Raw genomic sequence first — 72089 nt, 5'->3', positions numbered from 1 at the left:
CCAGGACTTTGAAATGCTTCTTACGAAGCCACTCCTTCGTTGCCCGGGCAGTATGTTTGGGATCATTGTCATGTTGGAAGACCCAGCCACGTTTCATCTTCAATGCCCTTGCTGATGAAGGAGGTTTGCGCTCAAGATTTCACGATACATGGCCCCATTCATTCTGTCCTGTACATGGATCAGTCGTCTTGGTCCCTTTGTGGAGAAACAGCCCCAAAGCATGATGTTGCCACCCCCATGCTTCACAGTAGGTATGGTGTTCTTTGGATGCAACTCAGCATTCTCTCTCCTCCAAACACGACGAATTGTGTTTCTACCAAACAGTTCTATTTTGGTTTCATCTGACCATATGACATTCTCCCAATCCTCTTCTGGATTATCCAAATGCTCTCTAGCAAACTTCAGATGGGCCCGGACATGTACTGGCTTAAGCAGCGGGACACGTCTGGCACTGCAGGATCTGAGTCCCTGGCGGCGTAGTGTGTTACTGATGGTAGCCTTTGTTACGTTGGTCCCAGCTCTCTGCAGGTCATTTACTAGGTCCCCCCGTGTGGTCCTGGGATTTTTGCTCACCGTTCTTGTGATCATTTTGACCCCACGGGGTGAGATCTTGCATGGAGCCCCAGATCGAGGGAGATTATCAGTGGTCTTGTTTGTCTTCCATTTTCTAATTATTGCTCCCACAGTTGATTTGTTCACACCAAGCTGCTTGCCTATTGCAGATTCAGTCTTCCCAGCCTGGTGAAGGTCTACAATTTTGTTTCTGGTGTCCTTCGACAGCTCTTTGGTCTTCACCATAGTGGAGTTTGGAATGTGACTGTTTGAGGTTGTGGACAGGTGTCTTTTATACTGATAACAAGTTCAAACAGGTGCCATTGATACAGGTAATGAGTGCAGGACAGAGGAGCCTCTTAAAGAAGAAGGTACAGGTCTGTGAGAGCCAGAAATCTTGCTTGTTTGTAGGTGACCAAATACTTATTTCCCACCATAATTTGCAAATAAATTCTTTCCAAATCAGCCAATGTGATTGTCTGGATTTTTTTTCTCATTTTGTCTCTCATAGTTGAGGTCTACCTATGATGCCAATTACAGGCCTCTCTCATCTTTTTAAGTAGGAGAACTTGCACAATTGGTGACTGACTAAATACTTTTTTGCCCCACTGTATATACTTTTTTATGGCTCTGAATTTTTTGATGCATTATCAATCTTTTTTTATAATTATCAACTTTTGAGTTTCATGAGAAGCACCTTGTACAACAATTGGCAAAAAAAAAAAAGAGCACAACAATGTCTAACAATCAGTAGTCTTGTTAACAATATCTAGAAAGAAAATTCAACATACGGAATGCAACCCTGGACCAAAAATGTTATAATTAACCAAAAAACTCCACTCTACGTGGCAGTCAATCTTATGGACCAGTGGTCACTAAATGGCGGACCGTGGTCCGTGAATGGCCCCAGCAGCCCTGCCGCCTGGACTGCCAGCCCGCAATGACAGATCCTCTGCTGATCAGGGTGGTCAACACAGCAACATGACATCATGTGTGCACCCCGCTCCTTTCAGCTCACTGTCTCTACGGCTCCCGTTCCCTGCCTGTACTCAAGCATCTAGCAAGAATCCCGGCACAGCTCCTGTCTGCCCTCAAGGTAGGGTGTGGTCTTACAGGGGAACTCGGATAGGCACATTGAATGTTAAGGGGCACTCTGATGGGCACATTTTATGTTAAGGGGGCATAAATGGGCACATACTGTGAAAAGGGGCACTCTGATTGGCACATGTGATGGAAAGGGGCACTCTGATGGAGTATATGATGTAAAGGGGCACTCTGATGGGGAAATATGTTAGAAAGGGGTACTTTGAGTGTAAGGTGGCACTCTGATGGGAATACCTGATGTTTCTGGAGGGTCGGTCAAGAAAGATCAGGAAATAGCTGGACAGGTGTCTCTTCGAGAATTATAGTACGCACAGAACAGGCTTTCCTCATGATGTCCTCCTTCAAAGTATAGGAGTGGATTCTACAGATTATGACCCATGGTCTGGATGGAGGGCCTTTAGGTTTCAGGGCCCTGTGGGCTCTGTCCATTTCAATGTGGTGTGACGATGGTTCACCTAAGATGCCATTAAATAACGTTTGCAGGAAGTCTACCAGGCCTTCCGCCTCTGGGAGTCCTCACATTCTAATGGTATTATGTCGGTATGATTATCCAAATCCTCCAAATGCTGCTCCATGTCCCTAAGTATGTGACGATCAACAGCCTGCTGGATTTGGACATGGTGTACTGACATTTTAGTAAACTGGAGGCCTTCTTCCACATCTTCTACTCTAGTGGTAAGATGGTGAAGATCTGTTTTATGAGCTTATGCCTTATTTCGACAAGTCTCCTTTACATAATGGATCAATTGTGGAACGTCCTACTTAGTCAGGAGAGAGTGAAGATGATTTTTCCAGGCAACCAGCTTGTTTGCCGATAGAATACGAGACAAATAAGCAGAGGCATAAAAGAGAAAGGGGGGGGGGTGGGGAGTCCCAAGGTTCATACCAGGCTTGTGGCTGGGAGAGTTATGGGGAGCCGGATGACTGTAGCAAATGGGAGAAAGCTGTCAGTACCTGTCAAGTGGCCTTATTATGACAATGCTGTCAAATGCATCACCATCCCTTTGTGTACATGCAGCTGCAGGTGGGGAATGCTGCTGCAGATTATTTGGTCCGACACTGACAGCTTCCTTCCAAGTTTGGCCAAACATGAGTTCAAACTGAATTCAAGCTCATTGCTATTCCCCAGCAGAATATGGCCTTCCTAGACTGTTTTAGTTGAAATGCACTGAAAATGATCATCTTTCCATCCACTTGTTATCCATTCATCCATTCCACAGCTCCCTCAGACAATGCAAAAATACATAGAACTCCACACAGTGTAATGCTGTTAAGAACATTTCATCTTTATTAAAAAATAAATCTGATGCAATAGTAGCCAACCAGCTTCCACCTTCAGCTTGAAGGATGTCCCACATAATGTAGTCTCCTAAATCCTGTGGAAATCTCATGTGCAGAGTGCCCGGTCCTCTTCCTGGTACTGAACTTCCAGTTCTGCTGAACTCAACAGAAAAAGCTCCTGATCGTCCCCTCTCATCCAAGAAAACATTGATAACACTGCATATAACACCATACCTGAATGTGGGAGAGAATCCTGTTATTCATCAGACTCTCCTCCATTCAGAGATCGTGATATCAGCAGTGTGCACTACGCCCATACGTTTCTCAATGGATGAGAATAGAGAAGAGCATGGGTCCCCATCAGGAGCATCTTCTTTTGAATTCAGTCTTAAGACCTGAACCTATTAACCCTTTACACAGGATTCAGCAGCTTGCACAATGTAGAACATCCTTCATTACAGGTAGGTTAGGTCACTAAAGCTGTAGGAGGAAACTTTTTTTTTTAACCTAATTCTACTTTAATGTCTGCACCTTGACACCCCCACCCCATACCCCTGGGGAGATTCACTCTCTCCATTGGATCTGGTGACAACTGGTGACAAATGCAGGATGAGCATTTGGGAGATCTACCTCCTTCTGTTCGACAGGAGTGTACCATTAAATGGAAGACAAATACTACTGCTGTTTGGGTACTGCACTTTGTTTTTTACACAGGATGAACAAAACTAAGAGTCTTCATTTCCCCAAAACTTTGTTACTAATCGTGCGATGATTTTGGCAAAATCATTGGATTGAACAGGAAAGGTGAAATACGGTGGATTCTAAAGGAACAATGGACCAAAATGACTGCTGAGGGTTACAGGAGCTTCTTTCAACTATCCTGGACCTGTTCCTGTGCCAAACAATGACCCACATATGCCTTCTTAATATTTTATGTTTTCTTCACAGAGTAATAGACAGCAAAATTAAATAAATAAAAAAATAATATTAAAGTGTACACAATAAGCAAAGGCCAACACACATTTTGGTGCCTCAAATGTTAGACTTGTTCCTGGGTATATATGACCCGCTGTTTCCAAAAATAGCACCAATGTTCCTTATCAGCTCTAGTTTGAGATACAGCATATGATGTGCCATATACCACTCTTCACTCTGGTATTCCATCAAAAATCAGGAAATTCTAATGTAGTGTTTTATTTATTTCTCCTTGTAGCATGAAAGAAACATCTAAAAAGTAGTCATAACCTCTATGGTGCTTGATCTGCAAAAAAGAAACAAATTGAGTGGTAATATACAACTCACATCCTATACAATCTTATACCTATAATACGTTTAATACCTTACACTTTAGAATCCAATACAGGCGTACCTCAGTTTACGAATTTAATTCGTTCTGTGGGACTTTTCGTATTGCAAAAAATTTGTAAACCGAAACGCAGTTTCCCATAGGAATGTGTTGAAAACCAATTAATCCGTTCCGGAGGTCAGAAAAAAGTCAAAAAAAGTTTTATCTGTTCAAAACTCTTTATAAAGTGCACTTTAAATGCATATTACTGTACAGGGACATGATTAAAAAAATGTGTACATGCATTAATCCATTCATATTGCGAAAAAAAATTATTTTCAATGGATTTTCATTCATAAACCAAAAATTATGTTAACCGAGGCGTTCGTAAACCGAGTTACGCCTGTATTTCCAATTTAAAATGAACAAGTTGGAAGTACGTAAACACTCGCTTTATATCTGCTAACTTGTATCTAAAAACACAAGCTAGGTAATAGAAGAATAAGTTGATCAGCAAGATCTTCTCAAAAACTGACTAAAAAAATTATATAATTCTACCATATCTAAGAAACTAGATACAGCCTAGACAGTGCAATTTTCTGAATCACCTCCCCAAATAACCCAAGAACAGGTCTAAAAAGCAAGGAACCAGGAAAAAAAGATTTTATGGGTTGTGTGTAATTTTCAAAAAAACAAACAAAAATGAAAATATTATCCCTTTATTTAGGTTGTAAGTTTGTTATAAATCAAAAGAATATTAAACTATTTTAATGGCTCATTTAAAGTTTTGAGTGCATAACGCATGCACATTATGCTGAGTGTTAAAGTGATTGTAAAGCCTTATACCTTCATGCATTCCCTGCACGTGCAGCAGTCCACCCTGCCCCCCACCCCAATACTTCCTGAGCCCCATCGCAATCCAGCGATGTGCACAAGAGCTTTGGTTCTCCGGGGACGCTCTCTCCTCATTGGCTGAGACAGCAGTGGGAGCTATTGGCTCCTGCTAAATCACAGGCTAAATCACAACCAATGAGGAGAGAGATGGAGTGGGGCTGAACCTCAGCTCTGTGGGTGAATGGACACACAGAGCACTGGCTCAGCAGCGAGCCTGCTTAGGTGCCCCCATATCAAGCTGCTTGGTCTGGGGGCACTCGGCAGAAGGGAGGAGCCATGAGTACAGGCTGGGAACCCAAGAAGGAGGATCAGACTGTTCTGTGCAAAATACTGCACAGGGCAAGCAAGTATCATGTTTGTTATTAAAACAAAAAAATAGCCCCTGATATCACTAATGTATGTTGCATTAAGAAAGCCCAATAATTTGGATGGGCTTTCTAATGTACCAAAGCCATAAAAAAGTGCATATATTGTTTTAACAATGCAACGCACTCCCAACACAGTGTGCTACAATGCAGGTGCATTTAGTAAAGTGTAATGGGTTGTCATTCACCGATGTATGTTATGTGCATTAATGCAACACAACTAAATAAATCTGCTCTAAATATTAAAAAACATGCTCTTAAAATAAAGAAAAAAAATTTTTTCAAGCAAATTTCACCTAAGCAGTTAATTACACAAAACTAAGAGCCTCTCTTTCTTTGAAATTTCAGTCGATCATTTAGCGGCAAAATCAGTTTTGCAGAAATGACTATGCTTATCCCTACTCTTTACCCCTTAATGTCTATTTCCTGGTGAAGTAACTATTATAAGACGCGGGGTATGACTTTTGTGCCATTTTAAACATTGTCAGCCCAGACAGGGCCTTCTTTAATCCGGAGATATTTTCACAGCATGACCTCACTCCTGGATGGCGACTGGCGAATGATTTGTGGCGTTACACAATGACACAAGTGTTCTTGGCTGCCTGATAGACGGTGTGAGTCACTCCCAGCCTCTCCTCCTTTTTCCTCCCAAAAACTCCCAGCCTAATCCTGCCACATCCCTAAAAAAGAGCCTTTGAGGATGGTGACGCACTTTCATCCATTTCTGGAAGTTAAACCAACTTGGAAAAGCTGGGAAGTGTAACTAATAAATAGCCGGCTGTATTGTGGTGACGGGGCGGAGAGAGCTTTGCCCTGAAATATACAGTAACTAATTGTACTCAAGTGTAGCTGAGCCCACAAAATATAAACATTTATTCTAAAAGGGGAATTGCCTTCAACACTGAATAGAATACTGAAAAGAAGAGGTTTCCTCATCAGTTGAAGCAATATAATCTAAAATGAAAAGTCCAAAGTGAATAATTCAGTGTTTAGTAGACATTGGAGAATTAAACTGTATATAAACCAAATATATATATATATATATATATACACACACATACATATACACACACACGCGTATACACTGTATTGCAGTTTACCCGTCATTAGATGTAGTGGCCGCATTAGTTTTCTTTGTTTGGCTTTTTTCTTCTGTTTTCACCTGGTGATCTGGCCAGTAAGGGCCCTTTCACACGGATGATCCAATCAGGTCGCCTGTCAGTTTTTCAGACAGACCTAATTGGAAGATCTATGTATTCCTTTGAACTGGCGGGTGTAAACAGACTTGTGTCCATTTCCACCTGCCTACCTCCAGGTCTGAAAAGTGCTAAAAAAAAAAAAATGGAGGAGGACTGCATCTTCTTCCATTTGGGCAGACTACATTGGAGGCAAGCAGGGTGTAAACGGTCAGCGGAGTCCGTTTAAGGGGGGATAGGATCACCATGTATAAATACATCAGTGGTTCATATAGTGAACTCGGTGTAAAGTTTTCACTCTTCAGTCATCTCACAGGAGGACAAAGGGGCATTCTTTACGTCTGAGGGAAAAGAAATTTCACCTCCAAATACGGAAAGGTTTCTTCACAGTAAAAGCTGTAAAAATGTGGAATAGACTCCCTCAAGAGTTGGTCCTGGGCAGCTCAGTGGATTGCTTTAAAAAAGGCCTGGATTCTTTCCTAGATACACAGAATATAACTGGATACTAACATTTATAGGTAAAGTTGATCCAGGGAATATCCAATTGCCTCTCAGGGGATCAGGAAGGAATTTATTCCCTGCAGGAGAAAATGAGATCATGCTTTGCTGGGTTTTTTTGCTTCCTCTGGACCAACTGTGGGTGTAGGATTATAACTTTTTTTTTATGGTTGAACTGGATGGACATTTATCTTTTTTCAGACAGACTAACTATATAACTGTATAACTATGTGACACCCGGCTGCTATAGAGCACAGCGGGCTCTGTTCGTGTCTGCTTTGCATAAACTAAGCAGACATGGACCTGTCATCCACTCTGTTCTTTTTTTATTATTATTATTATTATATCTTTTATTACATTTTTCCAATGTCCACTCTGTTCTGATCAGCAGACAGATCCCCTGTTGATCGGAACTGATTGCGCCCATGTGAAAGGGCCTTATAACACTTCCTGACCATGGGTGACAACACTCACTGTACACATAGAGCAATGTTGTCACCCAAGGATGCTCTCCTTATTTGGACAACAAACATTTCCCCCTCTCCTAATCTTTATTACATAGGGCGGTGTAGTTTTTCAGTTCACAGAAGATAGCTGGGAAGGCTAAAACATTGTTATAGATTGATGTCCATATCTAAGGACATGTATGCTTCAATGTATTAAATGTTTTTAATTGGGTTTATATATTCTTTAACCACCTTCCACCCGCCCTATAGTACAATGACAGGCGCAAGGTGGTTCTCTCGTTCTGATAGGACGTCATATGAAGTCCTTCCGTTCTCACCGTGCATGCGCGGCTCAGGGAGCACGCAGCGTGGCGATCGCCGGTGCGCTGTGTCCCTCGGACACAGCGGATCACGGAAAGAGCTGAAGATGTCGGCTCGGTCATGTGATCAGCTGTGTCCAATCACAGCTGATCACATGTAAACACAGAAATGCCGGTTATCGGCATTTCTCTCCTCTCGAGCTGTCACGCTGACAGCTTGAGAGGAGAGCCGGTAATCGGCTTTCCTGCGGAGGGGACATGTACACTGATCATCAGGGCACTGATGATCAGTGTGCCCTGATGATCAGTGTGGCCCCAGAAGTGCCACCTGTCAGTGTCCATCAGTGCCAGCAGTCAGTGCCACCTGCCAGTGCCCATCAGTGCCACATCAATGCCACATATCAGTGCCCATCTGAGCTGCCTTTCAATGTCACCCATCAGTGCCAGTCAGTGCCACCTATCAATGCCAATCAGTGCCACCTATCAGTGCCAGTCAGTGTCGCCTATCAGTGCGCATCAGTGCCGCCTATCAGTGCGCATCAGTGCCGCCTATCAGTGCCAGTCAGTGCCGCCTATCAGTGCTGCCTATCAGGGCCATATATCAATGCCCATCAGTGCAACCTACCGATGCCTCCTCATCAGTGCCCATCAGTGCCACCTATCAGTGCCCATCACTGCAGCCTCATTAGTGCACATCAGTGAAGGAGAAAAATCAGTTATTTACAAAATTGTATAACAAAAACTAAGAAAAAACTTTTTTTTTCAACATTTTCAGTGCTTTTTGGTTTAAGTAAAAATAAAAATCCCAGAGGTGATTAAATACCACCAAAAGAAAGCTCTGTCTCAAAAAAAGATAAAAATTTCATATGGGTACAGTGTTGCATGACCGCGCAATTGTCATTCAAAGTGCAACAGCGCTGAAAGCTGGAAATTGGCCTGGGCAGGAAGGGGGTATATGTGCCCTGTAGGCTAGTGGTTAAAAATTTCCCTTGTATTTTTTTTCTTTCTCTCAGTGATTCTTTTGGTGAGATCTCTGCTCTGAGTTCCCCGGGCTGCACACCTGTTGTGCCCATTATGAAGGGTTCCTATCATCCCTGCCCTGAGTTCCCCAGGCTGCACAACTGCTATGCCCCCTATGATGGGTTCCCACCTTCCCTGCTGAATTATATATTTATTTTAGATTATGAAGAATGTAATAGGAGGAGCTGTAACATACAAAGGTGGACAGAAACACCCAAAACTCCCAGGTGGGCAGGAGCACAGATAGGTATGATGCCAAAGCAATGTCACTGTTGAACCAAAACATAGGAAGCCAAAGACCTGACCTGCCAGACTCCCAACTAAAACTTAATCTCTTTTGGTTGGATGGATCTTGTACATTGAATGCAATGGGAGAAATGAGACTTTAGGGCATTATTACTTAAACAAAAAAATCTGAATTTGTTCAGAAGAATCTCCTGGGTTTGACCGCATTCCTTGGCCTGCATTCATCCCCTAGATTGGCATTAATTGTAACCCAAATCTGAATGCTAATGAGGGTTTATGGAAAAACTATACTTTGCCGGGTCAGGGAGAGCAACAGATTTGCTTCAATTCCCTCATCCTAGCAGTTTATACTTTTCCATTGTTCCCCAGCAGCTCAGTTCAGCACCTGTACAGTACTTCCAGGTATAGAGCATGTGGCCAATCAGTGCTGTCACACAGCAAGTCCATCAACTCCAGTGACTTGTACCATACACTAGAACCCTCCTTTAGTTCTGATGACCGAATGCAGCAGGTGAGCAATAGGTATGTATGAGATGCTGAAGAGAATCACATTAAAGTTAACCTGTTTTTTTTAAATCCTGCTTAAAGGCGGAGATTAAACATGCATGGTATTAGAGTACATGTAAACCCAATTAATAGAATCTCTTTAAGCTTTAATATGTTATCGTAATTCCTTGTCGATCTTTGTTCAGTTGCTCTGTCCTTGTCTCCCAATTGCCCTTGTGCATTGTCACCATGTCACATAGGCCTCTAATGGAGACTACAAGTGACTGTGTGTGACAACACACAGTACATATGCTTAGTCCACTGTTGTCACCCTTAGGAAACCCACCCTGGAAAATGTCATGCAGCCATCAACTCATGGAGTGCATCTAAATGAGAAGTGGTTGCAAAAGGGTTGCAGGAGATCAGTAGCACTGAGATTTAGATCTACACCTAAGCATTTTGTGGTGCATTTTGCAGAAATGCACTACAGTCCATTTACCATGATTTCCTATGGGTGAAGTTCACATCTCCATGTTTTCAACCGGTGTGATTTTTGGAAAGGGTCAGGGACTTCTTTTAAATGCAAAATAGTGCATTTGGTTTAATAGACATCAATGGAAATGCTGCAGAAATGCAAGTAGTACGTTTTTGATGTGTTTTACGTTTTTAATCTGCCCAGCAATAAGTTGTTAAAAAAACAAAACAACATAAAAGATGCAAAATGCATCAAAAAACATGTAAAAAACGCAAAACACATCGCAAAAAGCACTGTAGAAACGGATCCAATGCAAAGTGCAAAGTTGTGAACCTAGCTGGAGGGGAGCGTTTCCAATGCGGGGGGACATTTCTAAACGTCCCCTCGCATCCATTGCCTGTGCGCGCTCCCTGGCAGCATGCAGCGCTGCAATCTGTGCACAGCGACACACAGATCAATGTACGGGTCCTGATTCATGTAATCAGTGATTGGCCAATCAGTGATCACATGAACAATAATAAACAAGATATTTGTGAACAAGAATTTTGTGAATCATCACAGAGGTCACATGGTGCAAGGGCATTCACAACAGCCTAGTACCATGTGATAAGCTGTGACCAATCACAGCTCTCACAGTATTTCTCAATGGTTGCAGAAATGTAGCCAGAGAGAAGGAGAAATTATTTCTTTTACAGCCTTTATGGATGTAAAAGCAGAGTAAAAAAAAAAAATCTTCATCAACTCCCACAAGTAGTACAGTGTCACTATGGTGACACTGTAATGCTAGGGTGACAGTATGTAAAATAAAAAAAATATACATACATAGTATAAAAAAAAAACAAAAATGTTTTGAAAATTTTTTTTTTTTTATAAACGGATTTGATTTATTTTTTTTACCAAAAAGATAGCTGAATACAGTTTGGCCAAAATGTATTTATTTTCTAAATTTTATAAGAAAAACTTTTGTTTTCCAAATTTTTGGTCTTTTTAATTTATATAGCAAAAAAATTAAAATCTTAGTGGTAAATAAATACCAACAAAAGAAAGTTTTGTCTGTCTCAAAAAATATGCTAAAAATTTAATTTGGATACAGCGTTGCATGACCACGCAATTGTCATTCAAAAGTGTGACAGCACTGAAAATTGGCCTGACATGAACTGTTAGCAAAGCAAGAAAAAAAAAAAGTGAAAACAAGTGGTATTTTTAGGTGGCAGTTTATTTATCTATTTTTTTTATAATACACAGTGCACAGAGCAAACCAAATGCCATTCAGTTAGGATTAATGTGCAAAATGTCCTGCTGGCTTGGAGGTTCTTTATATTGTGAACTGAGGAATATACATTATAGATAAAATCAATAAATTGCCATTTTGTAACAAAGAATATTTTTTAAAAATTCTGTACCAGCAACTAGTAATAATATCTGGATTTCCATATGAGGAAAGAGAGAGCAGATAAAACATTCTTCAGGGTGCAGGATCCTAAATTGCATTAATTTATCCAATTTATTATAAACATCAGATATAACTAAGTTTAAGGGAATTTACATGTGAATTTTGGAACTAGAGTGGATTTCTCATTTAGATATGTTTTCCATTTTTCCTATGACTGGCATTCCATGGTAGGAGGATATTTAGAGAAAATGGAAAATTCCTGCCTAATATAGAGCCGTTACTTCTATATTGGGCTGTAGACTGAGCACAAACATTTGCAGGGACTGTCTTATCTCAGCAGAATTTCTGGAAAATGTCCCCTTATCAAAATAGGCCTGTCCACATATTCGCCACCTCTCCAGGCTTATGGGACTAGGAGATCGTTCAGCAGCCACTTCCGGTGAAATATGACACGTCTGTATAATCTATAGAGAAACAAACTGTCCAGAGATGTGGATAGAACACTAGCCAAAACTGGTATGTAAACTCAACAGAAGATGCATGCCAACCACGCAAGGATATTTTTATCTTTGACATACTGTATATAGACAACCATGTTCCATAGTGTTCATACAGAAGATATATTATTGCAACTGAACACTAGGCAGATCTAAAAGTCAAAGTAATGCAGTGCTGTATTCATTATTACATTTTGTTTTAATACAAGGATTGTAGATACCTGAATGTGACCTGGTATAAGCCTTTTTCCATCCCTGTACAGCAGGGGTTGAAGCATGTGCTGATAACAAGCATGCTGAAAGGTGGAGAGAGCAGAGTGACAGAGCTCATCACTGTGCTGCTTATCCTTTCACTGTTTTAGTAAAAAATAAGGGGCAGGCCCAGAATGACCAGGACTCAGAGGAAATAGAATGAATGTGGCTGGTGATCAGACTGAGGACATCTAGTGGCAGCAACAAAAAAAAAAAAAAAATACTGCAGGGGAAATCTCTAGCCTGAAGGAGAGTATTGCAGCAAAAGCTGGTTTTGTTTCTTTATCTTTTAATAAGCTATTCATTTTTATCTTATTTTGGCTGGTGTACTGTTTGAATGTTTAATGTGTTTGCGATAGGGTTCTTTAAATTAATGCAAGCTGAAGCATCGACCTTCAACCAAGTTCTTTTTACAGCATCATAGTTGGCAGCATCTGCAATATTCAGGGAGTCATTTGCTTTTTGTGCCTTTCCAATTAGATTGGAGCCAAGCGTATTACGCAACAGTTCTGTGGCCAATTACTGGCTTTGGCCACATGCTTAAAAAGTAGTGAAATAGGATTCAATATCTTCCACTGCAGTCAGTTTGGGTAATTAAAAGGCTAAGTCCACCTTTTGCAAAGAAATAATAAATGCATATTGTCGCAAACGTACGCAACACACAGTGAAGGACACAGACTCCATTTTGTTAAGAGTATCCATTTCTCCCTTATTCTCCTTCCCCCTCCCTTCCTGAGAGGCCCAGCGACATGTGGCCAGTATGTGTGTCAGTTAGGAATGTCACAGGAGGGTCATAGGAGCTGTAAAAGCCCCCAAGAGAGTTGGAGTCTCTCTGTCCACAGAACCTGCCAATTGTAACACCTCCTAAGAGATAAGGCAAGCTTTCTCAGAAGTTGAAAGAGATTCTAACCTCATAAAACCTAACTCTGTGTAGGTGACAGAATCAGATAACTTCTGGTAAATCCATTTTTTCCCTATGTCTCATATCTTGGAATATGAGAGACGTACATAAAACCCGGACACCTCGTCAGATGGCCAATGAGCAGACAAACAGTTTGATGGGTCACTCGCCTTGTCTCGGACACTCAGGGAAGCAGAAACATAGATCTTGTGAACCGTGCAGTATATAATTTCATAATTCATATCTAATCCTCAGCCTTGTCTGCATAATAATCTACCCGCGGGTAGAGTGTCACTGGTGCAGATGAAAAGTTATAGGCAAATATGAGTTATAGGAGATTTTTGCTCTAGTTGAGGCATCCACCCATATTTCCACACCCCAAGTGGAGATTGGCCCTTGACTGCAGAGCCACCCCCCTGCTGGGGACTTTAAAACAACCTGTCAGGCCTAAGAGGAGGAAGTTGAAGAATTCTCTCATTTTTTCCATTGTAACATAGGGAGATCAAAGCACCATTCTGCTCTGAAACTTGGATCTGCTAGCCCAGGACTTTGGCAAGTACTTTAACCCTTTCACCTCTCTCCGATATCTCTTTGCTGTGCTATGGTTCTTTGTATATTTATATATCTTAGTTACATCTTTGTTCTGTAAATATTTTTATTGCTCCTGTTTGACCTTTTAGTAATAAATCTTTCTTTCTGAAAGTGTTGAACTGTTTCTATAGCTCTGTATTGCAACTCACGAATTCCTGCCTCTAAAGAGACGCTACTGTGGTTGTTTAAACCTCTGTATAATCAGCCTGCGGACCATTTTATACAGACGATTATCTCAATCCTTATAGTGTTATAGCCGATATCCTCTCTTTCTCTGTACAAAAAGGAGGTGGTGGCAGTGGGAAGGGTTAATTGCGTAATTAACCTGAACCAGTAACAATCGCTTAGGCTGCCGATACATCGATCTGTATCCATTAGCTGGAAAATCACTGTGCAGGGTGCAGCTGGGTGTGGCATTGTTACGCACGTCACATCGCGGTTTTAGATTGGCTAGCCCTTCGGTCACGAATTTGGGTGTGAAGGTCTGACGCCGCGATCGTGACACATATATATTTGCAAAGGAGCATACAAAACATTGTATTCACAATCAGTGGATCACAGGCCCAAAGCCAAGGTCTTGTAGACTCCTCCATACCAAGGCACAGATTCTCAGGAACCATTCACATGAGCTTTGCTCTCCAAAGAGTGATCCGTGTTCAGGTTGCTTTTCAGAAAGCATTTGACAGGCAGTGAGGAGGCATTGTATCGCCTTTTCACCAATTGGTTTAACCCACACTAGCATTCCACAACTAAGTGCATTGCATGTGGCTGCAGAGCTCTTGCAGAGCAGCACCATTCACTTGAACGGGTCAGGTTTGGCAAGTGCTATGCCCCCTAAAAGTGACAGGGGGTACAACTCCTTCAACAGCATGTGTACATCCCTGCCTGCTGTTTCTGCAGCTAAAAGGGGTACCTGCTGAGGGATAGTAAAAGGAGAGCATAGCTGCAGGGTTTTACTACCCACCATCTGCTAGTGTGAACAAGCCCCAGAGAAGTGGAGGACGTGTCAATGAACTGAGTGGCCACTGTCCTTGTGTTCCACTGAGAATCACAAGTCCATCTACTGCAATGGCAGACATGACTTGCAGCTTATTAATTTACAGAGACTGTATGGGTGGCTCCACGATTAAGCTCCACTAAAGGGCAAAACAGGTCACAAGGACCTGTGTGGAGTGTCTGAGATTATGCTGGAACATAAAGTTGGTTTTATTTTTATGCCAGTGATGTGTGACTTCATGAAACATGTGCGAGTCTGTTTGGCAGTTATGGATCCCAGAGTTGGGATGCAAGCGGGTGGATAGCATCACAACAAATTTGGAGTATGCTTGTAGTCTTCATTGGAAAAGGAGCACATGCAAAACATGTTTTCTCACTGTAGTGATCGGTGTTGGAGGTGTGGGTAGGAGACGGGCTCTCTGCTACACATTTTTTGGTCCTGCTCCCCATTAGAGGCGTTTTGGGATGGAGTACAATCGTATAGCCCAGAAGTTTATGGATCATGTGCTTGTTAGGAAACCTGAATTCTACCTTCTGCATCATCATGACTATCCTGATAGGTCCTATAGGCGTTCCATTCTGCCACTACTGTTGACAGCGACAAAAAGCTGCATCCCTATGTTTTGGAAGCAGACTCAAGCTCCGACTATTTCAGCATGGTTGCGGAGGGTGGCAGACATTAACGCAATGGAGGATTTGGTGGCAGTAGAGAAGGGGTGATTGGTCCCGTTTTCTCAAGAAATGGCATTACTGGCATGAATTTATTCGGAGGAATACGCTTCTCTAGTGGTGTGATTCATGGATGGTTCTCCTTATCTGTTCGGACGGGTTTTGAGGTCGGCTTGGGAGGGGATGGTTTTTAATGTATTCCCCCTTCTTCAGCTGGCCTTTCCCCACTTTATCCTCTTTTTGCCCCCTTCTCTCTTTCCTCTCCCTTCCCCTTTTTTTTTCTCTTCTCCTCGTCTTCGTGCTTTTCGCTCATGTCCTCTTTTTATTTAGTTATTCTCCTTTCTTGGCTCTGTCTTGGGCTACTTTGAAAACCAGAAAATGTGAGGTGCAGCTTGGGGCGCAAACACTTCTTTTATACTGAGAATTTTGACAGTACCGCCACAATCTGTTCTATGTTTGTCTTTGGCCTTGCCCATATAATACTGTCAATACTGACTGTTTAAAGTGATGACACAGGTTTCTCTTGTCAAGACAACTGATGCTCTTCTGTTATGTCTATGGAAATCTGTATTTCTATTCTGCTCCTTTGTGTGGCTACTGTTATTGATTGTACGGTTGCCATCAGCTGTCACTAAATAAAGAATTTACAAAACGAAAAAAGCACATCAGGGAAGCTATGACAGGAAGTGGCTAAACAAAGGCCTTCATGGCAGGATAACCAAGCATTAAATTAATGAAGCTGCGGATTTAAAAAGGGATAGGAAATGACTTTTCAAATTCCAGGTTACAGCTTATATGAAAATTTAGTTGCACAGGAAAATAAAAGTCTACATTTCCTTTTAAAGAGAAATATTTAGGCTGGCATTACCAACTTCTCATTCTGAAAATCCTATTTGGCTGCCCTCTTCCTTTGGTGCTTTGAGTCTCTGACCCAGGGAAACCGTACAGATAGGGACATTACTCCAACTTTCCTGTTTCAGGTTAGTGATACTACGGAGTTGAGAAACACAACATAAAATGGAACTAAACCCTCCAATCCTTTTCAGTTAGAGAAGCTGCCATCTTAGCCTCTGTTTGATCTACAACTGCCATGGTGCTGCACATGTGATTTCAGTTATGATATTTTGATTGTTTGACAGGTTGGTTAAGAACACAAGCAAATGTAACAGTTAGGTTTTCTGGCATGCTGGGAATGTAACTGTTTTTTTTAAACTGTTAAATAGATGAGTTTGGGTCTGCTTTAAACAGGCATGTAACAATTTAAAAAAAAAAAAAAAAGTTCAGCAATTGCACTCCTTGTTATTCCCTCAGGAGAGGCTTACATGATGGGATAAACTGCACCTGTACCCCCTTACCCTCTTCCGTCCTGAATGCAGCTCACCTAGTAAAATACCTAAATTCTGCTGCATCCTCAAATCTTTACTGAATGGAGAAAAGGGCCATACATAATATCCCTGCCAACTTCTCTACCTACTGCAGTCATTCATACTTAGGGCGTGGGTTCTACTTTAAAACAAAGCACACTTATCCTTTTAATCCAACCCAACTCATCCTCCTCCACAGATGAATATTTGGAATAAATGGCCACAGTAATATGGGTTTGTTCTGGTTGTACCTGGGCATTACAGCCCTATATACTTTTATGGCCATCTCCAATCAGCTGCAGCCTCAGGCCATAGACACTAAGGCTATGGAGCTGCTATGCATAAGTACACAAGAATATAAGAAGTGCGGCGCTAATTTTTTCTTCTATGCATAAGTACAGTCAAGGCAGTACAGACTTGCAATGCTAGATATAAACTAACAGAACCACGACCATCAGATGAAGGTATGCATGTGGAGAGGGAGGGTATCTTGAGGCAGGGGAAGGGGGCAAAAAATGTAAATGCACTTTGTTTCAAAGTGCACTTATCCTTTATTGGCTGGAGACTGCAATGAGTACAGCTCACCCATAGGAACAAATGGCGTTGTGCATGCAGAGTAAGAAGAGGACCTAACCTAGATGTTCACTTTGCAAAGGTTGTACAGTGCCAGATGGAGCCACACAATAAAAAAATTCAAGCTAGACTTACCCGTAACTCGTTTTCCAGGAATCTTTCAGGACAGTACCTGAGAGATTGTGGCTCCTCCCACTAGACAACAGGAAACACCTCTTCCACCAATCTTTTTAAAAAGGAGGCTTCTCCCCACAACTTGTCAGTTGTAGTAGAGTACCTCCAGCCCAAGCTGGAACCCAAATATAACATTTTTAACAACAGCATAAGGGCAGGTCGTTAATGTCCTGAAAGACGAGTGGAAAACAAGTTACCAGTAAGTCTTTTTCCCAAAAATGTCTTTCAGGCAGTATTGGAGAGGATAAACGAGAACCTTTCTGCCAAAGGCCTGATTGCTTGCTGACAGAAGGTCCAATCTATAGTGATGAACAAATGTCATAAAAACTTGAGCATGTAGCTGCTTTGCAAAATTTGTTCTGGGGTGGCACCAGCCTTTTCTGCCCAAGTGGCTGCCAGAGCTCTTGTAGAATGTGCCTGGATCCCAGACAGGGGAGTCAAATCAGTTTTGGAATAGGCTTCAAAAATACCTGACCTTAGCCACCTAGCAAATCGACCCCTTAGATACCTGGTGGCCGTTTTTGAAGCGTGAAAATAAAGTGCAAAAGACCTAAAAGTTTCTTGTTACCTCAAGGTAACTCAACAAAAGTTCTTCTCACATCTAAAGTATGAAGAACTGAATCCTTTTCTCCTGAGGAATTGGGCCAAAAGGTGGGAAGAACAATGTCCTGAGAACGATTCTGAACGGACACCACTTTTAGCAAGAAACTTGGATCCATCCCAAGAGTATTCCTATCTGGGAATATAGAGAGGAAAGGCTCCCTGATGGATATGGCGTGTAGTTCACAGATTCATGCTGATGTAACAGCAACTGGAAATACTGTCTTGAATGTTAAATTATTCAGAGAAATTGATTCCAATGGTTCATTTGTCAAAGCCTGTAAAACTACAGACAGGTCCCATTTTGGGAATTTTTTTGTAGGTACTGGTCTGGATCGAGCAAGTGCTTGGAAAAATCTTGAGACCAGAGAACGATAGACCTTTTAAGAATACTCCTAAAGGCATCCACCTGCATCTTAAGAGTATCAATTACTAGCCCCTTATCTGCTCTTTCTTGTAAAAACTAACACTGAGACAGAGTCTTCCATGGTACGGTTAGCCGAAGAACACCAAGAATTATAAACTTTCCAAGAGTTTGTATAAATAGCCCTCGTTACTTTCTCTCTACTTGATAACAGGGTAGATATTAAGGGCTCTGAAAACAGCTCTCTTAACAGCTGCTCTTCATAAACCAGGTGGTCAATGATAAACCTGCTACATCCGGGTAGCTCACTGGGCCCTGGATCAGTAAATCCTTTCTTTGAGGAAGGTACCAAAAGGGTGTGACTGCTATCTGTAGAATGGAAAAAACAGGACTGCTTTGGCCAGAAAGAAGTAATCATAAAAACTGGAACGCTTTCTTTCCAGATTTTCTTCAGCACTTGTGGGATCATCTGAAATGGGGTGGAAAGCGTAATAAGAGTGTGCCAAAGCATCTGTCCCCAAGGATCCATTGTCCCTGGGGGGGGGGGGGGGGAAGAAAAGGGGAGGGAGGAATCTGTGCATTTTCCCTAGATGCGAACAGGTAAACCTGTGGATGCCACCTCTGGGTAACCAGAGGAAAGACTTGTGTTCAGGGACCACTCTGCTTTATGAACGCATTGCCTGCTCACAAAATCTGCCACTTCGTTCAATGTGCCCTTCAGGTTTAACGCTGATAAGGATAGCAAATGGTCCTTGGCCCAATTCAGGATTTCTATTGCCAGCAACTGAAGGGCCCTGCTTCTCGTTTAGGTAAGCCACAGTTGTGGCATTGTCTGACAGAAATTGAACAAGGTGCCCCTGAAGATCCTGAGAAAATGCTGATAACGCTAGGGCTACTGCCCTATGTGCTCTCCAATTTGAGGGTTTTTCTGCTTCTGACCTGGACCAGTTTCCTTGTGCCAGATTTCCTCTCCAAAAGGCCCCCCCAACCCGAGGAACTGGCATCCATAGTGACCCTTCTCTCAACTGGAAAGAGATCTCTTGATAGGACAGCCTGATCCCCTACACCACCAAAAAGCTTTTTACCCTGGTGGGGATCTTCAATGCTGTGTCCAAGGAACTCAGATTGTGATCCCACACCCTCAGAAGAAACTCCTGGGAGTGGCCTGAAGTGCAGCCATGCCCATTGAGTGGCTGGCATCATTGAAGTTAGAGTTTCTAAAGTTGACATAACTCCTCTTATTGATAAACTATGATTGGACTGCAACAGTGCTACCACATTCTGAACTTTGTTCTTTTTCTCCCCTGGCAGGAAGATACGCTATTCCACTGAATTGATCCGGTAGCCTAGAAACTGTACTTCCTGTGCTGGCACGAAATTTGATTTCTGGAAGTTCACAATCCACCCCAAGTTCTCCAGATGGGTGCGGGCTCAGATCAAATCCTCCTTGTAATTTTTCCCTGGAAAGTGCAAAAAAAAAAAAAAAAAAAAGGAGATTGTATAGGTAAGGAATTACAGCAATCCCCTGCAGACGACGTGGCATTAGAGCTTCCGCCATTACCTTTGTGTATATACATGGAGCGGACAAAAAAAACAAAAAAGGTAGAGCTTTCAATTGTAAAGGAAGAATTTGATTTCCCATATTTACTGCAAGTCTGAGAAATACTTGAGACTGAAGAGCAATGGGGATATGAAGGTAGGCATCCCTCAAGTCTGTTGACACCATAAAACAACCATGAGTCAAGATTCCTGACTGACAATCGAGCCCACGCTGAATTTTCTGTATAGAAGGGATTCGTTTAAAGGCTTCAGGTTGAGGATAAGATGAAATTTCCTAGAAAGTCTCTGTACTAGACAGACATGGGAGGGGGGGGTTCGTGAACTCCATCCTGTATCCCTGTGAAAGCAAAGCCACAATATACTGACTTGAAGCTATGCTTTTCCACTGATGCAGGAACCCCTGAAGCCTTCCTCCCACTGAAAGCAGTGAGCCATTGTGTTTTGTTGGTCTGCACAGGAGGATGGAAAAAGGAATCCACCTTTGCCTTTTTTTACTTCTGTGCCGACCAATTTTTTCTTTTTCCCTGGGCCTTGTTTACCTGCTCCAGTCAAAAAAAAAAAAAAATGGCTTAGGGGCCATTTTCTTCTTTTGACGGGAAAGGACTTTTTTGTCCACTATCCTAGCCAAAATAGTCTAGATCTGGACCAAACTGCAGAATTCCTTTTACTGGAGATCTTCAAAGTCTACTCTTCAATGCCACATCCCCAAGCCAAGTTTTTAACCATAGTGCTCTTCTGGCCGAGATACATAGGGCGCTGACCTTGCCGACATTCTAATGGACTCAGCTGAAGCATCTGCTATATATGCAACCACTAAGAGTATAGAAAGAATCCAAGATCTCCTGCTTTGGTGAATCCACCACAATATGTACCTTCAGTTGATTAAGCCAGTATTCTAGGTTTTTTGCTACTCAAGTAGTGGTTATGGCTGGCTTAATATTACCAATGATTGATAGGACCTTTTAAGCAATGGATCCACCCGTTTATCCATGGGATCTTTCAAAATACCCATGTCCTCAAAGGCTAGGTCAGTGGATCTATATACTTGTGAAAAGGCTGCATCTGGCTTAAAAAATTTATTGCATACAGCTGCGGGATCCTCTTCGAAGGGGAACTGCCTCTTGTGGGCTTTGGGAAAAAAGGCTCTCCCTAGATCCAACCATTTTTGATAGCCTCATAGATCACAGAATGTAACGGAAAAATACACCCTTAAGGCTCACTAAGCCCCAGTACATACGGTCATGCAGAGTTCATTCTTTTTTCCCCTCTTTTTCCCAAGCCTAATGTAGCATAAATAGCTTTCAGTAATCCATCCACTTCGTCTAGGGACAACGTATACCTTGAGGGAGTACTATCACCCCCTTCTTCCTCATTAGAATGAGTGGGGGAATGACCCTCTTGGATGGCAGTATCACCCACTTCTGCTTCTACTAAAAGGGTTAACAGTGAGCTCTGTGAGGATGCAGAGGTGGATGCTTGACTCGGGGTTGGAACTACCAGTGAGGAACTAAAAGATTGTATATTGGCATACAGCTTGTTCTTGAATTTAGATTGCTGCCCATAGACACGGATTCTTCCTTAACAGAAGCATCAAATACAGACTTTGCACAAAGGCTTTTTACAATTATCTCCCAGTTTTGTTTTGCATGAAGGCATTTCTTCACTGACTGTTCAGAGCTCTTAGAATGAATGGGCCAAAAACAAAAAAGTGCACAAGAAGCAACAAGGGAAATCCCAGTGCCAAGACAGGCCCCAGCCACCAGGAGGGAAACAAAGAAAAAAACAAAAAAAAACCAAAAAAAAAAAAAACCAAGAGACCCCAGGCAAATGCAAAGGTGAAAAAACAGACACAATCACCGCTTACCTGGGCCTTGCTGGTGCCTGTCCCCACTGCTGCTAAGCCTGTGTCCTCCATTACGGGTATGCAGCAAACCAATCCATGTGGCTATTACTTGCTGGTCCAGGACTCCAATAGTGCCACTGTGCCAGACCTGAACCATGAAAAATAATGCACCAGCCATTCCTCCACCTCCTGCACTGAGCAGCCGTAAATAATGTCATGCGCCTGACCCAGTAGCCCTGTCCCTTCCAGAATACCAGGGACATGATCCGGCCACCAAAAGATGACAGCAGCTTTCTATCAGCGCTGCCGCCTAAGAGCAGGGCTGCCCTGCTCAGTATAGACTCTCCACAAGTACAGAAGGTGGAGAAGAGCCCATGCACTACCTAACCTCATGCATGGAGCTGGGAGGACCAGGAGTATCTTAAAGAAACAAAAAATTAGTAGCTCAACCAGGTCTCTTAGGACAAAACCCAAGAGATCCTGGCTCCAGGTGTTCCCACCAGGCCAAAAAAAAAAAAAATTACAAGTGGTGGGGAGAGGCCTTCATTTTAAAGATTGGTGGAAGAGGGGGTTTCCTGTTGTCTGGTGGGAGAAGCTACGATCCGAGGTACTGTCCTGAAAGAAGTTTTGGGGAATTGAGCAGAAGGGTGGAGGAAGGCAAGCATTTTCCCCAGATGAGCTGTAATCTAGGGATAAAAGATAACGTCATCCTTTAACTCACATTACATACAGACCAGGGGCGGACTGACCATTTGGAAACTCAGGCAGTGCCCGAGGGCCCGGGGTCAGTAGGGGGCCCCATGAGATGCCCCTGGTACTAGGCTTTTTTGAGTTTGGGCAAGGACACGGGGCCCCATGATTCCCTATTGCCCAGGGCCCCATGAGTTGTCAGTCTGCCCCTGATACAGACATGAGAAAGTGCTCATATACATTTTTTTGTACCATTTATTTTATTAGAAAGACTATCAAACATTTCAAACATCAAAAAAAGGAGAGGATACCTTCAATGTAACACTTTTTTGCAATGGTTGTAAAATCCATAAGCAATCACATCAGCAGCTTCAGCTCTAAAACACGTGTTGGGTAGAGCAGATTGAGTGCTCCATCTGCTGGCTGGAAGTGGAGGGTGCAAGGTGCCTCTGTGTGAAGGGGACTTTTCACGTTATCAATTGGCTTTATGCCAGTTATGGAATTTTGGCAAGTATTTTATTTGCAGAAAATATTTAATTATAGAAATCTGCCAATTAGTTTTTATGGTTCACAACTCTCCAGTTCTTTTACTGGGCAAAAAAACACAGAAACAAAATAAAATAAAGTGACCAAGCAAAGAGCATTTACCGATTTTTATAAGGTAGGACAATCAAGTGACAAAGTCATCACTTGGAGTGCCCTGAATTTTTTTTTTTTTTCTACACTCTCACAGTCATGATTTATCTGTGCAAGTCACTGTGGACTGGACAAATCTGCAGGCATTCAACTCTGCATTGTGCATACAATGGTTGATAATGGGCTTTTGGAAGCATGTGGTCTTCTTTAAAAAGAAATCCTTTACTAAACATATCGAACACAAGAGTATTTAACACATGGCATTCCTGTACTTCAGTCCATTGGCGACACACAAGCTTGCATAGACAGCAAGGCTACAGGACGCACCTTATTCTCTAGGTGCACAATCAGTTCTCAGAGGAGGAACACTGCCCTCTAGTGTTAGCTCTCTGGAAGTGGCTGAGTGAGGATGCAGCTTCGGGTCTTCAGTTGGGACTGAGCGATGTCAGCCAGAGCAGATTGGATCTTTTCCAGCAACATGTCCCCTCGGTAGACCACCTCCTCCAGGCGAGCTGCAGCGGCATGGTTCTCCTCTTCTAGCTGGTACAGACTGGCAGCCTTTAAAGAATCAGGAAATAAAAATGTGACAATGACGAACATCGGAGTATATCAAATGAATATATCAGTCTTAAACTGGAGTTTTTTGGGGGTTTTTTTATATGAACAACCCCATGTGATGCGCTTAAAGCTGCAGTTTATTTTGCCTTCCATGGTGCTTCCCTCTCCACTTCATTAACATGCCAAGTTCATCTGCTTTCAATACATACCTTATTATTGATCCAGTGACATCATTCTTGGTGGTCTGTTTCTCTATACAATGCAGATCATGGCTGGTAGGAGGGGTTGTAGGGTGCTGTACATAGTGCTGTGAGAAAGTATTGGCCCCTTCCTGATTATTATTTTTATTTTGCATTTATCACACTTAAATGATTCAGAATAAATTTTAATACTACACAAAAGAAAACCAGAGTAAATACAAAATGTAGTTTTTAAATGAGGATTTCATTTATAGTTCAACTTTTGTCTCATCAGTCCACAGAATATATGCCCGAAAGTCTTGAGGATAATCAAGATGCAATTTGGCAAATGCGAGACGAGCCCTTGTGTTCTTTTTGGTCAGCAGTGGCTTTCACCTTGGAACCCTCTGATGGATGCTATTTTTGCCCAGTCTCTTTGTTGAATTATGAACACTGACCTTAACTGAGGAAAATGAGGCCTGCAGTTCTTTAGATGCTGTTCTGGGTTCTTTATGACCTCTTGGATGAGTTGTCGTTGTGCTTAGAGTAATTTTTGTAGGCCGGCCACTCCTGTAAAGGTTCATCACTGTTCCATCACTGTTCCAAGTTTTCTCTGTTTGTGGATAATGGCTCTCATCATGGTTCGCTGGAGTCCAAAAGCCTTAGAAATGGCTTTGTAACCCTTTATAGACGGATACATGTCAATTACTTTGTTTCTTATCTGTTCCTTAATTTCTTTAGAACGTGGCGTGTTGCTTTTTGAGATCTTTTAGCGTGCTATCAGACAGCTTCTATTTAAGGGATTTGATTCAACAGGTCTTGCAGTAATCATGCCTGGGTGTGGCAAGTGAAATTTAACACCGCTTTCCAAAAAATGTGGTTAATCACAGTTTATTCATTTAGCAAAGGGGGGGGGGGGAGCAATTACTTTTTCAGATACGGCCAAGCAGGTTTGGACAGCGTTTTTCCCTTAATAAAATGAAGTAATTTAAAAACTGCATTATGTAATTACTCGGATTATCTTTGTGTAATATTAAACTTTGTTTAAAGATCTGGATCATTTAAGTGTGACAAATATGCAAAAAATAAAATCAGGAATAAGGGGAAAAAAAAAAAAATAAATACACTTTTACAGCACTGAATACATTATAGCACCTTGCTTCAGTACTTCTGTCCCAAGAACCTTCAGCAAGCAGTGGGCTGACTCCTGGGAGTAGTTATGCAAAAATCAAAAAGCAATGATGGCCAAATTTCAATTGAATTTTGACACCAAGCTGCACAGCCCCCACTCCCCCCCACCTTTCATCTTTCACATCCAGAGCCTCTACTACCCACCAAGGTTCAGGAATTTTACAGATAGATGTTAAGTTCTGAAGCCAGGAGTAAATCCCTAAAAGCACATTTTATTTTCTTGCAAAAAACTGACCCCTGTATACAGCAGATGTGACAAAACCCCTCCCTCTTAGATTGTAAGCTCCCACGATCAGGCCCTCCTATCCCTCTTGTATTGAACTGTATTGTTGCTGTATTGTCTCCCTTTATATTGTAAAGCGCTGAGCAAACTGTTGGTGCTATATAAATCCTGTATAATAATATTAACAATAATAACAAACCAATATTGGCATAAGCAGCCAGCAAAAGATAAGAAAAAAAAAAATTACAACATTTTCCCATAGGATATAAAGGCATACAAGCTGCATTCTACAAAGCTCATTCCAACATATCAGTTGCCTGTCTCACCTGTAATGCTGCTGTGGATTCCTCGCTGGGCAGAGAATCAATAAGAACATCAATGTCTTTTGCTGTCCGGGCAATGAGAGCTGCAAACAGCTGGGCATACTCTGACATGAAGAGACATCCAAATATTAAAAAAAACAAAAAAACTAACCCAATTTCAAAATATACTAAAAGCCCTAAAATAAAAATAAAAAAAACACAACAACTCACAACAGTTTAAATCAAATAAATTCCATGGCAATAAAAAAATAAAAAAGGAAGGAGGTATGCAAAGTCTTAGGGCTCATTTAGATGGGTGATTAAGCCTGTCCTCTGCGCAGCTGCTGGCAGATGCTTGTTATCCACTTCCATGGGCTGCCTGAATGCAGCTCTGAGGTGGATAACACATGCAGCACCGGCATTGACACAAACACATGTCAATGTTTGACATGCTGGCAGGAGTAGATCACAGATTCTATTGCAAAGCCTCTCATCTGAGTGTGAACATCCCAGGAAAGGCAGTGTGTTACAGGAGGAATCAAGAGGGGTAGAATTCTGTAGCCCTGTCCTAGGTTGACAGCACTGTCCCTCCAAAGATACAGTGAGTGAGCACTGTCATCCCAGGACAGGAAATACATTACTGGCACAATCACCTGGTTTGACTGAAGTGCCAAACCTTCAGTTGGGGCTCATACACATAGATGCAAAGCTCTGTACAATGTAAACAGATGTTTGTTATGCAGGCAGCCTATACAAGTGAAAGGATACACCATCTGCTGTACAGACACACCCGTACAGTCTCAATGATCAGGTATGCAGGGACAGGTGCGCAGTCCCCCAGTACCTGTCAAACTTGACTGTGTGGGTGAGTCTGTACAGTTGATGCATATTCATTCACTTAAAGGGGCTGCCTGCACACAGCTACAGGCTAGGACAAAAGATAGACAAACAGCTCTTCACACTGTACAGAGCTCTGTACCTATGGGAATGAGCCCTTATATGTGTTTAGAGGACATTCCCAAATGCAGATAAATGCATGCAATGATCTTTCAATGAAGCTATTCACACTGAGCATTTACCTGTGTTTAGGTGCAGTCAGTTTAACTGTGTGTTGAGAAAACAGAATGGTGTGTCCAGGATCTGATTAGACACTAAATGTGGCTAAACACACTTAAAAGTCAGAGACATCTACATGCAGGGAAAAGTGATTTGAGAATTCCAGTGTGAATGAGCCCAAATTTGTTCTTTGGTTTGGATACATTTTAAAATATTGTACTCTAATATTGCACTGTGTTCATCTACACAAACCAAGCAGGACCTGGAGATACAAACATGTATTCAGCTGTTGGATCTCCAATCAAAACATTCAGATTACCTTCTGTGGGGTTGGGCGGCTGATCCTTGTTTATTGTCGTTTGGATGTTATTAAACGATGCTGGAGGGGCACACTGTTGCAGCACTCCGATGGCATTGCAGAACTGATCAGCAAGCTTCATATGCACAGAAGGAAAAAATAAAAAAAGTTTATGAGATTCATATTCCTGTCATGTGAAGAGCTTTCTAAGTAGATGCTGAATGAGGCTGAGAAAACAAGGAATCTTACAGAGAAGCTGAGGGTCAAGGGATTAAGCAGTGTGACAACCTATAGATAGCTGGCCAATAATGGTTCAGCCTACCAGTTGAACGAGGGAAAAAAAAAAAAAAAAAAAAAAAAAAAAAAAAAACACAAACACCCTACACAACCACACTGATCAGATTCCCCCATCCACACATTTGAGATGGATGGGGGTAATTCTCCCTTCTGCACTATTGCATTCTGACAGCTGGGAACCTCCCCCACTGTCAGAATACACTGATCAGTGCTGCAACCATTGTCTGCAGCTGCTGATTGAGCTCCTTTTCGTACTCAAATGTTTTATTAAAATATCACAAAACCCATCACGTCACATAACAGGTATCATAAATAAAGAATGTTTTTACGCAGGGAGTGGTACATTATCAAGTTCCATTAACATGTCAAAATAAATGACAACTGAACACAATATGCCAATCAACTTATGAACAAAGATAGTCCCTCAAATGGTGGCTTTTAGCAACCGAATAGCTATAGTAGAAGTAGAAAAAGATAGACACGTCCGGATGGCCCACCCCAGCCATGGCCCCAGGGAAAACTAGGACCAGAGTCGGTGAATTATTCAGCAATGTACCAATAAACAAGAGCAAAAGGTAAAGAAGTAGTGGGGGAAGAAAGGGGGGGGGTTTAAAAGGAGAAGGATGGTTCCAGGATTGAACCGGCCACAGTCCCAAGAGCACAGTCACCTGACAAGAACAAGACAGCTAAAGCTCCATAAAGGGGGCAAAAATCTATTGGCCCAAGGTTGCCAGATTTTGCAGTATCACCTTGTCCTGGACCATTGTCTCAATGAGTACCTTTTATCAATCAAGGAAGTTGAAAGGTAGGTTGACTTCTATTCAACTGCAATTGCCACACATAGCTTGAAATTCAGCCAGGCCCTGCTGAAATGGCTGAAGTTCAATCCATCTGTGGCCACCTTTAGACACCAATTTCATTTACACTGTCACAGGTTTTCTTGGGCCGATGTAAAACACAGAACGAACACTGCTATAGGCAGGACTTTGCAGTGATGGACCATGCTGTTGCACCTACATTTATTTTTATAAAGACCTCAGTGCTGTTCTATCCATCCTAATACTGCATGTTGTTGTGCTGACACCCCCTCAGGAGGCTGCTCCATGACTGTACTAACAACATGTCCTCAGTCTACCAGTAACACTGAACATAGTTCATCCTAGAAGACTGAGGACATCTAGTGACAGAAATTAATTACTGCAGGAAAAAAATAATAAATACAAATCACCAGAGACAAGGCAAATACTGCATCCAAAACTGCATTTTTTAATCTGGAAAAAAAAAAAAAAAAAAGGGATTGGTGAGCTTTAAATCAGAATTAAATTTGGAGAAAAAAAATGGCTAGGAGGTAGGAAATGTTGATTTAGAAACATACAAAATCTCTTCTGCAAGAAATATCTCCCTCTCTCCCCCCTGGAATGCAGAAGCCATGCAGTGTACCCTCATTGGGCCAGGCTCCAAGAGCAATATAACTCCTGTGTACATGCTTGGGAGGTAAATCATCGGTGGCCACCCCAGGGTTGAAGAGGATGCCTAGGACCCTGGAAGTAGTGGTAGGGGAAATGGTGGGGGGCAGAGCCTACACTGAACATGCTGGAGAAGAGCACACATGTAGGTTTAGAGTGCCATAACGTGTATTTATGCTGTGCAGATTTTCACAATATGGCAAACGTTCACCCAGCACATAGCGAGTTGAGACCATTTTAACTGGTTAGAGGAGAACTTCAATGCATTCTTATGGGAAAGCCTTACACTAAGTGACCAACTGAGGCCACTATGAGCATGGTGCGCTCATAAAATCAATAGGTGTGGGGTGTGAATGCACAGTGTGGTGTGGCCATTTTGTTTTTCAAAAGGACAGACTAAAAGGCTTATGGTGGGACCAAGCAGTGAAGTTCTCTGAATCAGGGATGAAGGTAGGTACAATCCCCATTTCAAAAACATTTGGGACGCTGTGTAAAATCTACATAAAAACATACCATTTTAAGAAAAAAAAAAAAAAAGTAATTCTGAAACGGATGACAGCAAGAAGTCTCGAAAAAAGTCAGGAAAGGGCAACAAAAAGCTGGCAAAGTACATAGTACTAACAAGAAAGAGCTAGGTCAGTAACATGCTTGAGTATAAAAAGAGCATCTTAGAGAGTCAGTGTTTTAGAAGTAAAAATGGGTAGAGATTAACTGATCTGTGAAAAGCTGCATCTAAAAATTGTTGGACAATTTCAGGTCTCCTCAGTTCCCAGACCTTTACAGAGCGTTGTTAAAAGAGAGGGCACTACATCATGGTAAACATGGCTCTGTCTAAACTTTTTGAGACATCTTGCTGTCATCACTTTCAAAATTACCATCTGATAAGTTTTCTATTGTGAAAATAATATGGGTTTATTTATTTCAGGTACTTGTATAGCGCTGTCAATTTACACAGCGCTTTACATATATATATATTGTACATTCACATCAGTCCCTAACCCTCAAGGGGTGTACAATCTAAGGTCCCTAACTCACATTCATACATACACATACTAGGGCCAATTTGGACAGGAATCAATTCACCTATCAGCATGTCTTTGCACTGTGGGAGGAAACCGGAGTACCCGGAGGAAACCCATGCAAGCACAGGGAAAACATGCAAACTCCATGCAGGAGATGCCATGGTCGGGAATCAAACCCATGACCCATTTCATTGCAAGGTAGACGTGCTAACCACTAAGCCACCCCATGTTTATTATTATTATATTATACAGTATTTATAAAGCGCCAATGGCTCGCTCAGCGCTGTACATTACAAAGGGGGACAGAACATGTGACAGAACAATACCAATACAATGCAAAACATGAGGGGTTCGAGGGCCCTGCTCTTTCGAGTTTACAATCTAGGAGGGAGGGGATAGTGGTACAGGAGGAGATAGCTGTGGGGGATGGAGCGGTAGGAAGAGTGGAGGAGGTCGGCAGGTTAGCAGGGGGTGGGGTAGGCTTCCCTGAAGAGATGGGTTTTCAGGGTGCGCCTAAAGGAGAGGAGAGTAGGTGATAATCTGATGGGTTGGGGCAGGGAGTTCCAGAGGATGGGTGACACCCTGGAGAAGTCCTGGAGGCGGGCATGGGAGGAGGAGACCAGGGAACTAGAGAGAAGGAGGTCTTGTGAGGAGCGGAGTGTGCGTGCTGGGCGGTACTTGGATATTAGGTCAGTGATGTAGTTCGGGGCAGTATGGTGGACAGCTTTGTAGGTCAGTGTTAGGATTTTAAATTTGATCCGTTGCGCAATCGGAAGCCAGTGGAGTGATTGGCAGAGGGGGGTGGCGGAGATGGAGCGGTTGGAAAGGTGAATGAGTCTGGCAGCCGTATTCAGGATCGACTGAAGCGGGGATAGCCAGCGGCGAGGCAGGCCAGTGAGGAGGGAGTTCCAGTAGTCGAGTCGCGATATGATGAGGGAGTGGATGAGCTGTTTAGTGGTTTCTGGGGTTAGGAACGTGCGTATTTTTGCGATGTTGCAGAGGTGGAGTCTGCACGAGTTTGTTAAAGATTGGACTTGGGGCTGGAAGGATAGGTTGGAGTTCAGAATGACACCAAGTACTCTGGCCTGCGGGGCGGGTTTGATGGTGGCGTTGTTGGATGTGACGGAGAAGTCAATGGGGGGTGGTGTCCGGGCTGGGGGGAAGACAAGAAACTTGGTTTTGGAGAGGTTCAGTTTAAGGAAGTGGAGCGACATCCAGTCAGATATGTCGCTCAGTAGGTGTGTGATTCGGGCGGAGACCGAGGGGGTGAGGTGGGGGGTTGAGAGATAGATTTGTGTGTCGTCGGCATATAGGTGGTAGTTGAAGCCGTGAGTGTATGAGTTGGCCAAGGGAGGAGGTGTAGATGGAGAAGAGAAGGGGCCCGAGGACAGAGCCTTGAGGGACCCCAACAGAGAGGGGGAGTGAGGGGGAAGTGGTAGCATTATAGGTAACGCTGAAAGAGCGTTGTGACAGGTAGGATGAGAGCCAGGAGAGAGCAGAATCTGAGGCCGAGGGAGTGTAGTTTTTTTTTTTTTTTTTTTTTTTTTTTTTTTTTTTTTTTTTTTTTTTTTAGGAGGAGGGGGTGGTTGACTGTGTCGAAGGCTTCTGCAGAGAGGTCAAGGAGTAGGAGCACTGAATAATGGCCATTAGCTTTGGCGGTTAGCAGGTCGTTGGAGAGTTTGAGTAGGGCGGTTTCGGTGGAGTGTAGGGGACGGAAGCCGGACTGTAGGGGATCGAGGAGGTGGTTGTCGTTGAGGTGAGAGCATAGGCGGGTGTAGACGAGGCACTCGAGGAGTTTAGATGTAAATGGGAGCAGGGAGATGGATCTGAGGTTGTTTGGGTCATTGGGGTCCAGGGAGGGCTTTTTAAGTATGGGGGTGATGTGTGCATGTTTCAGAGGGGAGGGGAAAGTGCCGGAGGAGAGATTAAAGATGTGGGTGAGGGAGTGTAGGATGGAGGGGGAGGGAGGTAGTAGGAGTTGTGAGGGGATAAGGTCGAGGGGGCAGGTGGTGAGGCGGGCATCAGAGAGGATCTTGGATGGTAGTAAAGGTCAAAGGTGCGGAGTGTTGGGGGGGGGCTTCAGTATGAAGAATGTAGGGTGGGGTGGAAGTGGGGGTCAGAGCAGTGGTGGGGCCGTGGGAGAGGGGTGATGAGGGGGTAGTTGAGTGAGGGGGAATGGGGTTGGAGGGAGTTTGAGCAGCGACGAAGTCCCTGCAGGTTATGTCGAGGGAGAGGGGGGATGAGGGGGTAGCTGTGTGAGAGGGGACGGGTTGAGAGGGTGTGTGAGTTGCAGCGATGTCCTTGCGAATTGTGTCAATCTTGTTTTTGAAGTGATTGGCAATCTCAAGGGCAGTGAGTGAGGTGCTGGGTGGAGGTGGGGGTGGCTTATGACAGTGATCCACCGATATATTGGCTGCCGAAAATGATCAGCTGAAAATAGGTGTTTCAACGATAAAAAAAAAAAAAAAAAAAAAAGGGGGTGTCGATAATGGCCGCGTTTTTTTTTTGTTTAATTATTGCGCAGCAAATTTAGGTTTTTTTGATTTTATGTAAAATTTTGTTTTCTGTCCAATTTTTGTTCTACTTTCAATAAAAGTTATTGTATGTTACCAGACTGTATTTTTAAAAAGCATATTCATTGATAGTCGTGATATTAATAAAAAGTCAACACACATCTCAAAAAAAAAAAAAAAAATTAAGGAACACTTTTTAAATCAGAGTATAGTCAGTCAGTTAAACGTCTGGGATATTGATCTGGTCAGTTAAGTAGCAGAGGGGGTTGTTAATCAGTTTCAGCTGCTTTGGTGTTAATGAAATTAACAGGTGCATTAGATGGGCATCAATGAGTCAACCCCCAAAACAGGAATTGTTTTACAGGTGGAGGCCACTGACTTCTTTTCCCTCCTGATCTTTTCTGACTGTTTTTCACTAGCTTTGCATTTGGCTAGGATCAGTGTCACTACTGGTAGCATGAGGCGATACAGAGGTTGCACAGGCAGTCCACCTCCTCCAGGATGGCACATCAATACATGCCATTGCCAGAAGGTTTGCTGAATCTCCCAGCAAGTCTCAAGAGCATGGAGGAGATTGCAGGAGACAGGCAGTTACTCTAGGAGAGCTGGACAGGGCCGTAGAAAGTTCTTAACCCATCAGCAGGACTGGTATCTGCTCCTTCGTGCAAAGAGGAACAGGATGAGCACCGCCAGAGCCCTACAAAATGACCTCCAGCAGGCCACTGGTGTGAATGTCTCTGAATGTCTCTGACCAAACAATCAGAAAGACTTCAATGCCCAACGCCCTCTAGTGGGCCTTGTTCTCACTGCCTGGCACCATAGAGCTCGGTTGGCATTTGCCATTGAACACCAGATACGTCACTGGCACCCTGTGCTTTTCACAGATGACAGCAGGTTCACCCTGAGCACATGTGACAGATGTGAAAGGGTCTGCAGAAGCCGTGAAGAATGTTATGCTGCCTGAAACATCATTCAGCATGACTGTTTTGGTGGTGGGTCAGTGATGGACTGGGGAGGCATATCCATGGAGGGACAAACAGATCTCTACTGGCTAGACAATGGTACCCTGACTGGCATTAGGTATCAGGATGAAATCCTTGGACTCATTGTCAGACCCTACGTTGGTGCAGTGTGTCCTGGGTTCCTCTGTTCCTCCTGGTGCATGACAATGCCCAGCCTCATGTGGAGAGAGTATGCAAGCAGCTGCTGGATGATGAAGGAATTGATACCATTGAATGGCCCCCATGCTCACCTGACCTAAATCCAACAGAACATCTCTGGGATACCATGTTTTGGTACATCCGAAGCTGTCAGGTTGCACCTCAGACTATCCAGGAGTTCAGTGATGCCCTGGTCCAGATCTAGGTGGAAATACCCCAGGACACATCAGTCGTCTCATTAAAGTGGAGCTGCACCCAAAAAAGGAATTTCCTCTTTAAGGACTGCTCCCCATTAAGGATTGGCACCTTTGGGAGGCAGAAGGAGCGGGTACCCGAATTTGACAGGTACCAGCTCCCACTTCCGGTCCCATCGCCTAGGCAATCGGAAGGTGTCCTCCCTGTAATCTTTTGGGACACGTGACAGGTCCCAGAAGACTACAGGACCATTCATGAAGTGCAGTGCTACTCCCACATGCTCAGTGGGTACCCGGCTGTGAAGCCACAAGCCATCACAGCCGGGTGCCCACACTGAAGATGCTGGCCTCCTGGAATACAGGACAGCCGGTGAAACGGGCTGCAGCGGACACACCGTGGGACAGGTAAGTGGCTGTTTTTTAAAAGTCAGCAGCTACAGTTTTTTGTAGCTGCTGACTTTTATTTTTTGACAGGGTGAGTGGAACTCCGCTTTAAGACCATGTCCCAACGTTGTCAGGCATGAACACAAGCACGTGGGGGCCATACAAGCTACTGAGTACCATTTTGAGTTGCTGCAATTAAATTTCAGCAAAATGGACTAGCCTGCTGCATCATTTTTTCCCTTTTGGGGTGTCTTTGAATTCAGCCCTCTGTAGGTTGATTTTTTTCATTTCCATCAAACGATGGGGCATCCTTACATTCCTAACACTTTACCCAGTCCATGTCAGTATAGATATCCAGCATGAGATTTTTTCCCATTGAGACTGGATGTGTTTTCAAAGTGTTCCTTTAATTTTTTTGAGGTGTGTGTATATATGTAGACAGATGAGATAAATAAAATGTCTCCACGCTCCTTTTAAAATGTCAGGTTCCTGTGATGTAAAAAAAAAATAAATAAATAATGAGACAAAGAAATAATTTCAGAACTTTTTCCACCTTTAACGTGACCTATAAACTGTACAACTCAATTGAAAAACAAAACTGAAATCTTTTTTTTTTGGGGGGGGGGGGGGGGTTTGTAAACCAAAACTAAAATAATGTGCATAAGTGTGCACACCCTCATAACTGGGGATGTAGCTGTGTTCAGAATTAAGTAATCACATTCAAAATCATGTTAAATAGGAGTCAGTACACACCTGCCATCATTTAAAGTGCCTCTGATTAACCCCAAATAAAGTTCATTTTCTTAGTCGCATCCTACAGCAAAAGCCATGGTCTGCAGAGAGCTTCCAAAGCATCAGATGGATCTCATTGTTAAAAAGTATCAGTCAGAAGGGTACAAAAGAATTTCCAAGGTATTCGATATACCATAGAACACAGTGAAGACAGTCATCAAGAGGAGAAAATATGGCGCAAAAGTGACATTACCAAGAACTGGACGTCCCTCCAAAATTGATGAAAAGACGAGAAGAAAACTGGTCTGGGAGGCTTCCAACAGGCCTACAGTAACACTAAAGGAGCTGCAGGAATATCCGGCAAGTACTGGCTGTGTTGTACATGTGACAACAATCTCCCGTATTATTCATATGTCTGGGCTATGGGGTATAGTGGCAAGACGTACGAAGAAGCATGGTGGTGGCAGCATCATGCTTTGGGGCTGTTATTCTTCAACTGGAACTGGGGCCTTAGTCAAGGTAGAGGGAATTATGAACAATTCCAAATACCAGTCAATATTGGCACAAAACCTTCAGGCTTCTGCTAGAAAGCTGAACATGAAGAGGAACGTCATCTCTCAGTGTGACAACGACCCAAAGCATACATCCAAATCAACAAAGGAATGGCTTCACCAGAAGAAGATTAAAGTTTTGGAATGGTCCAGCCAGAGCCCAGACCTGAATCTGAATGAAAATCTGTGGGGTGACCTGAAGAGGGCTGTGCACAGGAGATGCCCTCTGACAAATTTGAAGTGTTTTTGCAAGGAAGAGTGGGCAAATATTGCCAAGTCAAGATGTGCCATGCTGATAGACTCATACCCAAAAAGACTGAGTGCTGGAATAAAATTAAAAGGTGCTTCAACCATGTATTAGCCCCAACCCATCAGATTATCACCTACTCTCCTCTCCTTTAGGCGCACCCTGAAAACCCATCTCTTCAGGGAAGCCTACCCCACCCCCTGCTAACTTGCCTCCCTCCTCCACTCTTCCTACCACTCCATCCCCCACAGCTATCTCCTCCTGTGCCACCACCCCCTCCCTCCTAGATTGTAAGCTCGAAAGAGCAGGGCCCTTGATCCCCTCATGTTTTGCATTGTATTGGTATTGTTCTGTCACATGTTCTGTCTCCCTTTGTAATGTACAGCGCTGAGCGAACTATTGGCGCTTTATAAATACTGAATAATAATAATAATAATAAGGGTGTGCACACTTATGCAACCATATTAGTTTTTTTATTTTCAGCATGGTGAGCTCTGCCTGTTTGTGTCTGCATCAGATCGAATTATTGTTAAACTCTTACTTCAGAGCACTAGACCGAAAGAAACAAATATTGTGGTTTATACAGTTCTTTACAGGAAGTGCGAATTTTTAGACAGACCGATATCATGCAGTGCCATGCCACATGCCTCACCGTGAAACTACATGATCAGTGCACATCTTATGCAGGTGAAAAACAAAAAGTAAAGGTGGGAAGGTTTAGAATGCCTTTAAGGCATTTGTAAAGTCTATTTTTAATTAAAAAAAAAATATATGTTAAAATTACCTGCTCTGTGCTGTGGTATTGCACAGAGTATACCTGAACTTCCTCTTCTGGGGTTCCTCGTTTGCAATCTTGGCTTTTCCACTTCAGCGTCTGTCCCAACAGCACTTGCTATGGGAGCAGATGTGCAGGCTTGCTCATACACAGCACAGCTGAGCCCTGCCCCCCACTCACTGGCTCCTGCTGCTCTCAACAAAGCCTGGGAGACCAGGGAAAGAAGACCTGCAGCCGGGCATAGGGCAGGATTAAATCAGGACTCAGGTGGGAGGCAGGGAGGCTTGGGGAACACATAGTGGAAGGTTTTTCCTTAATGCAGAAAATGCATTAAAGAGAAACTACATTATCTGAGCGCCACCAACCAAAAGCGCTGCTTAATTCATTTTTAATGTTCAAAGCAACCTCCCCCATCCATATCTTCATGTTTTAGTTTGGCGACAAAACCACTTAGAAAAACACTCGCCTAGCTTTTCCGTCCATGGCCAGTAAGGGTAGATGATTCAAGTAGCATATACTTCCTGGAATCCATCTGCCCTTAGCTCCGACATGCAGGCAGGAGGGTTAACTGAGAAAACCCCTCTTCCCCACCTGAAGACTCCTGGGATGTATGACCTCATTTGCCTAGGCATGGAAACTAGGAAGTAACTAAAGATATGTATAAAAAAAACTGTTTAAAACAAGTAAATAGGACATACTTTCATATCTAGTTACTAATTGTAGCAGGATAAGGATTTAAAATAGTCAATGTTAATTGAGAGAGTGAAGTACCACTTTAAGGACTTTAGAACCACCTTAAGCTTGTTCAGTAACGCTTTGAAATTGAAAGTTAAAAGCCGATTGGTTGTCCCGCACTGCTGCTTCAGATTCTGTCTGTTCCAGTCTTAATCATTTCCCTTACTCTATTTAACCACATCCCGTCCAGCCCATGTACATAACAGGCCGGACGGGAGCAGTGCAGGAGCGGGGTGACGTTCATAAACGGTGCCCACATTTATAGGCTGTGCACGCAGCACCGCGATTTGGTGCCGGACACAGCGGAACATCGATCACTGTATGGGACCTCTGTTTGAGGTCCCGATCATGTGATCACCGATTTTCCACTCAGTGATCACATGAATAGTAGTAAGCAATGATGTCACTTCTGACATCATTGCTTACTACTTGTGAAATCTGTGAACGATCACAAAGGTCACATGGTACAAGGCTATTCACAACAACCTTGTACCATGTGACAAGCTGTGACCAATCACAACTCTCAGTATTTCTCAATGGCTGCAAGAATGCAGTCAGATAGACGGAGAAATTATTGCTTTTACAGCCTTTATGGGTGTAAAAGCAATCAGTGTAAAAAAAAAAAAAAGTCATCACCCCCCCACAAGTAGTACAGTTTCACTATGGTGACACTGTACTGATAGGGTGACAGTATGAAAAAAACAAAACAAATATAAAATAAAATAGAGATGTACAAAATTTTTTTAAAAAAATTATAATTTTTGGTTATAAACTAATTTGGATTTTTTTTTTTTTTTTTTTACTAAAAAGATAACTGAATACATTTTGGCCACGTTTTATGAAGAAAGATTATTTATTTCCAAACTTTTGGACTTTTTCCATTTATATAGCAAAACATATAAAAATTCCAGTGATGAATAAATACCACCAAAATAAAGTTATATCTGTCTCAAAAATGCTAAATAATTCATATGGGTACAGTGTTGCATGACCGCGCAATTTTCATTCAAAGTGTGACAGCACTGAAAGCTGAAAATTGTCCTGGACAGGAAGGGGGTAGAAGTGTCTGGACTTGAAGTGGTTAATGGGCCTCAGTGTCATCACCCCTCCCAGGAAAATCCCACCTTCGGGCACACAACACACAAAAATCCCCAAACCGATAAATCTCCCTTCTGCACCACCTATCCCTCCCTCCGGTCACCCCACAATGACAAAAGAAAATTCCCCATCCACCCACTCCTCCCCAACAGGGACACAGGAAAATCACCTATATAACCCATCCCTGCAGGATATCAAAAACAATAACACTGGCCATAGTTAAAGGAAACATGCTAGATACCTGGCTGCTGCACTGATCCTTCACTCAAAGCGGAAATCCCTATCTGCCTTCTTTCCCCCCTCCACTACCACATTTGGCACTGTTTGTATTTTTTTTTGGGGGGGGGGGGGGCGTGCTGATTCTAACATGTACCCGCTCCCACTTCCAGGTCAGTTTGCAGCCTTCTGGGACACTTCACAGGTCCCAGAAGACTGCAGCCCATTCACAGAGTGCAGTGGAGAACCGGCTGTGACGCTGCGAGGCATCACTTCCGGTTTCCCTTACTGAAGATGCTGACGCCAGCAACCAAAGCTGACTGAAGAATCGGACTTTACTGGACAGGTAAGTGTCCTTATACTAAAAGTCAGCAGTCACAGGCTTTGTAGCTGCTGACTTTTAAATTTTCCATTTTCAATAATGAGTTTCCACTTATCCTTCTCTTTCCCCTACTATACCATTATTGCAACTTTTTTTTTTTTGAGTGGGAACTTTTCTGACTTCTATTCTGCTTGCCCAGGCAAGAATTATGGCAGTTCAAGGCCCCTCCCCTCCCGCAACCTCCTGCAGCAAAACACATGTCTCAGGAGGCTGCAGGACCACTCTAAAAGTGTAGCATGACTTGTGCATGTGCAGTGGGGAGACGTCTGTGAAACAGCAAGGAGTCACAGCTGGCTCCCATAGCCAAGATGGCAGCACCAGGGATCTGAAGAACACCAAAGAACTGGCATGGGTGAGGACAGTGCTGGACCCCAGTACAGGTAAGTGTCCTTTTAGTGAAGTCAGCACCTACAGTATTTGTAACAGATTTTTAACTTAAAATGAATTCCTGTAGCTCCTCTTTACGCTCTAGCCCTGCTCCCAGTCATATAAGCCCTGAAGCTAGTAGATCAGTGGTCTCCACACTGCGGCCCAGGGGCCAGATACAGACCTTTGTTTGCCTCTCTCTGGCCCTTGAGGTGCTTTCCTGCCCCCGACACGGGGGCACCACTCCCAACACCGACACGGGGGCACCACTTCTCCCCCTATATCAAAGCATGCTTTAATTTCCCTCCTCCCAGAAAGTCTGTAGAACAGTACACAGGCCCTTTCTTTGGAATGTTTACAGACCCCCCCCCCCCTGGAGTAGATCATAGGAGCCAGGCAGATAGTTATTTCAGAAGGGTATCAGCTTCATCATTCACCCCATTTTTCTAGGTTTACTATAGAGGGGGTTCCCACCCTACCTGAAGCCCAAGGGCCATAGGACAGCTCAGGGCCTGAGGGAAATGCCCTTATTGCCTCTTTTCCTCACACCACGCAGGCCTGTACAGACTGTGGGTGGTCACATATAACAGAGGCCCAGACAACAAACACCGAGCAGTACATACGCTCAGGGCCCAGAACACACCGCCAATCACTCACCGAATTCAGCGCATCCTGCAACTGAGTCAGCCGGTCCGCCATCTTTCACTCTGGCAACCCGCCTACCGCCAACACCCCCCATCTAATTGGTTGATAATATGAGCGCTTCCTCCTGAAACCCCACCTTCCCGCACAAGTTTGCTTGTAGGCGTGCCTCCGAAACTGCGCCCTCTTTACTTTTTAACTCGCTAATACTATAAATTATTGCTTGTGGGCGTAACCTCGCCTTTCTAGGTAGTTTTTTCTCGATGTCTTTAGTAACTTTACAGTACCGTATGCGGTCCACACGGTGTGTTCGATAGGAAGTTAATGCGTTCCATAAACCAGAAGTGCCCCGAGTTTTGGGGCGGAGCGACTAGCGGGACTTAGGGGCTGGGCCGGAAGTGCGGTGTGATTGGCGAGGGTCGGTGCTTCTGGTCTCGGGGGGGATGAGAGTGTGAGCGCCGCCGGGAGAGCAGGAGGAAGATGGGGGGCTGCCGGCTGGTCACCTGTGTGTTACTGGTGGTGGGAGTCTGTGCTGACGGTGAGAGATCTGTGCTGTGTGTCCCCCTCCCCGTGTATTATATCTGGACGGTGTGTCCCCCCCTCCCCCTGTATTATATCTGGACGGTGTGTCCCCCCTCCCCCTGTATTATATCTGGACGGTGTGTCCCCCCTCCCCCTGTATTATATCTGGACGGTGTGTCCCCCCTCCCCCTGTATTATATCTGGACGGTGTGTCCCCCCTCCCCCTGTATTATATCTGGACGGTGTGTCCCCCCCTCCCCCTGTATTATATCTGGACGGTGTGTCCCCCCTCCCCCTGTATTATATCTGGACGGTGTGTCCCCCCTCCCCCTGTATTATATCTGGACGGTGTGTCCCCCCCTCCCCCTGTATTATATCTGGACGGTGTGTCCCCCCTCCCCCTGTATTATATCTGGACGGCGTGTCCCCTCATCCCCCTGTATTATATCTGGGCGGTGTGTCCCCCCTCCCCCAGTATTATATCTGGACGGTGTGTCCCCCCTTCCCCTGTATTATATCTGGACGGTGTGTCCTCCCGCCACATCGTTTGTCCCCCCCGAGGGGATATAATGTGTGTGTTCTGTATATAAATTATATTCTTTCCTTTATGTTGTGTTCTGTATTGTTTAATTGATGATCCCCTCCCACTAATAGATGCATGTTTATTGTATTAGTGCTACACAGGGGTCTCCAAACTTTTCAATTCGAGGGCCATAGTGGACATTTTAGACATCAGAGCCCCCAACACATTTCTGTCCCCTTTGGCGCCCCCCTTCCCAACACATTTGTGTCCTCTTTGACACCCCCCCCAACACATTTGTGTCCTCTTTGGCACCCCCCAACACACTTATGTCCCCATCAGAGCCCCCGACACACTTGTGTCCCCATAAGAGTGCCTTTTTCCATGTTGTTGTCACTCATCAGAGCCCCTTCTCCATATTGGGTCCCCCTCAGAGAACCCCCCCACTGGCACATTTTGTATCAACACGGTTACATTTGTGTCCCACTTATATATTAATGTTTGGCTTCAGGGCAGATCTGCACCTCCTGGCACCCACCCAGCTGTCACATAGGCACCATGTATGCAAAACTATAGCCATTAAGGACACTGACGCTAACAGTGGGGCAGGAGCAGGGAGGTGCAGCAGGTCAGCATCCAAGTATTTCGTTGGTTGCCAGCAACTTAGTGATGTGCTAGGTTGGGGAGTTTGTCCTGCACTTCCAGGGGTGAATATACAGCGCAAGTCTTGCTACTCAACATAGCTTGAGCAGAAACCAACCCTGCAGTGAGTCTAAGGACTCAAGCTGTGGGCCAGAAAAAATGTCCCTGCAGGCTGGATGTGGCCCGCGGTCCATACTTTGGAGACCCCTGTTAGATCATCTCCCTCCGTTAAAGTAAAACTATAGACAAATCTTTTTTTTCCCCATTTTGAGTATAGTAAGGGAGGGTTATAACCCTTCACAAATGTATTTATTTTTTTGCAGTCTGTGTCCCATTGGGGAGATTTCCCTTCACTTCCTGTCCCATAGCCAAAACAGGAAATTTGAGAGAATCCCTGATTGTCACCAGAACTAGTGCCCCCATTGGAAGATTTCTCCCTTATTGCTGTTCTAGACATGACCTGAAATTTGGGATTTTCCTTCACTTGCACCCTGGATGATAAACAGAGAGGCTAATTCTCCCTAACAGGGACACAGACAACAATTTAAAAAAAAAACAAAAAAAAACAACAGGGGTTCTAATATTTCTCCACTTTAGCCAAAAAAAGTTTATCTTGGTTATATTTTCTCTATCATATGTGTTTGTCCTGTATTGTGTATTGTTAGAGATCCCACTTACTGACCTTATACATTGTAACTATTCTGTATTATTCATGTCTAATCCTGTATATTCTGGTATTTATAAATGGTGGCCAACACCTTGGCTCCTGGCACTGGGGTGCTCACAACAAGTCTGACCCTACACAGTGTGAATGTGTAGAAGAAATTATGTGATGGTCACAGAACTCCAAGACATTTCCACTTTTTTTTTTTTTTTTATTTAGTGCTGTCCAGTGCACCCTTAAAACTCATCCAGAATGCTAGTACAGCAGTTATCATGAATTCCAATGGCCCTAGTGCAGCTTAGTGCAGATTTTTATTTTTTTTTTTTGCTCAGAACATGTCAAAAAAAAATCCAAATGCACCAAAACACACATTGTTCTGAATGAAAATAAGGATTTTTCATGCACCAAAATAAGAGCGGTAAAAATATGCGCTAGAACACACTGAAATCACACTAAAAACAAGTGTAAATGCATATGCAAAAATTCACCTAGAACACTGAAATTGTGGCGTGAACCAGCCTTAGTGTTGCAAATACAAAGTAACCAAAGTGCTCTCTTTTTGGCAAATGCTACTTTTGTATTTGAAAAGGTAACAAACGTTTGGAGTGCTATAGCCATTACATCTATCATACTTCTCATTCTGTATCTCCAGCTGCAGGCCCTTTGTTGTATCAGTTTTATTCTGTAGTGCTCTATCCTCTATTCTGACTCCTATTGTTATAAAATGATAATACACCATATATAACACCCACCCCCAATCCTGTCTGTCTGTCCATTGTATATGATCTCCCTGATGCTTCTATTATTATTATCCTTTTTTCTCTTCAGTAATGTGTTTTTTTTTTTATGTTAAATACTCTGTTATATTGTAGTACGCGGTCGTCTCTTTACTAATAGTATATCCCTTCCCATTGGTAATGTTTTCTTTTGTGTTCTACTTTTGCGTCCGTTCATTCCTATATGCCATCTCTTCCCTTTGGTATTATACAGTTTATTTTCGTTTTTATTGGATGACTGTTATTCATTGTGCATATTCTGTGTTACATTATTATATTTTCTTGTCCCTTCAATACTTTGTATATATAGTCTCTTCCCTCTAGTAATGTTGTGTATCATTTGTGTAAAATCTCTTCTCTTCGGTAATGTTGTATTTTGTGTAATATATTATCTCTTCCCTTTAGTAATGGTATATGAAATCTCTTCCCTTCAGTTATAGTATAGATTCTGTAATATGTCTTCCTTTTATAATCCTGTATGATGTTGTCTCATCTTGCTAAATATATACACACACACACTCTTAAGTGTGCAATCTTCCTTATTTATAGTAATGGATCCTTTGTGTTATCCATAATTTCTCTCTTGATTATATCATTATTCCCTTCCCATCACATACAGTGGCCAAAATAAGTTTTGAACGTGTCACCATTTTCCTCAGTAAATATATTTCTAAAGGTACCATTGATGTGAAAGTTTCACTACATGTCGGTAACAACCCATGCAGTCCATACATACAAAGAAACTAAAACAAATAAGTTCAGAATTTAAGTTATGTGTAATAACACAGGGAAAAAGTATTGAAAACACGAACTGAAATTTATTTAATACTTCATACAAAATCCTTTGTTGGTAATGACAGCTTCAAGATGCCTCCTGAATGGAGAAACTAGTCACATGCATTACTTTGGTGTGATTTTGGCCCATTCTTCTACACAAACAGTCTTCAAATCTTGAAGGTTCTGTGGGCCTCTTCTATGAACTCTGATCTTTAGTTCTTTCCATAGATTTTCTATTGGATTCAAGTCAGGTGATTGGCTGGGCCATTTTAGCAGCTTTATTTTCTTTCTTTGAAACCAGTTGAAATTTCCTTGGCTTTGTTGTTTGGGATCATTGCCTTGCTGAAATGTCCATCCTCATTTCATCTTCACCATCCTTGAAGAGGGGTAGCTGGTAAAAGGCAAGCTAAGTACCCAACACCATTACAAGCTTTGTGTCCCCATAGCATGACTGACAGCACCCATGCAAATGTGGTATTTGTGCTGTTCAGAATGTGATAAAGGCAATAGAATGGAAAAAGTTAAACTGTGTTGAGGTGTACCTGACAGTTATGTCAGCAGAGGTAGATTTAGTTAATAATCACTTTTTAAAGTAACAAGCAGTCAGACAAAGGTCTGTACTTTCACATAAGGTGCTTGTGGTGTTGTGGCTTGTTATACCACAAATCATTTCCTCTGTTCTGTGTTGCATGATCTACATTACAGTATATTTTCTGCTGTGTGCATTGTTTCCTGTGTGTACTGTATATAGCTATATAGCTCCAAAGGGTACGTTGTGTATAGCTGTATGCATGGCCTGTTACTTACTAAAGAACTCTTCTCAACACTCTTTAAAGTGAATGTAAACTCTAACTGAATGACAGTTTGCTTAAGTGTTTGTAAATCCTTACATATACCCAGTGAAGTGACTGGCCTCAGGTGATGCAGAGATGAAAAAAATCCTCTCAGGTTGTACTTGTTTACCTCCAGTCTTCTCTCCTCTACATACATTCAAAGTCTAGGATTTATACAGCTTGTTTGAGCTTTCAGAAAATGGGGTGGAGAGCTGAAATTACACACTGCAGAGCTCAGCGAGGAGAGCTCTGAGAGCTGATTGGAGGGAAGGGACACCCTCCCCAGCACACAGGAACAAAGCTGAGGCTGTCAATCACAGTTTTTGTGGAGATCCCTCCCCTGTCACTTTTTTTTTTCTCTTAGTGTTAGGAAAACCTGTTAGAGGTGACTCATGCTGATAACAGAAGAAAGGCAGCAGGCAGAAATAACACTTGATGCTCTTAACTGAGATAAGTACAGTCTTTCTCAACCGTTTCAAGAATAGAGAACTCCTTGATATAACGTTTTGGTCTCAGGGAACCCCTGCAAAAAATTGCTATATCTACAACTCATGATACACTAGTGTGATGGTTAGTGGGAAGAATGCTTTTCACACCTGTGGTCCTTGAGCAGAATTCCCCCCTAACAGATACATTTTTTTTTTTTAAATAACAAACATATCATACTTTCCTGCTCTGTGAAATGGTTTTGCACAGAGCAGTATCGATGACCCTCCTCCTCTCAGGTCCTCTGCCTGTGTTCCTGGGTTTGTCCCCCTGCTGAATGCCCCCATAGCAAGCCGCTTGCTATAGAGACACTCGTGTGCTTGCTCCCGAGTCCATTGACACAGAGAAGGTTCAGTATGGCCATTCCCATCCAAGAGGAGTTGATCTTCTCCTGAACAGGACTGTCAGTGTATTGACAGTGGAGGAGTCCTGCTGCCAGAATACAATAGTGCAGCAAGGGGATTCCCCCATCCTCCTTGAATGTGTTAATGGGGGAATCATTATTTATTTATTTATTTTTTTAATTAACCCTTAAGGCCAGCTTTTGTTAGGGTTTACATTTACTTGAAGTGATTCCTTAAGGTTTGCAGCAGGGGGCTCTTTGTATCTGCGCTATGTTCATTCAGGAGAGTAAGACTCCTTTCACATTAGCGCGTCTTCAAAATCACACAATTTCCAGTGTGACTTTTAATCAGCTTTACATTCAGTGGACTAAGGTCACATCAAAAGAGTAGTACAGGGACTACTTTCAAGTCTCTGCGACTTGAAGTTGCACAGATTGGAATGGTACTCATTGGGAAACATGAGATGCGTCTGTGGACTCCAAAGTCGCATGGCAAGCCACACAAGTGTGAAAGGACTCTAACCCAGGTCAGAGTTTGTTTTGGATTTTACTATTTTTCCTCATATGTTCTGTCGATGACACTTTGGAAGCACTACTGGCAAGTTTTATGGTATTTGATGTTATGTCAGGTTGAGGCTCTGGATTCCACGTCCTTCATTTATTGAATTTTAACTGCTTCATTCACTGACACAGTCAGGCTTTGTGAAGCTCCATGAGAAACATTTTACAGCCGGTCACAAGCTCTGTCATGTGTCTCTGCACAACAAGTCTTGTGAAAAATGTATTTCTACCATTTCCTGTGTCCATCATACTCCACTGCTTTATAGGGGAACTCCACTGAAATGAGAGCAAAGTACATCTGAGAGTTGCCTCTGATGGAAGCTGCTATTCTCCAATGCCTTGGCTGCAATATAATTTCAGGGAATTGATGTCACTCTGAGCAAAGCTAAATGAGAACTAGAATGGTGCCTGTGTGACAGCTTCCGGATCAGCTTTCTTAGTTATTTTCCATTTTCTTTCAGGCAATGTTGTGAATAGTTTATTGCTGTCCCCTCTGTGTCTGAAATGTTTATTATTTTATTATGCTAATGTGTGTATAAATAGTTCAGGCACAGCATGAATCAAAATTACATGCATAAGAAATTAAACTTTCAGGGTCTGTTTTTCTCCCAGAACCTGAGAATTCTGTATATTCTGCCCAGAGGCTGGACCCCCTGTCTATATCTTCCACTCAAGGACTGGGCATCCTATCTGTATCTTCCACCCAGAGCCCGAGGGGCCCCATCTCCGCTCACACCCAACTACTCAGCTGCACAGACTTTTATTGCCTCAATAAAAATCACCCGCCCTTGGAAACTACAAGTTGTGCGGCACACATTACCCGGGCTATGTTCCCTGTTGTCATTGGCTCAAGAAGCTGCACTGGAGCAATGATGTGCAGCAATCTGAGTGAATGTAGACGGGGAGTGGCTGAAAGCATGGTAAATGTTTGATACACTGTGCTTTAGCAACCTATATATCCTCCAGCTGGGGTTTAGATCTACTTTAATCAGTTGTAGACTTTAGGCATACTAAACATGCTCAAGAATGTTTTGCATCTGCTCCTTGGCTGCATGTACTTGCAGTTCCTGGCTGTCCTTTTGACAGTCAGAATTTATTCTAAGGCCCGTTCACATCTTGTGATTTGGGATTGTGGGCAGATTCCCCACGATTCTGCCCGTGATCCCAAATCGCTGCAGAATGCACAACACGCTTTTGGGTGCCATTATTCTTTGATGGCACCCCAAATGCGATATATTTCTGCTGCGATAAGCGCATGATGTGATCATAGCAAAACTCTACGCTTGTCGCCCAAAAAGAAGCTTGAGCTTCTTTTCAGATGACAAACATTCATAGGGCTGCCCTATGTGTGACATGTGAAATCACATGCAAATCATGACTGGGAATGCTTGTTCCTGTTACAGAAAAGTGGGAATGCAATGTAAGACACAGGAGCAGATCTTGCTACTCCAATGTAAATGACACACAAAGAACAGAGTTCCTATTGCTACATTGTAACTACTCATGTATAGCAGATCATGGGGGGAGATCATTTGAGTTTTTTTTTTTTCTCCCATTTTGGATAGAGTAATGGAGCGTTATAAATCCACCAAAATAAAAGAACCCTTGGTAGTCATCAGAACTGGCAGGGTGGATTTGATTTAAATCACTAGTCAGTAAGGCTTGATTTAAATCATAAAGATAAATCAATCTACATAAAGACTAATTCTTGCTGGTATAACTTTAATATGCAAGTAGATGTTTTTTAGAATAACAACTTTTCATATTAGTTTTTTTATCCCCAGTTTAATAGGTTAATCATTCATATTTGGACAACTTTTCTGTTGTACTTAGGAAGGAGAAAAATAATCATTACCTTAATAATAACAATTTAAATCGATTTATTCAACTGAAACAATAACATTCCAGCATATGTTATTTGCTTAAACAAACATCTGTGTTTGTTAACTAATTTGGCTAAACAAAATATATATATTTTAAGAAACTTAGACTGTCAGCCCCTTCCTCCTCACACTTAGTTTCACTTTCTTCTTGTGCAAATCTATTCCACTCCAATCAGAAAAATATTGTTTCTATTCTATTCACTGAACTTCTTGAAACTTAGCACTGAAGGGGTTGATTCTGTATTCATAGGTTTGTAGAAGTTAGGATGAAGGTCTTTTTCTTAACTCTGTTCATGTTATAACATTTTTGCTGTGAAGAAGAGGCATGTGATCTCCGCTGAGTCAAATTCAGTTTTGAGAACTGCAAAAGTAAATCAAGTATCTGTGATAATATCTTGTAGGCAGAGAAACTGCCCAATAATCTTACAAAAACCTCTGGAAGAGCATGACATTGTTAATGGAATTTATTTACCCAAAAAATTAAACATATACAAAAAAAATCCAATTTAAATAAAAATCTGATTGTTTTTTTTTTTATTTTTAAAAAAATCATTGACTTTTATCCACCCTGACAAATGGTGTCCCTATTGGAATTTTTTCTTTCCCTTTTCTGGTGAAAATTTGAGATCATCTTTTGCTTTTGGAGATGATGATGACTAGGACAAATAAAGAGGGGGAATCTCCCTAATGACAATGCACACCAACAGTAAAATCCTGACAGGTGTTCTAATCCCTTTCCACGCCATCTAAATTTGAAAAAAGAAAAAAAATTCTCTTTAGTTAGGTTTATCCTGGAATTCCACTTTAAAGCATAACATCTTAAAATGCTTCCTGGCCTCTCCTAACACTTATGCTGACTAACCTCTGTAAGAAAGATGTGTATACGTGCCTATTTTCAGCCTGCTACAGTCCATTCACATAAACCCTTGTGTCAGCCAGTGGCATCCACAAGGGAGAGGAGAGATCACTCCACGATGGCTGGTAAAGCCTGGAATGGCGACTTTATCCATGGACTTCAATGGGCTATCCAACTGGACTGGAGTGGGTTGTAAACAGGCAAATATATACATCTTTATTTTACATGCAAGTCAGCATAGATGTTAGGAGGGTGGAAGGAGTGGTTTATTACAATTGGGTATGGCCCTAGTTGTAAATCGTTAAGTATACCCAGTGAAGTGACTGGCCTTAGGTGATATACGGAGATGAAACTAATCCTCCTGCCTAAGTTGTACCTGTTTATCTATAGCCATCCGTTCAAAGTGCTGAATTCTAAAGGAAAATTACAGCCAAAGCTTTTTTTGGCAGTACTTCTCCTGTGCATCACAGAAGTGCAGTTTTAGCTGTCAGTGGACATCACTAAGCCAGTCCAGGCTAGGAAAATATCCCGATCTGGATCAGCACCTGGCTGAGCCTCTCAGTGAAGCACTGAGAGCCTGAGCCAACCGCTCCATTCCCTCCCCTTCACTGGAGCACTGGGGGGGGGCAGAGCAGACAGCAGTGACTGACAGTCCCGCTCTCTTCTCAGAACTGCTGTGAGAACTCGGCAATCGTGATCGCTGAGTTCTCACCCTTCGAGCCAACGGGTGACAGATGCAGCATCGGATCAGTGCTACATCCACTTAGGTAAGTATAAATAGGGGGGAAAAAAGCTCTACTCTTTTTAAAGCTTGTCTGAGAGTTCAGAAAAAGGGGTGGAGAGTTGAAATTACACTCTGCAGAGCTCAGTGAGGAGAGCTTTGAGAGCTGATTGGAGGGAAGGGACACACCCCTCTCCACATAGCTCACAGGAACAGAGAAAAGGCTGTCAATCAGCTGGAGCTCCCTCCCTGTCACCATTTTCTCTTGGTGTCAGGAAAACCTGTTAGACGTGATTCATGCTGATAGCAGAGGAACTAAGCATCAGACAAAAGTGACACTTAGTGCTCTTGAGACACGTACACACTATAGAGGGATATGATTTGTTCATATTTCATGTCTGAGGTTTACAACCACTTTAAGGCTAGGTTCACACTTGAGCATCTACTGCAGGAATGATTGAGGTGTTTTAGGCACATCTTTACATGCATTGTTTTCACATTAAGGTGTAAGCGTTTTTACTTAGGCTATTGGAAAGCAGATCAAAAGTACAAACAATGGCCACTGCCCCAGTCTATAATTGGCCTTCTCAGCAAGGAGCACATGAAAGGGTGACACATATCAAACAACAATTTTTCTCTTTTATTGTTTGACATGTGTCACCCTTTCATATGCTCCTTGCTGTGAAGGCTAGTTATAGCCTGGGGCAGTGGCCATTGTTTGTACAGTTGGTGAGGGGGTGCACTGGACACCTTCGCTGCCATTTGCTGGGTGTCCAGTGCACTCCTGTACCTTTTTAAGGAGGGGTGGGCTCTCTCTGGTCCATCTGCCCTTGCTCTATCCATTAAATACATGTGCCTCTACTATGAGGGCTCTCAAAATTTGTAGAGTTAGGAACTACAGAATACTGGGGTGCCGTGACGAGGCTCTGTAGCTTGCGCATGTGTTTGCAAATGTGTGCTAACTAAACCCCTGTTTTTAAAGCATACTGTTAGACAGATTCATTTGGTTTGTTTGCAGGCTGGTTGGCATGTTGAGCCAGGAATTTTTTTCTTTTGTTGTTTGACATTGGAAAGCAGATGCCTAAAAGGAACCTGGCTTTTAGGCATAAAAAATGCTTCCTCACGTTCACTCAGGTTCTTCTATTAACCACTTCCAGTCCGGACACTTTTACCCCCTTCCTGACCAGGGCAATTTTCAGCTTTCAGCGCTATCACATTTTGAATGACAATTGCGCAGTCATGCAATGCTGTACCCATATGAATTTTTTACCATTTTTTTGAGACAGATAAAACTTTATTTTGGTGGTATTTATTCACCGCTGGGATTTTTATTTTTTTTGCTATGTAAATGAATGTCCAAAAATTTTTAAAAAAGTGTTTTTCTTATAAAATTTTGCAAATAAATAATATTTCATCATAAATCTTGGCCAAAATGTATTCCGTTATCTTTTTAGTAAAACAAAAAATAAGCCAAATTAGTTTATAACCAAAAATTATAATTTTTAAACTTTTTTTTTTTTTACATTTTTATTTCTTTTTTATATTATTTCTTTTTTTTATTTTTTTTTTACATACTGTCACCCTAGCAGTACAGTGTCACCATGGTGACACTGTACTACTTTTGGGGGGTGAGGAAGATTTTTTTTTTTTTTACACCCATATAGGATGTAAAAGCAATCATTTCTCTTTCTCTCTGTCTGCATTCTTGCATCCATTGAGAACTACTGAGTGAGCTGTGATTGGTCACGGCTTGTCACATGGTACAAGGCTTTTGTGAATAGCCTTGTACCATGTGACCTCTGTGATCATTCACAGATTTCACACGTAGTAAGCAATGATGTCAGAAGTGACATCTTGCTTACTACTTTGCATGTGATCACTGATTGGCCAATCAGTGATCACATGATCGGGACCTCGTACAGAGGTCCTGTCCGACGATCGGTGTTTCACTGTGTCCGGAGGACACAGTGGGCACCGGATCGCGGTGCTGCGTGCTCCCGGGAGGCCATTTATAAATGGCCACCCGACCCTGCACTGCCACCATCCGGCCTTTTATCTACAACGGCCAGTTGGGAAGTGGTTAAGGTCTGAGGTCAAAAACACATGATCCTGCCCCAAAGAGGTGTCTGTAATCCTTTGGCACGACTAGTGACAGCACATCATGCAGACGTGAATGGGCCCTATAGAATAAGAGAAATCGTGTCGTGCTTCTGTAAACGTAGAAAATTACTCAGGTGTGAATGAGGCCTAACTCAGGGTGGAGGGCATGGCTAGGTCTTATGGATCCCAATGCTTTGCTTCTTTGTTTGCTTTAGGTTATACTCTTATCCAACCAGGATGCAAGATCTCGGTCAGCCTTTGCATTCCGTTGTATTCACAAAAACTGTTATGGCAAAATAAAACCTGTCAAACGGTTTAAAGTGGATGATTATATAAAATAACTAAAAAAGCTGCACATTTCCTCATGTTTTCTCCCTTTAAAAACACTGCAAGTACACAAAAATACCAGCTGAGCTGCCAGAAATCCAATGAGCTTCTAACGTTCTGTACATTCTGTATCTGCTGCACTGAAATCACAAACAGTGCGCTCAGCCCTGCCCAATTCTCCTTTATGGACTTGAGAGAAAGGGGGGTGTTCTGCTTGTGATTTCAGTGCAGAAGAGGCACAGTGTTGTCTGCTCACTATGGAAAGTTGGAAGCATACTAGATATTTGCAAGGTCAATAGCCATTTTTCTGTACGTACTGCATTTTTATGCAAACAAAACACGGGAAAATGTGCATATACAGTATTGCAGAGATGTACTGCATGTGTTTTTATTTATTTACTTACTTTTTTGCCTAGACATACACTTTTAATACAATGTTGGAGTATTATTATTATACAGGATTTATATAGTGCCAACAGTTTTCCCAGCGCTGTACATTATAATGGGAGACAGTACACAAGATAGTACAGTAACAATACAATTCACGAGGGGTTTGAGGGCCCTGTTCCTTGGAGCTTACAATCTAGGAGGGAGGGGATAGTAGTACAGGAGGAAGTGGCTGTGGGGGATTGAGTGGAGGAGATCGGCAGTTAGCTGAGGGCGGGTTAGGCTTCCCTGAAGAGATGGGTTTTCAGGGTGTGCCTAAAGGTGAGGAGAGTAGGTGATAGTCTGATGGATTGGGGTAGGGAGTTCCAGAGGATGGGGGAAGCCCTGGAGAAGTCCTGCAGACGGGCATGGGAGGAGGAGACCAGGGAACTAGAGAGTAGGAGGTCTTGTGAGGAGCAGAGAGTACATTTTGGGTGGTATTTGGATACCAGGTCGGTGATGTAGTTTGGGGCAGTATTATGAACAGCTTTGTACGTCAGTGTTAGCATTTTGAATTTTATCCGTTGGGCAATCGGAAGCCAGTGGAGGGATTGGCAGAGAGGGGTGGCGGATACGGAGCGGTTAGTAAGGTGGATGAGTCTGGCCACAGTATTCAGGATAGACTGAAGTGGGGATAGCCTGCGGTGAGGAGGGAGTTAAAGTAGTCAAGTTGTGATATAATAAGGGAGTGAATGAGTTGCTTAGTAGTTTCCGGGGTTAGGAACGGCCGTATTTTGGAGATGTTCTATAATACAGAACAGATCCCATGTTATGCAAATTTTTCTGACATATCAGATTTGATTCTGTTCAGCCAGCTTTGTTGTTCAGACTGTATTTTCAACAAGGGTGACATCACTATTCAGAGCTTGAAGCTTTGCTGCTTTCTGTGTCCCCTGACTTCTCACTGGACTGTGAAAGAGCATAGTCTTGTTTGATTGGACTTGTGTACTGAAGCATTCTTAGTTTAGAGAGTGGGATTGAAAAAAACCTGTTTTCTATTTCTGGTATTCAGTTGTTGTGCTGCATTGCATACATCTTGTGTTTCTGTTCCTGTGACTGTAGCTGCAGAACAGGAAAAGCTTTTTTTCTTCTACTGTGTAAGCAGTCGATGTGCTTTGGGTCTTTCTTGGAATTCTGTTTCGATTTTATCAACTGAACTTTGCTCTGAGGGTGAGGAAGTGCAGAGTGTGATTGGTGAATCTGTAACCAGCAATCATTCTGGTTAAAATGACAATTATAATAATGTTACTAGTTATTCTTCTCAGGATCTATATTTTTTTGGTTATTATTTTTATTCATCTTTTACAAAATAGAGGCTGATAGCTGACAAATAACCACCGCAACCTAAAAAAATGGCCTTTTGCAACAAGCAGCACATGGTAGGGCAACGCATGCCAAAAAGACAAACAAAAATTCCCAGCTCACTTGCCAGCCTGCAACAAGCCAAATGAACCCTTTCTAACAGTTCACGTTAAAATCAAGGGGTTTCGTTTGCATACATTTGTAAATACATGCATGAGCTGCAGAAGTCACAGCACAGCATGGATTGTGGGGAAGCACTGCATACCTTCAGCTGCTATTGTGCTCTTGCTGGGTGTCCAGTATGTCCCTGTACCTTTTTAAGGAGGGATGTGCTCCCTCCAGGCATGCCTGCCCTTCATCTATCCATTATTATATACCGTATTTTTCGCCGTATAAGACGCACTTTTTCTTCCCCAAAACTGGGGGGGGAAATGTCAGTGCGTCCTATGGGGCGAATATGGAGCGGCCGGTCTGGTATTTCCACCGCGGCCGTGTCAGAATACCAGGCCGGCCGCTCGGCTCTGCAGCGGGACCTTACCTGTTCCTCTATCCAGCGGCGTGCTGTCTTCCCGGCTTCTGTAGTGTGGGCACTGGGCATGACAGCCGGGTGCCAAGTGCGCATGCGCAAGAAGCGGTGCTTTTTGTGAATGGTAAGGCGGTACCTGGGACGCATGACAGATCCCAGAAGCCGCCGGACCAATCACAAAGCGCAAGTGCTTCTCGCTCATGCGCACTGGGCACCCCGCTGTCATGCCGAGCGGCATGACAGAAGCCGGGAAGACAGCGCGCGGCTAGATCGAGGAACAGGTAAGATCAAACAAAAACTCTGCGGAAGTAAGAGCGGGTACCTGTCAAATTCAGGTACCCGCACCCCACCTCCCCAAAGGTCAGCAGTCATCTGTGCTGTCCGCAGTCTCTGGTCATCCCTGTGCTGTCCGCAGTCTCTGGTCATCCCTGTGCTGTCCGCAGTCTCTGGTCATCCATGTGCTGTCCGCAGTCTCTGGTCATCCCTGTGCTGTCCGCAGTCTCTGGTCATCTCCTGTACTGTGTCTGCAGTCCATTAGTTCAGAATTTTTTTTTTCCTGTTTTCTGCCTCTAAAACCTAGGTGCGTCTTATGGTCAGGTGCGTCTTATACGGCGAAAAATACGGTATGTGTTCCAATTTGGGAGGCTCTCAAAATTATAGTTAGGACTGCAGTACACTTGGGTGCTTTGACATGGCCGCTGCAGCTTACACATGTTTTCAGATGTGTGCAAACTAAACCCCTTGATCTTACCGTGAACTGTTAGGGTTAATTCAGTATGATGCAGTCTGGCTGGTAAGTGAGCTGGGAATGTGTTTGTTTTTGTTTTTTTTGATACACAGTCAAATTTATGGCCCATCCACACCAGGTGTGGTGGGACTGTGCTGAGCTGCCATTCTAGTGCAGTCCCACCACAAGACAAAGCAAAATTCCTAATCTTCGCTATGCTTGGTTCACACCACCGCTTTGTGGGGGTGTGCTGACAGTGTGTTTTAGGGGGGGGGAGTGTGTTTTTTTTTGTTTTGTTTCAGCGCTGTGTAGTGTGAAGTTCTCCTCCGGTTTGCATCGTGAACTTTAAAAAAAAAAAAAAAAAAGTAATTGTGTGACATTTCAATAGGTTTTTTTTTTTTTTAACAAACTTTAAGTGAACACTGCCATGCTCCACAATCAGCGCATCAGCAATGCAGTTATCCCAACATATCACGGCACAAGGCTGCCTCTGTATTGTAATGCAGCGGGTGGTGTGAGTAGATCCTCGGGTACTTTTGAACCTGCTTTTGAAGAAACTGAATTGCAGAGACCGCAAGTCCTTTTACCCCTGTTTTTGTGAGTACCGCAGGCAAAGTGTGCACATTGGTAACAATGTAGCCATGGAAATGGGGCCCCATTTTTTTAAATCTGAAAAAGTTCAGTCTTCCCCCTCCTTTCAAATGAAAACATACATAATTATCTTTTCTGATCTGTAAGTTCTTTAAAATATCTGTACTGTATTGTCTGTTTTTAGGAGTTCTGAAGTGTTGACTATCTCTGTTTCCTATCTTCTTCGTGTCACATTTTAGCTTTTTGAGAAGTTTTGGGCTTCCTGTCAAGTTCTGTGGTTTGAGTACAAATTTCAAACTGACAATTGTTTCAGACACAGATGAATATAAGCAATATAATTATGGAGCATATTAAACAATCTTTAAATGATGTTCTCTATACTGTACTGTGTCTGCTTGAAAGCGCTGTTTTTTATTGATCAGAAACGCCCAAAGTGTTCTTAGGCAATGACCAAGAGATATGCAAGCGAGACTGTCAATGTCTGCATGTATATATATTCATTTATGTTTGAAAACATAGAGATGCTTCCAGGTCTTTAAACATATGCAAACAGCATCCCCTGCAATTGAAGAGGAGTATACTTGCCTCTCTACAGCCCATGTCCTCAACCTACCTCTGTTCCAGTGCTGCAGCCATCAAAAGTCTGTCAGTTGAGACTTAAGCTGGCCATAGATGGTTATAATCTTGGCCAGTTCAGTAGGGACCAGCCGACATTTGAACCATCTAGGGGCAGGCTGATTGGTCGCTAGCAGTAATCCTTGTGTTCTGCCAACAGAGTTGGATTCCCCCACCTCGGGAGAACACAACAGCTCTGAGAGAGGGATTCCCCAATCAATACTGACTCTGTTGATGGGGGAATTGAGCATCATGTATGGCCTGCCTTAAGGGAGTGTTGGATGCTTGTGCCGCCCATTGTGTGGTATGGTTTAATGCTCCATCCCCTGAATCAGTGTAAAATCCTGTAGTGATGTAGGGGTTTGATGATGGAAACATGACACACAGTGGGGCACAGAGGCAGCCAACACATTTGTAAGCATCAAATGTTGAAGATTCTGAAGAACATGTCAGGTCCCTAAACAAATGCAGACTTGCCAATGTATACATTAAAAAGTTTAGGTGGAGTAGGGGAAGGCTAGAACCCATATTAGGTTTTTATTTCTGTTTGTGTCCCTGTTGCAGATTTCCCTCTGGTAAAACATTTGTTAATAAGACGGAAAGTAAAGTAAATTTTTTCCTAATGGAGCCCCTGGTAACCGTGAAAACCAGAGAGGAGTTCTAGTCTTCCACACTGCTTTTGGTTTGTCATAATAGCTGATAGGGGTTCTGACTTTTCTCTAAAATAACATTTCTATTCCCACATTAAGCTGATCTTGATCACTTATATATGTGCCATTTGTTTCATCCTGCCTTTCTTGTTTTTCAGGGCTCTTGGAAGTCTCGATGGGCAGGTTTACAGAACTGCAACTAAATCTCTCCACTCCCACAGAATTCCTCCTTCGGAACATTCCCGTAAATGTCTCGATTATCATCTTTCAAGTGCACAGTCAGTATGTGAATGTGACACTCTCTTACACCAAGGTATGGACATCTCTTGGTGCTGGGTGCTAGGTTTCTGCAGAAAATATAATATTTCTCCACTCCGGCTTATATGTCTATATTTCTTGTTGTCAGATCCCGGAGAGAAATGACTCTGAGGTCGGCAGTGATACTGGGCTTCTGAGCGTTCTCCGTCCTGAGCAGACTGTATGTACCTGGTATGTGGAGACGGCGTCCCCTGATCCTGTGCTAGCCTCAGTTCTCACCGTTCCATACACTGAAAGGGGTGAGTATTTTGCCAGGAGTGGAAATAACTACTTCACTTTCCCTATTTACCTCCTCATGACACATGGTAACCAAATGGCCAGAACATACTCTTCATTACTTGCAAGGCGTGGTGCAACACAAGTTTGATGAGGGTCATTGTGAGGAGGTCTCAGCGTACTGCAATGGTTGCCAATGTATGAAGTATAAGGAGCCTCAAGTGTGGCCCCTGAAACTGCCAAAGGGCCAAACATACTTTTCATTATGTGTAATGCTACAGAATTCTTAATATTATGCAGGATTTATATAGCGCCAACAGTTTGTGCAGCACTTAGAATACTTTCAAAGACTGCAGACATGCTACAAGAAATGGTCATTGATTGCAGACATGCCACAGGAGGCATACTCCAGGGAATGGTTAGAGACTGGAAGCATTACATAAGACTTCGATAAATCAAAGCCAATACCATCCATTTTCCATTCCACTTCCACTGCTGAGGGCTGCGCAGCAAGTACCAAAGGGCCTCAAGTTAGGCAAGAGGGTTTAGGGCATCAGTTACTGCATTTCAAACTCTGTGCAAAAAGGTACCTGTCACATGCAGCCCTTGGTATTTGATGTAAGGCCCTCAGAACTCAGCAGTCTGTAGTGGGAGCATTGGTTAGTGTAATGGCATTGATACTAGTCTCATATAACCTGTTCCCAGTTTCATGTTGTCTTCTGCAGCATATCCCCAGCCAAAAATGTAGCGTGTCCACACTCTCTGACCATCATTTCCTCTATTAGGTCTGCAGTTTATGACAGTCCTCTGAAGCATCACATACACCGAAAATTGTGTGGCCCATTGATGTTGGGGGCTGCTTTTGAGGCCCCCTTTAGCTCATAAGTCGACAACTACTTGCCTAAAAAGTTAGCCCCCATCTAAAAGTGATATTTCTGTGTTGCTTAGTTGTTAGCAGAAGTCAACATGTGAATCCGCTTAGTTTGCATCTCTTGCTCTCCAATGGTTAGGTGTCTGCTCCAGAACTCTCAATAACTGGGAAAGGGTGACACCATCATTTGGCTATGTAATGCCTGCAGCAACACCAAGATAAATAATTAGAGATGCACCAATACCCTTATGGACAGGAATTGCACCTCATTCCTGTTCAAATCACATGCTATTTGCAGTGACGCAAGTCGCACTACAAAGTATTGGTTACAGGTATTGGGATCATTTGCAAGAGTACTTGTGAAAATACTCAGTATCGGTGCATCCCTATAAGTGTGGGAATCCAGCTATGAGAGAGTGACCCTTTTGGTAAAGCCTTGTAGCACAGGTGCAAGGAAATCTTATTAACACGATCTTTAAGAGCTAGAATACTTTGGCAAATGATCTGTCTCACCCAAATCTTAACCATTTATTGGGTTGAGTAGTCCTTTGTAGTCCTTTTGTGCCAGTTTTGTATCATCAGTGTAATCTCTTGCTGTTTCCAGATCCAGTTCCTGGAGCGTGTAACCTGGAGTTTGATTTGGACATCGATCCGAATGTCTACCTAGAGTACAACTTGTATGAAACTGTAATAAAATTTGCTCCAGCTAACCTGGGCCATGCAAGGTAAGGATGATTTAACTTTGTGCTTAAAGGATTTGTTTTGCCCAGCCAACAGCACTCCACCTACCACTATTGTGTTTTGGGTTCACTGATACTTGAAATGCAAAATGTTTAATTGTAGTCTTTGTTTAAAGGTACTGATTGTCATAAGTAATCAGGTGGTCCTGGAAATTATCAGAATTCGATAATGGAACATATTGAAGGCTTTTTGCTGTCTCACAATTCCGCGTGTCACACATAGGGCTGCCTATTCACTTCAGTAGGCTGCCCCATGCGCATTTTTTGCCCAAAAGAAGCTCCTGCTCCTTTTTGGGTAACAAGCTTAGTGCATTTTTTTTTGTTCCACGTTATTCTGTCATGCGAAAATTGCGGCAGAATAATTGCACCCAAACACACGTCATGCTTTTTGCCGCAATTTCAAATTGTGTCCAGAATTTCAGCAATTCTGCCTGTGATTACAAATTGTGTAATCTGAACAGGGTTAATGCAAAAATAAATTTAAAATGAAAAAAAAGTTGCATATGCTTCAGATACTACACTCTGCCTTTTTAACTATGTGTGGAGCTGTTTGTGCCTGTGGATGCAGTAGGTTACAAGCAAACCCCCCCCCCCCCCACAAAATGTAATATGTTTACAGCTAACCAATTCTTAGCTGTGGTGGCTGTATTAGATTTTTTTTTTTTTTTTTTTTTTAATCTTTCTTTTTTTCCCTGGTAATCTACAAATCACAAACTTCTGCATCTATGGAGGAATAGCATTGTCCTCCTAGGAACACACCTAGGACTACAGAACACCTTTCCCCTCCATCTCCATAGGAGGTGGGGGGAGGGTTCTGTAGCTTACAGAGCTGTATGAGAAGGATTAAAAACACTTTTTTGCGCCCCTTTTTTTTTTTTTTTTTTTACTTTACAGGATCAAATAAGAGAAGTACATTGTTGTTGGTTACATACATTTTAGGGCAGATTTTTAACAAATATTTTACACCAACTTTTCGTATTCTTGATATGTATCTGTTGTAGCATGTACTTGAGTTAAAGTGTCCTGTTCCCTTTTGTTTTGCTTCTTTTGTTTGATATACCTGGTGATCCTGCCAGTCCTCCTACTGTCCTTTTTCAAACTGACCACTCTAATTATGTGAGCACGTCCATCTCAGCATGATCAGTTTTCTGGCTGTGCTGGGAGAACAGCTTGTCGGTCCTCCAATGGCCAATACTTCTGCCCCCTGCACAGCCATTTGCTGGGAAGATCATTGCACTTGTTTTATCTCCACCCCCAGCTCTTGGAGTGATTGTATGATCACTTTATAAAAGGAGAATAAAAGGCATTTCTAATTGTTTTTATATGTATATATACAAAAGCGGTGTGCCCTTCATTTCTACTAAACTAAATGTGTTTTGTGGTTTGTTTGTTTTTTTTGTACAAGGTGAGGGTTCACAGATACAGTACTTTAAGTATTTTTGGACATGAGCACAGCTGCAGCATTTGTTGTACATCATAAGTAGATTAAAGGATAACTCCATCTTCACAATCTCCATTTTCATTCATTGATAAAAATTCCAGGCTTCCTGTGAATGGCTGAGCAGCACTCAGCCTAACTTGATTTTGTTATGGCAGCAGATGGGGAAATTCCTGTACTGCTACTTGAACACATCATTGCATAGTGTATACTGTTTATAGTATGTTTGTATACTCTTACAGAGATGACAGAGGCCACATCAATTAGTACAGGAAGTGAAAGTAAATATGGAGTTGGGCTTTAAGGCAAAAGCCTAGCAATCTTGGAAAATGTAGCTCTAGATGGAATTCGCTTTATGTTCTGTTGATATGAGATCTGTAAGTCTTCCCTTTTTCTTCAGGGATGCCACCACTGGTGATTGTGATACTCAGACAGGTCAGAACACCAGATGGCGCCTGCAATATGACATCTACCAATACTTCTTACCAGAGAACAACCTCAATGGGTCCACCTTAATAACCCATCTGCAGAGGATGTCCACTGTATCCCAAGTTTCCACTAATGGCAAGAAGGTAATCAAAGATTAGGAACTGTGGCTATTGTGTTGCTGGGGTCATGGGTCCTGCAACATACCAATCCTTAGATGCAGGGGCTGGATTAGTGTGGTGTGTTTTTTTTTTTTTTTATTTGGCTTTTCTATAGATTTTTTTTATGATCTTTTCACCTGGTGATTCTGCTAGTAGTGCACTTTCTGTCCCAGGTGACTATTATCGCTCACTGTACTTTATCTATGTAGGAACAGTGTTGTCACCCTAGGCTGCTCTTCTGATCTGCACTTCTAAACTCCAATACATAGGGTGGAGGGTTTCTGTAGTCAGAGGGCACTGGGAACAGTGCAGCTGGTAACAGTGTAGCAGAGTGCACAGGAAGTTGTCAGCTGATAACATTTCTGGCACTTATAGAACAAATATACCATAATGCTTCCATTGGTATTTTTTTCATTTTTGCTTTTTTTTTTGTCACTGGATAGACAACTTGTCAGTTTTTGGTTCTGGTCAGTGATTTCTGCCAGTTTTATTAGTCTTGGAAAGTGCATGGACTCACCGTTTAAAATTTACATTAATATGTGCTGTTAAGACTAACATCTAATGAAAGGTCTTGTCTTGGCAGCTTACTACATTAAAATCCAGCGACCGAACCACCATGTCCTTCTCATCTATTCCTGGGCAAGGAATCGTATACAATGTGATTGTACGAGATCCCTTCCTGAACACATCTGCAACCTATGTGCCGGTTCACACGTATGCCTGTAACTTCACAGCAACCATGGACAACTGCTACACGTTGGGTAGGGTCACATTGCTTATCTGGTATATGTACACTGGGGAGTGCTTGTAAGAGCTGATGGAGTTCCTTTATTTATTAGTATGGGCAACTGTTTTGCAAAAGATTTGCATCCATTAACAGTCCTGGCCAAAAGTTTTGAGAAAAATAATTTTCACAAAGTCTGCCGCTTCAGTGTTTTTAGATGTTTTTGTCAGATGTTGCTATGGTATACTGAAGTGCAATTACAAGCATCTCATAAGTGTCAAAGGCTTTTATTGAAAATTACATTAAGTTTATGCAGAGAGTCAATATTTGCAGGGTTGACTCTTCTTTTTCAAGACCTGCAATTCACCCTGCCATGCTGTCAATGAACTTCTGGGCCACATACTGACTGATGGCAGCCTAGTCTTGCATAATCAATGCTTGAAGTTTGTCGGAATTTGTGTTTTGATCTGGGGAGTTTCCTGGCCATGGACCCAAATGTTTGAAGTCACTTAGTTATCATTTTGCCTTATGGCAAGGTGCTCCATCATATTGGAAAAGGCATTCGTCACCAAACTGTTCCTGGATGGTTGGGAGAAGTTGCAATCGAAGGATGTTTTTGTACCATTCTTTATTCATGGCTGTGTTCTTAGGCAAATTTGTGAGTGAGCCCACTCCCTTAGCTGAGAAGCAACCCCACACATGAATGGTCTCAGGATGCTTTACTGTTGGCATGACACAGGACTGATGGTAGCACTCACCTTTTTTTTTTTTCTCTGGACAAGGTTTTTTCCGGATGCCCCAAACAATTGGAAAGTCAATTTTCATCAGAGAACATTACTTTACTCCAGTCCTCAGCAGTCCAATCCCTGTACCTTTTGCAGAATATCAGTCTGTTCCTGATGTTTTTCCTGGAGAGAAATGGCTTCTTTACTGCCCTTCTTGACATCAGGCCATCCTCCAAAAGTCTTTGCCTCACTGTGCAAGATGCACTCACACCTGGCTGCTGCCTTTCCTGAGCAAGCTCTGCACTTGGTGGTGCCCCGAACCCACAGCTGAATCAACTTTAGGAGACGGTCCTGGCGCTTGCTGGACTTTCTTGGACGCCTTCTTCACAACAATTGAACCTCTCTCCTTGAAGTTCTTGATGATCCGATAAATGGTTGATTTAGGTGCAATCTTAGCAGCAATATCCTTGCCTGTAAATCCCTTTTTGTGCAAAGCAATAATTACTGCCAATGTTGCAGATAAATTAATATTAGTGTCATTCTCAAAACTTTTGGCCAGGGCTGTAGATCTCAGATTGAGAGCAGTGGCTCTGTATGTGCAGTTGCTGCATCCCAATTGACATGAATGGAACTGCCTGCACTGGAATGCATGGAACACCTGGGCATCTCCGTGTGGAAAAACACGGCCCTCGCCTAAGTATGCCCGTGTGAATGTGGCCTAAATTAAGTTTTAAAAAATAATCAGCACAAGGGATCTTACCTAATTTCAGTAGGATGCAACCCTTTTCCTCCTCCCATCCCACCCCCCTCCACTCCCACCTTTGTAATCTTCTGTTACGGCGGGGATTAATACAGCTAGGGGGTTGTCACAGGTTCTCATTAAGAGATCCCAACTATGCCCACCCTTTCTGCCTAGCTGCTCCATTCATAAAATCCATACTACAGCTTCTATGAATTAAACAGGATCCAAGAATAAAAGGTGTGAACCTGTCAGTCACCCACCAATCCTCCATTCTTAGATCCTGTTTCACTCAGAAGCTGTAGTACTGCTTCCTTAAATGGAACAGTTAGGCGGAAAGGGCAGACCTAATCAAGTTTTCTTGAGGAGAGACTGTGACCTCCCCTTAGATGTTAAGCTGATAAGGGAAGCCAGTGGCAAAATTTGCTAATCACTGCCATGCTTTGATTATAATATATGCATACTTGGGCACATAAGGACTGTTTTTTAAATTATATAGTGCCTCACGGTGTCTGATCTTTGAGACACAATTGGGTGCAAAGTGTTGTTGCTGTGGTCTTGCTATCAACTCTTTTTGAACTTTGCACCTTCGCTTTTATTCTTTTCAAGGAAAAGTCTCAACGAAAATATTCTTCACCATCTTCGCCATCGTGGGCCTATTTATCTGTTTTCTCGGGCACCGTTTTCTCAAGACAGGTTAGTGTCCAGTTCTTCTTTTTTTTTTTTTTTTTTTTTTTTTTTTTTTTTACCATAATAGGCTAAATGAGAATTTAGTGTGACACACCGATTTTGTTTTATCTTCCCAGGTTTCTTCTTTATTGGTTTTATCATTTTTGGGTTCCTCATGTTTGTTCTTCTTACCAGAGTCACACCCCTTGGCTACAGTGGTAAGTGTTTTGTTCAGACATTGTTCTGGAAGCAGACTGTGTGTTGTATCTGTACTACTTGGACTGGGTCATTGTATTTCATTTGGAGAAGTATGAGCTGATGATGTGTGTGGCTTTTTTCCCCTAACAGATCGCCTGGCTTTGACTGCCTTCACCGGAGTTATCGGGGGTTTGCTGCTGGTGGGGTATTGGTGGAGATTTGGCTTTGTCTACATCTGTATGCTCCTGGTGGGGCTGGTTTTAGGATTTCTGGTTTCTTCCATCATCTTCTTCACTCCTATAGGTACAGTACAGTATTGCACTGCTTAAAATGATGTGACCCATTGTAAGTCAATTCTGTTCTTGGGAAAGCCCCTCCTAATATCTGGGAAGGTTCAGCTCATCTTTCAGTTCCCATTTTCAGTTCCAACATTCATGTGTGCTTATCCTGTGTTTAATAAAAAATCATTTTAATGTTGAGAAGACTCTGATGCAAGTGACTGTGCCCTCAGCAGGCTGAGAAGCAGAGGTACAAGTTCTAACTATTAGTGTTTCAAAATCAGAATCCAAAGACTGCTTTTATGTAGTGTTTGAGAAAGGGCCATATGCATGGTAGCTTTAAAATGTCAGACAGCTATTTGATAGAATTCAGTTTCATGACCTTTGGAGATAAACGTTCCTGCTATAAACTGAGCCTGAATCAAAGGAGTAAAATATAGTATGCCCAATAGGGGCACAGCATTATTATAGTGATTTCTGAAGGTTCATATTTTTATTTATTTATTTTAAATAAAAAACATACTTGCCTGCTCTGTGCAATGGTTTTGCACAGAAGAGCCCTGATCTTCCTCTTCTGAGGTCTCTTGTCAGGTCTCCTGGCCCCTCCCTTCACAGAGTACCCCATAGCAAGCTGCTTGCTATTGGGGCACTTGTGCATGCTTGCTCCTAAACCATCGGGTTCAGGTAAGCATTTGGGGGGCCAGAGTGGGGGACACTACTTGCCAAACGTGTTTTTACCTTAATGCAAACAATGTCACTGTAAACTTAAAATTTTATTGCTATGGGAAACACAGTTTCCTATGATTATTATTTTTGTGGTTTTTCTTGGGTTTTTTTTGTTTTTGTTTTATTATATAGAGGTTAAGTGTGTGTAATGTGAGTTCATTGTTCTTTCTTGCAGGGGATTTTAGCACTTTTCGCAATGACACAGTGTTCTGGCTAACCTTCACTTGTATTGCACTACTGGTGACAATGTGTCTGCTGCCTTTTCCACGAATAGTAAGTATTCATCTCCTTAGTTACACATAACTTTTTCTTTTTTTTCTTTCCCTATGACCTATGCTTGGGTCATTGTGTAAGGCCCTGGTGTTAGCTGTGTGGCCCCTGTACAGTGGATATAAAAAGTCTACACAGCCCTGTTTACAATGTCAGGTTTCTGTGATGTAAAAAATTTAGACAAAGATAAATCATTACAGAACTTTTTACCACCTTTACTGTGACCTATAAACTGTAAAACTCAATTGAAAAACAGACTGAAATCTTTTAGGGGGGGAAGTAAACATAAAAAACTAAAATAATGCAGTTGCATAAGTGTGCATATCCTCTTATAACTGGGGATGTAGCTGTGTTCAGAATTAAGAAATCACATTGACAATCATGGTAAATAGGAGTCAGTACACACCTGCCATCATTTAAAGTGCCTCTGATTAACCCCAAATAAAGTTCAGCTGTTCTATTAGGTCCTTCCTGAAATTTTCTTAGTTGCATCCTACTGCAAAAGCCATGATCTGCAGAGAGCTTCCGAAGCATCAGTGGGATCTCATTGTTAAAGGGAGCAATTCAGGAGAAGGCTACAAAGAATTTCCAAGGCATTAGATATACCATGGAACACAGTGAAGACAGTCATCAAGTGGAGAAAATATGGTGCAACAGTGACATTACCAAGAACTGGACGTCCCTCCAAAATTGATGAAAAGACAAGAAGAAATTGGTCTGGGAGGCTGTCAAGAGGCCTACAGCAACATTAAAGGAGCTGCAGGAATATCTGGCAAGTACTGGCTGTGTGGTACATGTGACAACAATCTCCCATATTCTTCATATGTCTGGGCTATGGGGTAGAATGGCAAGCCTTTTCTTACATAGGATAACACCTAAGCCTAGCTAGATTTTGCGAAAACACCTTTGAAGTCTCTCAAAACCATGTGGGAAAATGTGTTCTGGTCTGATGAAACCAAGGTTGAACTTTTTGGCCATAATTCCAAAAAATATATTTGGTGCAAAAACAACACTGCACATCACCATGCTTTGGGGCTGTTTTTCTTCTGCTGGAACTGGGGCCTTAGTCAAGGTAGAGGGAATTATGAACAGTTCCAAATACCAGTCAATATTGGCACAAAACCTTCAGGCTTCTGCTTGAAAGCTGAACATGAAGAGGAATTTCATCTTTCAGCATGACAACGACCCAAAGCATACATCCAAATCAACAGAGGGATGGCTTCACCAGAAGAAGATTAAAGTTTTGGAATGGCCCAGCCAGAGCCCAGACCTGAATCCGATCGAAAATCTGTGGGGTAATCTGAAGAGGGCTGTGCACAGGAGATGCCTGAGCAATCTGACAAATCTGGAGTGTTTTTGCAGTGTTATTTTAGTGTTTTATTGTTACTTCCCTGCACCTAAAAGATTTCAGTTTGTTGTTCAACTGAGTTGTACAGTTCATAGGTTACATTAAAGGTGGAAAAAGTTCTGAAGTCATTTATCTTTGTCGCATTGTTTTACATCACAGAAACCTGACATTTTAACGGGTGTGTAGACTTTTCATATCCACTGTATGTGCTTACTTTCTTTAACACTAACTTGATTTATCTGTTCTGTCCATCCCTTTTTATTCTGTTAAATTTTTCCCTCCAGATCATTTATAATGTATCTAGTTGAGAAAAATGTGGTGCAAGTACTTAAGTGGACTGTAGGGCAGCACATATATGCAAGACTACTCTAACTGTCTCTCCTGTAACATGTCTGCAGGATCTTCTCTGGTAGCATGCCCAAAGTCTCCTGACCATCTCCTGTAGCATGTCTGCAATCACAAGGGTGCTTTTTTTTTTTTTTTTTTTTTTTATCACTTTAATGCTATCACAGGGAATGCAATATATACTTCAATGGGCATTGTCATATATTCTTTTTTGAGACATCTGGGTTCTATCAGACTCTAGATATCTCCTCTGCCCTTACATTATCTAATCTCATCAAGATCAGTGTGATCACATGCTTTCCCAATTTACAAATGGTGTTTATATCCTGGGAAACTGAAGTGATGACTATAGAGATGATTGGCACCATTCTGGTCTCCAATCAGCTGTATGGTCAGCTGGCAGAAACTCCAGCTGCATTCTTAGGTACCCTGATGGCACGGGACTGCCCGAGAAGGCCGTGGAAGGCAGCGGGGGAGGGGGCATCATCTCCCTCTGCTTGTAAAAGCAATCCTGCAGCTAATTAGCCACTAGGATTGCTTTTACAGGAAAGCCGATCGCTGGCTGAAAAAAATGGTACCAGGATGATGCCTGCAGCTGTAGGCATTTTCCTGGTATAACCATTCAAAGTCCAGTGATGTACTATGTCGCTATCCCTTGTTGGGTGTATATGCTATGTTGTTCATTTTTTTTTTTTTTTTTAAGCAGCCTGTGGGCTGAATGGGGAAAAAAAAAGAGAAAAAATCTCTGCCAGAAAAAGTGTGTGGTATGCCCACCATTAGAATATACCGCCCTGCATCCACCCACTTCTAATGGTGGGCACATATGAAATGTGCCAAAAAATATTATAAAATATATATATGCCGAAGCATAGGAGCCATCCACCAACTGGCCACCCCAGGCCCCCATGCTTCGGCATATATGCTCCTTTTTTTTTTTTTTTAACTGCGGATGAAAGATCTCATTCAACAGCACTGCACACACCTACTTATGTATATTCTGAGAGCAAGACCCTGTTGCTGTCAGAAAAAACAAATCTGTGCTGCAGCTGAATGACATCCTCATTTCTCAAGCAGGCTTTCCCCCTTTCTAAGACAGGCATTTACAAGCCATTGGGGGAAGCCCCAACTATTAGGTACACAGCCATCCAGAGCAGTATGCGCGAGCTGACAGGGAAGAGGGCTGTTGGTAAACAAAGCGGCCCTCCTCGTCGTTGATTGTAGGTAATCACTGGGCGCCGGCAGGGAACAGAGTGATTGACAGCTGCGGCCGTGAATGGCGGCGTGGGTAGGGTGATTTCATGCAGTATTTCTGCTATAGGGCGGTCAGGAAGCTGTTAAACCACACTTGAGGATCTCTATACCAACCAGAAGGTAAACATCTATAAAGTTGTACAATCCACTTGGAATGGGTACTTACCCATCTTCCTGATCCAGCAAGGTCCCAGACAGCATCTCTTCTCAGATGGCATGTGTGATGCAGCTTCATTAATTCTTAATGGCAAACCATACTCCTGTCAGCCTCTGGCCATTTTTAGAGTTCGACTTGTGTAAGGAATGATGGAGCTGTGTCAGCTTGTGCAGTATGAAAAAGAGCTGTATGGGACCTTGTTGGAGGTAAGATCGCTGGATCAGGGAGAGTTAAATAAAATCCCACCTAGGCTTTGCATTATCATTTGCTGTTAATCTTAATCATCCAGTTATTTTCTTGGAACTCCTATTGTTTGGTATTTTTACAGTATGGTATACACTGTGTGAAAATTATATAGCCTGTTTGCTCTATGATTTTGGACTAAATGGCTTTACTTTCCTTTTAGCTAAACATTTTGTCCTGCAGCATCGTTGGTTCCTACACAGTCGTGCTAGCTGTAGACAGTTACCTGTACACAAGTCTCAGCTACATTACCTTAAATATCCTTAAAAGGGCACTGAACAGTGACTTCAGTATAGTATACACCAGCGTGCCTTTCCAGACCACCGGTAAGAACAACTGATGATTCTCTGCATTTGATTGAATCTGCAGACAATGTAATTTTTTTTTTTTTTTCCATTGTTAGATCTGTACTGTATATGGTCAGCTTAAAGTTGTGTTTGTGGAAGAGTTAGCCCTGGTTCACACTGAATGCAACCTTGAAATTGCGCCACATCACCTGAAGTAGTGCAATTTCATGCACAGATGTCTATGCAAGTTGCACCTGAAAACGCTAAAAATAGTGCAGGAACTACTTTCAAAATCGGTGCGACTTCGGAGTTGCACTGATTTTGAACAGTTTCATTGCCGGCAATAGGATGCGACTTGTCATGAGATTTTATAATGGTCAAATCGCATGACAAGTCGTGCCAGTGTGAACCAAGGCTTCATTTTTTTTTTTTTTTTTTGTTTTTTTTTTTTTAAGTGTTGATTGCTGCCTTTTGTCTTCACTGGGGGATGTCCATTCACATCCTGTCCTAGAAATACAAAAGGAAGTGGGATGAATTTTTCTCAGTAAAGTGAAATCCTGCCTTTTGACCTTTGTCCCTGTGGGGGGGGGGGGGGTCTCCTCTGCTTCTGTTTTAGCGACAACTGTTACAGTTTAGATTCCTTCCCTCTTTATCCTAGAAGGCATTATCCTGGGAGATCTGCATGCAAATATAGTGCCTGCCTGTGGTCTGATATTTACAGAACTCCCCCCAAGAGCCAGTCCACTGCTTACGTCATAATGGAGGGTTCTTGAGAAGTGTACTGAGGCAGCTATGAGATGATGTGAAGTTTTCAGGAAGTTATGTACAACACCTTGTTGATGCTTGCTACCAGCCATGATTTACTTGCAATGAATAGAGAAGCACATTATATCATGGGGCAAAAAATAAGGCATGTATTAAAAACAGGAGGAAATGGGGAATGCAAAATTAAAAGCCGAATAAACTTCACCTTCTGTTGCGAAATCCATTTATCCTTTTTATGATTTGTGAAATTCTAGCAATGTTCATACAAAAGTGAGTATTGATCAAGTAGAGGGTTTGGGGTTATGGTTCTCACTAACAGCCTCTTGCATTCAACAGATTTCATCATCATTGCTGTGTGGGCAGCCCTTGTGCTTAGCGGAGCAGTGACCCAGTTTTACAGAGAGCATGAAAAGCCACATTTCCCACCCACTCCCTATAAGATATGGAAGAGGGACAGAGAGAGGCGAATAACAAACATCCTAGATCCCATCTACCATACACCTCCGCTCAAGGAACGATTTCTGGCCAGCCTGGCTAGATTCAGGGATCTCTTCCGCAAGGAGCAGCCTCTAGGTGAGCGGACACCTTTGCTACTATAGCAAGTATGAGGAACCAAGCTGACTACAAGAGACTCTCACAGGAAGCATCTTCACGGAAGGGAAAGCCACACATCCTTTCAGGAGTACACGTTGGATGGGTAGAGTCCAGTACAGGAAACTCACAGCTCCCTCTGTTGCCCTTTTCCAGTCATTCATTTTGGACAAGACAATAAGGTTTACAGTATTGAGCTTCAACAGCAGAAGACATGACAGTGTAGCTTGGCTGTGCCTTCTTATCAACAGCAGTTTAGGAGTCCTATATTTCTGCTGTACCCCCTAATTATACAGCACCTCTGTATGTAGTGGGTTCTTTTGATTTTCTTTGTTTTAGAGGAAAGTTTGTTGTTGCCCCTAGCAGTTTGAATATCATTTTCAATCTTCCAGCAATTTCAGATTTCAAAACAGAGGTGCTCATGGGGTCATGTTTTGCAAGGGCTTCATTGCTATGGGGGCAGATTGAAACATGGGAGTGTATTAAATCTTTATAAAAATCTAAATGGAACCTGTTCCAAAGCAGAACAACTGTGTATGAAGGCTGCAGTGGAAGCGGCTGTCTCTGGACTTACCTCATACCCAGGAAAATGAAGTTGAACCTTTTCAAAGCGACACGGCCTGGAGCAGGTATGCAGGCTCTGGGAGTTCGAGGATTGCTGTTTCTTGGAGTCTTCTCACACAGGTTTATAGTCCTATTAATAAAGGTTTGGCCAACCTTGTGGAATTATAGGCCCAGAGCACTCTGGTAGTTGGCAGTATAGGTAGCTTGAAAAAGTGTGGAGTCTGAGGGCAAAGATGATGACCTACAGCCATTTTAACAGGTGGGTTTAGGTACCTCTGGCTAACAAATTATCATTGGCTGACAAACTGTAATTTGAACCTTTCATCTTACGACTTGCTGGGGCTTGCAATTACCAAACTACTAGAGGACCACAGTTGCCTGACCACCTTGTCCAGCACCCTTGAAGAGTAACTAAACATTTTTGCCATGTATCCATGTTGTTTTAAGGACTTCTGTTATGAGATACTTTTTAGTACAGTAATGTCTCTCTCCACTGTCTGTATGCCACTATAATGATGTTTGGGTCTATTCTGTGTGACAGAGTCTGAGAAAACCACTGTTGTGTCAACCATGCTGTTATAATAACCACTTTGTTCTGTTTTTCACATATAGTATTTTTTGTATAAAGCAGAAACATGCACTGGAAATTCATTTATTTACTTTACTACTTTTTTTCCAAAAGTAAAATGTATGTTTGCATAAAAAGTGTGTGACTAGTCATTGTAAGCCTTTGAACCTCCTTCATTGCCACATCTGTAAGCATATTGAGCTCAAGAGCTTTCACTTTTGTTGGGTTTGGCTTTGAGCTGTGATAGCCAAATTCAGCTTGCAGGGGACCACGTAAAGCTGAACTCCAGACAAAAACAGACGAGAAAGATACACAGATAAAATACATATATGTGACTTGTTTCACCTGCAAAAGGATTTTTATGTCTATTCAGCCCTAATATGTACACAGCTTTCTCACAAAGCACATTCCTTTCTGGCAGAGTGAGATACCTGATTTTCCTGATCCATACAGTACAAAACATAAATTTCTTTAATCCCCTGTGACTGGGTTATATACAGCTACCTTCAGGTTATTGGATACTGGAAAAAAACAGAATGCTGCAGGGTTACCCCCTATATAAACACTTCTACTCCCAGCTACTCTAATGTCCTTAAGTGATCAAACTCTTCTCTTTGCTTAGAGATGTCTGCCTTCTTCTGTGGAGGTTTTTCCTCTTTCTCTCTGGATAATTTCTTTCCCAGATTATTTTTTTCATTATTCAGGTACACTATAGCCACTGTGACTCTTGCAGCTTTCAAATTGGTGATTCTAATGGCTTAAATT

At 42.6% G+C, this 72089-nt stretch overlaps 2 protein-coding genes across 3 annotated transcripts; one reads left to right on the top strand and one right to left on the bottom strand.

Moving 5' to 3' along the window:
• Positions 1 to 22872: 22872 nt before the first annotated feature.
• MED21 (mediator complex subunit 21) lies at positions 22873 to 40236 on the bottom strand. 2 transcript variants are annotated; one of them, XM_089671693.1, is made up of 4 exons: positions 40146 to 40236; positions 27100 to 27214; positions 25749 to 25849; positions 22873 to 23829 (listed from the first exon to the last, which is right to left on the bottom strand). In XM_089671693.1, exons 1-4 carry the CDS (start codon positions 40191 to 40193, stop codon positions 23653 to 23655), a joined length of 441 nt encoding a protein of 146 aa, XP_089527819.1. In that variant the 5' UTR covers positions 40194 to 40236; the 3' UTR covers positions 22873 to 23652. The 2 variants fall into 2 exon arrangements, with proteins under 2 accessions (XP_089527819.1, XP_089527820.1); XM_089671694.1 differs by lacking the exon at positions 40146 to 40236 and adding an exon at positions 39874 to 40015.
• Positions 40237 to 40238: 2 nt separating this feature from the next.
• On the top strand, positions 40239 to 71461 carry TM7SF3 (transmembrane 7 superfamily member 3). The gene is made up of 12 exons (XM_089671692.1): positions 40239 to 40396; positions 56865 to 57019; positions 57113 to 57263; positions 58716 to 58836; positions 60690 to 60861; positions 61460 to 61637; positions 63674 to 63760; positions 63871 to 63951; positions 64082 to 64234; positions 65111 to 65208; positions 68713 to 68875; positions 69938 to 71461. The coding sequence occupies exons 1-12, from the start codon at positions 40339 to 40341 to the stop codon at positions 70198 to 70200; spliced, it is 1680 nt and encodes a 559-aa protein (XP_089527818.1). The 5' UTR covers positions 40239 to 40338; the 3' UTR covers positions 70201 to 71461.
• Positions 71462 to 72089: the final 628 nt, after the last annotated feature.

Source organism: Staurois parvus, unplaced genomic scaffold, assembly GCF_062004578.1.
Source record: "Staurois parvus isolate SC_StPar_1 unplaced genomic scaffold, SC_StPar_1.0 ptg000114l, whole genome shotgun sequence".
Taxonomy (NCBI): domain Eukaryota; kingdom Metazoa; phylum Chordata; class Amphibia; order Anura; family Ranidae; genus Staurois; species Staurois parvus.
Note: the sequence above shows the minus strand (reverse complement) of the source record. Positions and strands in the feature narration are given on the sequence as shown.

Coding starts and splice junctions, on each gene's coding strand:
- TM7SF3 (XM_089671692.1), top strand. CDS start 40,339: ATGGGGGGCTGCCGGCTGGTCACCTGTGTGTTACTGGTGGTGGGAGTC. Junction 57,264..58,715: donor CGTTCCATACACTGAAAGGG/GTGAGTATTTTG, acceptor TGCTGTTTCCAG/ATCCAGTTCCTGGAGCGTGT. Junction 64,235..65,110: donor CATCTTCTTCACTCCTATAG/GTACAGTACAGT, acceptor TCTTTCTTGCAG/GGGATTTTAGCACTTTTCGC.
- MED21 (XM_089671693.1), bottom strand. CDS start 40,193: ATGGAACGCATTAACTTCCTATCGAACACACCGTGTGGACCGCATACG. Junction 25,850..27,099: donor GCCGCCCAACCCCACAGAAG/GTAATCTGAATG, acceptor TCTTCATGTCAG/AGTATGCCCAGCTGTTTGCA. Junction 23,830..25,748: donor AATCCACAGCAGCATTACAG/GTGAGACAGGCA, acceptor GATTCTTTAAAG/GCTGCCAGTCTGTACCAGCT.